Raw genomic sequence first — 68,138 nt, forward strand, 5'->3', positions numbered from 1 at the left:
TTTGCAGAATATTATGACAATAAAGTTACTAATTGAACCTAAACATTTTTCTCTACAGAACCCCAAGTTGATATTCCAACTCCTGTCTACAAAAGTGGGAAGAAAATCTTAAGTCTATGTAAGTAATGGAAGTATTGCACACTTTGCTTTGCAAGCAACCTAAAACATTTAATATTTTGTTTGTGAACTAGCAAGAAGACATGTTTACAAGTAGGAATAGAGTTAAAACTCAGACAAGTACAATTGTCTTTCACTCGCACATCTAAAACATTAACTTTAGGGAGAAACATCAATGTCCAGCCCTGTATTCATTACATAATATATGCTAATAAAGTGTTGGCTATATTAACTAATAAGGGCAAGTATGCAGGTTGTTGCAAAATCTAAAAAATTGGGCTTACTGCCAGGTAAAGTGACGTGGCAGAATCTGAAATTACTGAGTTATTGGCATGAACAAAGAGTATATTGTAAGGTTATTGAAATAAAACAGAAATTTATAAATTTCATGACAATTAAACTAGATACTACATTTGTGTGTATGAAATATGAATTGTTTGGTTTTGTATAATAATGCTGCATCATGCATTTAGAGTCTTGGCCTGCATTCTAACAAGTGTTTTGTCTTTTTTTAACAGGTTGGGACCAACATGGCTGCATTCTTCTGAGAGGCTGAGGTGACAAAACCATTCCCATTTGTCCTTGGATTGGAAGATGGCGATCTCTGCCATCAAGCCTTCGTTAATTTTGACAGACAGTCACTCCACCAATACACCCTCCTTGGTGATGTTGACATGTTTTAAACTTTTTTTATGTTTTGGACATTAATTTTACTAAGCAGTGCACATCAGTGTGGGTGTTTTTGAAGACTGTTGTTTACAAACTCCCAAGAACGGAATCCCTTTCTATAAGAAGTCTTTGTAGTTATTTGTCATGCTAAGGTGATTTTTCATGTTGATCATATGTTGACTGTTAGTGCAACTTACTGTTGATCTTATGTGTTACATTAACCATTTCTTATTACACGGTTCTCTAAAATGCTAGTTTCTGATTGGCCAGTCGTGACATTCTACTACTGCTCAAAACTAAAAACTCCAATGCTGCAAATCATTTGACAGGTACAGTTTTATATTACACAAAAATTAAATATCAATGTCTATTGATTACATATCCAACATTAAATTTACAAATGATTAACCCAATGTGTTCGTGACATTTGTCCTGAAGAAACTGTTGGGGCTTTTTCTGTGATGACATGCCGCCAATACATTATCCCTTACTTGTACAACTTTTTACTTGATATAATTGAAATGTTAACTGGTTATCTGTCATTTTATATTGTGAGATATAATACTAATATATTTTTTATCAGTAAGTTGATTGTTTGTGTAGGGCTATGTACTCTTTTATTGTTCATGTGTAATAAATATGCTTTTTCAATTAAATCTATGCTTTGTTATTTATAGACACCACAATGAAAGGTATGAAAGCAATTTAAACCACAAAATTTCAGCTTTAAACACATTAATCAAACATTGGGTTGTTTCAACCCAACAAAAAGTTATTTCTACCCAACAGATGGGTTAAAAATCAACCCAACGAGTTGGGTTAAAATAACCCAGCGTTGGGTTGGTCCATATTTAACCCAGCGTTGGGTTGCAAAACAACCGAAGTTGGGTTAATTTTAACCCAACGTTTTTTTAGAGTGTACTCTCTTAATAAATGCATATCTTATAGCCTATTAAACATGGACATTCCGTTGCTTTTTATTTTCTGTTGCGACAGCCCTTTTAATATCCATTCATTTATGAAACTGTACTACAGCAATTTTGGCACACTTTGGATTACACAAAAATTGTGACATTCTTTGTCCATCCTGTACTGTTTAAACCAGTGGTCTCTGCACGGAGTCTAATATTTTTTATATTTATTTATTACATATTTTAGTTGGCTTATTTTATGTTTACAATGTAAATAATGATAAAACATATTAACAAGTAAAGAAAAAAAAAAGTTTTAATATCAAAAAGTAGCCCTTGCTTAATGGATTGTGCAGCACTTATAGCCTATAATCAGATAAGCGGTATAAAACAACTACACTCTCTCCTGTTTCCGCACACATCCAAAGCTGTGACTGGACATCATAAAAACACGTATGACAGGTTTTTAAGGGCAAAGAAGCTGATCAAGAGGTCGTCACTGAAAGGACCTGTCATATTTGTCATGATGTCCAGTCACAGGAGTGTGTGCGCGAAACATAGCCAGCTACACAGCAAAATCTGGAACCTCAGAATAACTCTATAAGAGTTAATTTCAACACTTTAAAAGTGTCTCATGGGGTCCACTCCCAATAGAGTTATTTTAACACTTTTGAAAGTGTTAGCACATTGACTCTTTTAAAGTGTTAGCAATTGACACTATACAGAGTTAAAAATCTAACTATAAATTGACACTAATCAGTGTTAAATATTTTTTATTTGTGAAAAAATTAACTCCCTAATTTGTTAACTCCAATACAGTGTTACATTTTGTAAAACTATGGTGTTAATATGGTAAATGTAAAGACAGAAACATATTATGGTACTTTTGGGACAATTTTTTTTTTTAAATGTAACAACAATACAGCAGTAAAATCTATCGTTCTCATTATAAAACTGTTAAGGTTTTTTTTAAATGTCATCTGATCAACATTTATTTATGACAGAAAAATTGTCCTCAATGTGTCATGCATTTAAGTGTTCATTAAATTAACATATATTAACATCCGAGACAACTAAAAAGCACATTCCCAATGTATAACAACAGTACAGATATTTATAAATGCAGTTTATGGGATGCTTCAGTTCATACAAACAAGTTTGACTTCATTTCAATCCAAAATCCATGTTTGTCTTCACATAATAACAGCAGAATATGATGAACCAGTAGCTGTAAGGTCCTCAGTCAGACCTTCAGACTGGATATTGAAGTTTCTGTTAATAAAACAAAAATAAAAGGGAAAAATGCATTATTAAAATTTAGAATTTACATACAGAACACATTACAAAATACTTTGAAAATAGTTATACATTTATGTTTTGCACAAAATACTCACATTGTTATGAAATTGCTCTTTGTCTGAAGAAATTTTCATGTAGGCCTATTTCTGCGCTCCTCCAAAGTCCCCAAAGCAAATCTCCTGCACAAATAAACGGATTTAAAAAAATATTTTTTTTAACTAAAACAGCATATAAAGCAAAAAACATCAAAAAAACTCCCCAAAACATTATGAGTATGAATTGCTCTATCTGAAGCTAAGACCTAAACTCAACTGCAGCATTCATATAATTACAATAACACATGACTCTTAATGCTAACCGTGATCAGGGGCGGACTGGCCATCTGGCACACCAGGCAGATTCCCGGTAGGCCGACATACTTTTTGGGCCGCTACATCTCATACTATCTTTGTCTGCTGAGCAGCCCAGTTAGCGTCTTTTTTTCTAGACAGACCGGCCCACTGACATTTAAGCAGCAGCCCATTGTTTTTTTTTTTTTATGACATTAAGCTGGCCCAATGACTGCTCAGCCCAGTCATCGTCCTTTTTTTCCTAGATAGACCAGCCCGCTCAGCAGCAGCCCATTGGTTATTTTTGATTGACATTAAGATGGCCCAATCACCGATTTGGTCTCTGTTCAAGCGAGCATGCGTCGTCGGTCAGTTCACGTGTCAAAATAGAGAGAGGGAGAGATGGAGAAAACACGCAAGAGAGGCGCAGATAAACTGTGCGACAAAAGAAACAGGCTCTTCAGCAGACGCTGCAAAATGTGTTAAAATAACACAGTAGGACCTTCAACTCGCGTCGCTGGTGATGATGATGGTGGTGGCATTGGCAGCACCAGCACGCAAAGTGTCAGTGATGAGAGGGAGAGAGACGAGAGAGAAGTGAGTGTAGTGCCTGCGGTAAGCAGACCTGCTTTCAAAACACAAGTTTAGATAGATACCCCTTGATAAAACTGAGTCAAAAACACAAAATTATGGTGATAAAGCTGCAATAAAATAATTGCACTCTTTGCTCTTTGACTACGAGAGTGTATCTGATTCATAGATTTTTCGTTGATTGTCTGTTTCAAAACGTATCATTTCTCTTCAAGCAAAATCAAACAACCCAGGAGATCTGCTTACAAAAAATATATGTTTATTGTATATAACAACACACTTGACAGATAATGTTATAAATCTCTATTACTGTAATCACACAAGTTTAGTTCAGTGAATGTAGTGAATACTTTCCTGTGGCTAAGTACTGCAAGTAATAATCAGTTTTCAATATTAATGTAAGCAGCACTTGTATTTTGTAAAAAGTCAGCAATTCAATGGCAAATTTTGCCAATTGCATGAAGCTTGTTTTAGGATTCATAAGTGTGGATTACTAAACTAAACTAAACTAAACTAAACTAAACTAAACTAAACTAAACTAAACTAAACTAAACTAAACTAAACTAAACTAATAAATAACATGTTTTAGAAGTGTTTGTTGTGTCAACTCTCACTCTTTTCTGCTATTAATTGGGTTTAGTGCTTTTATGGAGTTGGAGTTGCTATTGCTATACATATTTAAAGGCGTGCAAAGATGGGTGATATTTGTAATTATACACTGCAAAAAATTATTTTCAAGAAAAAAATTCTTAGTATTTTTGTCTTGTTTTCAGTAAAAAATATCTAAAAATTCTTAAAATAAGATGGTTTTTCTTAATGAGCAAAATGACCCAAGAAAATAAGTCTAGTTTTTACACCAATTTTTTTTTTAAATTTAAGTGATTTTGTGCACAAAACAGGCAAAAAAATCTGCCAATGGGGTAAGAACATTTTTCTTGAATTTCTTTGCATTTAGTGTTTAAGAAAAATGTTCAAGATTTTTTGCTTACCCCATTGGCAGATTTTTTTGCTTTTTTAAGCACAAAATCACTTAAATTTGATATTTTTGGTCTAAAAACTAGACTTATTTTCTTGGGTCATTTTGTTCATCAAGAAAAAGCATCTTAATTTAAGAATTTTTAGATATTTTTACTGAAAACAAGACAAAAATACTAAGAGTAATTTTTCTTGAAAATCATGTTTTGCAGCCTATGTAGTGTGGGCCGGTTTGGGCCAAAATGCCAGGGCCGAATTTTTGTCCCAGTCCAGCCCTGACCTTGATACTAACAGCAGTATAAAACACAACTCTCAAATGTTATTGACCAAAGTTGTATTTATTGAACATTAACGTACCATTTACAGTGAAAGAGATGACCTTCTGCTTGAACTGCATCATCCAAAAACACGGTTCATTGTGTGCTGTAAAAAGTGGGAGGTCTTCTCTATTTAACACCCTAGAAGTTAACAAACTCCACTAACAAAACACTGTAGGAGTTGATTTTTTTAAAAAGTGGTAACTAAAGCAATAAACCCCGAGAAGCAGTGGGTTACCAGTGCATTTTATAACAGTTAAGGGGCGTTGTTAGGCACGACGCGAAGCTAACCCCCTTAGCTGTTATAAAATACACTGGTAACCCAACGCTTCGAGGGGTTTATTGCGTTTATAAAACGGTTACTTCATATGCATAACGTTAGCGGGATTTTATAAAATAAAACCCAAAAAAGTTGTAATTATATTAGTACAAATATTACTCTTCAGCCAAACAAAGTAGTTCCTCAGAATCAAGTGTGACTGAAACAGAGCGCAGTTCACAAACAACACAGACACAGCAAAGACACAATGAAAATATGATTTAAGACTGTGGTGTTTATTTTATAAATCACCATTCATCTAATTTATACATTAACATTTAAATCGTGCAACTGTTGAAGTGATGATCAAATATGCTTGTAAGCATGCTGAACTCTTTCCCCGTCAGCGTTTTTTTTTTTTTTAAGTTGCCACCCAGTTTTAGTTTAATGCCTTCCAGAAAATTATCTTCTTTATATAAACATAAAATATCAAATGAAAGAACAGACCATTCGCTTTGAAACAAAAACAAACAAAAAAACATTTCATCCTACCTTCATTTGATCTCTTATCACCTCTCAAATTTTTTTATTAAAAGCGGAGATAATTCCATTTTTGTGAAGAACTTTAGTAAGAGATCAGATTCAGACGGAGCCATGAACAGTACTACACGGTGTTTTCAGTGAATGCGTCAGTGTTTAAGTTGGGAAAGATCGCCACCCAGTGGATAATAGCGGAGGTATGAACTTGAGTTATAAAATCCTCAGACAACGTTTTCTCTTTATCGACGAGATGACTCAACAATATTTATTGACATTTATCTGGATATCGCCATTAATTGTGCAATTGTAGACAAATTAAAAATATGATTAAAGACTGTTGTGTTTATTTTCATAAATCAGTACGCAGCAACAGTGGCTCAGTGGTACTTATGTAATGTGGTCTGAACCGTGAGGTTACCGGTGTATTTTATCACGGCTTAGAACGCGTTTCAACCAATCAGAATGAAGAACCAGAACTGCCCGTTTTATAAACTCTGTTTTGACACCAACTCTTTATTTTTATAGAGTTAAATAAAATAGTTTTAACTCAATCCAGTGTTAAATTAAATCCGAACTCTTTATATTTCCATTAACACCGTAATTTTAACTCTGCTAAATTGGCTGTGTATAGAGTTGTCGTCCAGATTTGAAAAATTGCATGCGAGCCCCTACGACAGCAAAAATCGCACTGTGTACGCCCGCCTTTAGAGTTCGATTTTGTAGATAGAACCTTTTTTTTATAAAACGTCCCAAAATGTACACAACTTAAAAAACAACATCACATAATGTAAATAAGTTGTCACAGAGTAAGAATATTTGAATTACTAAATTTTGACAAAAAATGTCAGATAGAACCTTATGATTCCAAGGGGACGATAATATGTCAACACTTTAAAGGTCACAAGTGAGGATATTACTGGTGTGTTTTATGTCATAGAATTTTGGGCTTGTGTTAACCCAAGATTTTATTTGAGGCATTCGGGAGATTGGAACCAGAAGTTTTAAAATGCTAACTCTGAGTTTTGCCTATACAATTATAGATAATCCCTGCTGCAATCCATTACTTGAGAAATTGACACTATACAAATTTTTAACATAAACATAGTAAACATAAATAAACATAAAACAAAATTTACTATTTATTGTACACTAAATTTGTCTCTGTCTTGCCACAGGGAGAAAGATGAGTTGAAATACCGCTTGGAAAACTTTTCTATGAATCATACAGAAATATCAAATGTCAAGATTCTGGTAGCTGGACAAATTGGAGCAGGAAAGTCCAGCTTTATTAACTCAATCAATAGCGCCTTTCAAGGAGTTATTGATTGCGAAGCGCTTGCCGATGCCACTGCTTGTACAAGCCAGAGTTTCACACAAAGGGTAGGTATTATTTTACTGATGAAATTGCAGTCATACAGCACTTAAAGGGATACTCAATTTTACAGCATGATTTTCTCACCCTCAAGCAAACCGAGATACATGTGTCAATCATCTTTTATACAAACATATTTCGAATTATTTTAGTAAATGACCTTGCACTTCCAAGCCTTATAATGATAGAAAACCGGGATCAGGAAATAACTAAGAAATAAAAATGTCTAGTTGATTCAAGTTTCTTTATTAAAGTTTCAATATTGTATGCATTTAAGCAGATTTTAAAGTATTTATGCTTTCTTGGTTTTCAGTTCCAAACATTTCACATCAGTAACAAAAGTGGAAAGTTGCCCTTCGTCTTCGGTGACATAATGGGTTTAGAAGCTGACTCGGTATCTGGATTACAAGTGGATGATGTCATCAACACCATATCTGGCCACGTAAAGGAGTACTATAAAGTAATAAAACACTACATTTGACAATCAAACATTAAACAATCAAAAAGCTAGTCAATGTAAAAACAGCAAGCTACAACAATGGCTGTCAGGTTTATCACACTGCTCAGTGTCTATATGAGTGCACACTACAGAGTGTATAAAGTGACATTGAAGCAGTGTTGAAGAAACAGAATCACTAAAGAAAAGATGAACCCTAAGAAGAGAAATAAAGCAGGGTTTCCCGCAGCACTTTGTAGTTCGGGTGGCCTGCCTAAGCTGGGGAACTCTACCGCCTTAACTAGGTCATCCAAAAAAACAAAAAATCCACTGCACAAAAGGCCGTCAAGTGCATCTCGGAGAGCTCGGAACGCCGCGAGCAGGCACGTGCACCACACAACCGAAATGAGAGAAAGAAAGAGACGTGGTCCACCGTCGCTGTCTGAAGGACATGGGCAGATTGACCATCTGGCAATTCTGGCAAATGCCAGAGGGGCCGGGTCATTTTCTATGTGGGCCGGTGAGATTTTTTCTACATATAGAGAGGTTACGCGGACACAGTAGCGAACTGGTCATCTGGAGTACCGAGAGTTTTCCCAGTGGGCCGCATGGCAATGTAGGCTGGTTTGCTTTAAAGCTGACATAACACAAGACGTTTTTGCCAAATCAAATTTTAATCAAATGTTAATCTTGCTTATATAGAGAGTAGTATTTCATCATTCATATGTTCAAAGAGTCTTTCGTTTAGTCAGATTTATAAAAGAAAGAACAGCCTTTCTGATTTTTGGTGTAAAAGGTCAAACACTTGAAGGCGTGCGGTAGGCGGAGCTGAAGAGTTACGAGTATGCGCAGCTTCGGATACTTTTGGATTTACAGCCGACATAGATGGAAATCAAACTTTAAAAAAAAACTTTTTTTAAAGGAACAGTATGTAGGATTGTGGCCAAAACTGGTATTGCAATCACAAAACTTGTGGCTAAAACTGGTACTGCAATCACACAACTGGTGGCCAATACGTAACATGACAACATAAACATCAGTTGAGGGCTGCAACTCCACTTTTTAAATGACAATATCCTGGCCAGACCACTGCTGTCAGTGATATAAGTATTTGAAATGAAAATGATTTCTTAATGTCTAGTGATATATCAGGACCATTTTATGATTAATTGATATAAATTTCTTACATACTGTTCCTTTAAATAACCAGCCTTACATTATACATATGATCCAGAATCGGATACTTAGTAATGGACGAACAGGAACAATAGCAGCAACGATTACAGCAGGACGTCTCTATCAGGTAATTAATCCTTGCTTGTCTATCCGCTATTTTAATAAAAAAAGCAACATAATCCAGTTTTTAACTGCATTTGCCCGTTTTAAAAGGTGTAAATGTTGTAAATGCAGTACAAAGTGCTGTTGTTGGTGTTGTTTACATTACATGCACGTGAGATTTTGAATTACTAACGCCTGTGGTTGTGACTCCTAAACGGGGTCTTTTTAAAGTTTTGACAGCTCCAATAGTTGTAAAAAAGTGGAAAATCCGGCATCAAACTGAACCTTGTTTGTAAAGCAGTCCTCTCCGAAATGCAGCCAGGGAACAAACAAACTCATTCGCAATTACCTAGCTGTCTTGGAAAAAACGAACTGCATCCACTGTTGTCTTACGACAGGGAAAGCTAAATAAGGTTTTCTTCTCCTTACATCCAAAAACACACTTCTTTTGTCGAACTATCTTGCTAAAACAAAGTTGTTGCATGCTGTGCAATGATACCCGTGACTTCTACTCGACGGAGCAATGCTAATACGCGTTCTCGCTCTCACTTGACGTGCAGGGCAGGCGTGCTTTTCTGGGGGTAAAGGCCAATAAAAGGAATATGGGGTCAATCAGTCGTAATGGATAGCCCATTTGAAAAAAACTTTCCGAAACTTGTAGGAAAAAGGAGGCGTGAGTTTGGCTCAGAAATACTTCGCGTCATGCCGCATTGCACCTTGGGTGTGCATTCAGGGTCGGACTGGGAACAAAATTCGGCCCTGGCAATTTTCTTCTGGACCGGCCCAGCACTGAACTGACAACCCCCCCACCACACACACACACACACACACACACACACACACACACACACACATATACAGTGCCCTCCATAAGTATCAGGATACAGTAAAGACAAAATTTCTCTGTTTGCTGTGGAGACCAGAAATTGGTAAGATGAATATCAAAAGTACAGAATGTCACATTTTATTAACTGACTTGTGTGCGTTGTCCCCAAATGCAAGAAATGGATCAAAATACTACACATTCTCTACTTCTCTGTGTGAAGAATTAATGCATCAGGACACAGTTCATCACCTAACACTTCTGAGCCAATGGTCTCAATATGCTCACATTAAATACAAGTATTAAAGTACAAATGTGTTGTTTCATTGAGTTGGTATTTGTGTATGTTAATACAGGTGAAAAAATAAATGTGACATTCTGTACTTTTGTCTCATATTCATCTTTTAATGTTTATACATTTCTTGACTCCACAGCAAACAGAGAAATTTTGCCTGTATTGTCCCAATACTTATGAAGGGCACGTATACAATATTATACAGTACTAGTATATATGTGTAAAACTGCAACATACACAAACAGTACAGTATAGATTAAATAATACTTTAGACAAACACAGAATTGACAAGCATTTCTATGAAATTAACTCTAGTCTCAATGTTGATGTATATACAGCTTATTATGTGAAATATCAGACAAGTTAAACTGAGTTTTGCATTCACTATGCATATTAAACGTAACTAAATTTAGAGAATCTATGGTCGTCTAAGCCGGGACATTGACAGTGAACAGTTATGTGAAATACAAACTAATTTGACAAAACTCATGTTTTCTCATGAATCTATCTGTCACGTGTGGTGTGTGTGTTGCGACTCTTGCGAGAAGCACTTACATTATGCAGCCAATTAGATATCAATCATTGATGGATTGTCTCAATTCTGTGCTTGTTGTGTATACAGTATTATTTCTGGAGTTTGCGTGCGTTTAACCGTGTAGTGTAACGGAAAATATAACTCGAGTAAGTAAAAGTACCTGCTTTAATGTACTCTCAGGGGTAATGTTACGAAGTAAAACGTGTTCCAACCCCTTACCATCTCTGGGCGCTGGGGTGACATCTCCAGCAACGTTTTCGGAGGTGTCGTTAGTTCTACTTCCACTAGCAGTAGCAAACAAATTGTCAATTTTAAAATATTTTGCAGCATTGGCCTGTAGGCCTTTTTCCTTTTTCTCACGGATCTTCTCCGCTCCTCCTTTCCTCTTTTTGATGCCTCTGTTGTCCATAATGATTTAAGTGCAACGTGCAAGCCAAGGCTAAATGATGCGATTTCACTCATCACTCACTGTTATTTTTTTCGCCATAAACAGCGGCTGCTTGGACAAATCCACTTGAGGGGTTGGGCAGGGGGGCATGACCGTAACACACTGAACCTGTCATGAAGAGGCCAAAAAATATTGACCTTGTCACCCCTCTCCCCAAGTCAAATGGATGCAACTGCATTATACATGATGCCGGGGCGCAAATAAATAACTTGAATATTTTGGCATAAAAAAATTCTCGAAGGGCGGAGGCCACCGCACCGGCCCACATGTGCGCCGGCCCACCGGGCTTTTGCCCGGTAATACAGATTGCCAGTCCGAGCCTGTGTGCATTATTATCTTATAATTAAATGTGTAAGGTACCACCCACAAGCCCAACGACAGATACAAGTGGAGTGGGTGAAGGGGTCTCGTGTTCGTTCCTTCCTCAGCGCTTCTAGAAGAATAATTCCATATCATGATTAAATTAATTTCTTTGAACTCTGTGTTTAAATTATAATCTGACTCCAATTTAATATACTAAGAATTTTGTGCATTATTCCAATTATCTGTTGATCATAATTTAGATGTTTGATTATTTATAAATTCCCATAGTATTAATTATTCGTTCATAAGGACCCAATATCGCACAGGATATACGTAGGCCGTTGCGTACATCTCACGGCAGTGGCGGTCCTGGCTAGATTTACGCCCTGGGCGAACCATCCCTTGGCCGCCCACAGAAAAAAAAAGAATTACCCCCAAACCCCGCCACCAACATGTATTAGTTTGTTATATATAATCTTAAATACAAAAAGGTAACAAGAACAGAGAAAAACATGTAATACAGTATAAACACCCACTCATGCACACGCGCACACACACACACACACAGTTGCTGCTGTAAAAGTATCTGACTCTTCATTTTGGCCAGTGGGTGCTCTAGCTCTAAAATATTTCAGAAGTGCCCCTGAATTTACAATTAAGATACAATTATGTAAGTTAGATACACTTATTTCACACATGCATCAGTTACCTAATTAAAATGACCATAACACACATTTTATTAGTATTTGTTAACATCCTATAAACTAAGCATACACTACAAATTATTTAGAAAGCTATATCACTGTAGCTTACAAAATGCCATGTCAATGTATATTAGGGGTGTCCTCGACTAAGGACTTACATATTCGAATCAGAATTGTCGAATCTTTCCATAGTCGACCGATAGTCGAATCATCTATGTGTGTGTGTGCATGGGTTGGGAGGGGGTCAGACCAGGTACAAATTGGTAACTTTTATTTTCTTTCACAAGCAGCACACATAAACAACTTTCTGTTAAAGTGACCAAAACTGTATTTCAAGTGATGAACGAAGACAAAACTGACGATGCATTTATATATTTATTTTTTAAGGTAAAATATATAAGGCAACATTTGTTTATTTATTCCTCATAACATTTTAAAGCCACGATCTACAGAACATCACTCAAAAATACATTTTGATAACTAAACCTAAAAAAATAACAAAGATGATTCTGCCTTGGAAACCCCGGCTACAATTAAGTGTTTTTATTTAATTTGGAGATATAGCGCGTCAAAGCAGTCATGACCAAAAAAACCCGACAAATGAGAAATGACAAATAATTTGTGATTGTGACTGTAAATGATATAAACTAATCTTTATTTACAATTCATTAAACGTTAATTTATAACATGAAAAACACTGAAATTAATGATTTTATAGAGACTACGCGTTATTATTTAACACAGAAATACCTGCTTGCTTGCTTTGACTTTGATCATTTCTGTATTCACTTTAGATACAGAAAGACCGGATGATATTATTTATTTCAGGAATCTCTTTGCTATCATTTGAAAGTGAACACCAACCATAATATTAAATCACAAGAAAGACATTCGTGTCAGGCAGAAATAGGTTCGGTGCAGATAGTTTCCGTTTCATCACCGAAATTGTAAAAAACGGCTTACCTGTTTTGTAGTTTTACTTTTGACAAGATAACCAAAATGTATGATAAATACATTTTAAAAACTTATACCCGTCGAAAAACATCCGTTTTTTAATGTTTAGTTTGATGAACTCCTAAATATGTGTTATGACTGGAGGAGAATAACAGGAAGCAAATGCGAGGTGAGATGAACAAAGGTTTATTTAAACAGATGACACAGATGATAATGCTGAAATGGTTGGACAGACAAAGGCTGCGGTGACAATTCCTGGTGAGCGTGGATGAAGTTTGGTTGACGGGTGAAACCGGATACACAAACGGGCAAAACTCCACACGAAGACGAGATCACAGGAACACACGAACACGAGAACACTGGTGAGACATGTAGCGTAATCATCTGGCAGTGAGAAGAGAGAATGGGTGAGTATATATGCCGTATGGGTAACTACCACCAGCTGGAGCAAAGCAATCACGCACACCTGCACTCACTCAGATCATTAGCGATCAGACACGCACACACACACAGTTTAGTCATACAGACAAACACAACACAGAAAGTCACGATGGACTTATCCTACCGTGACAGTACCCCCTCCCCCACGAACGTCACCTGACGTTCCCGGGCTCCTTGACCTGCGATGGAAATCATCAATAAGGGAGTGATCCAATATGTCCCGAGCCGGAACCCAACTTCTCTCCTCCGGACCGTTACCTTCCCAATCCACCAAGTAGTGAAATCCGCGTCCCCTCCGTCTAGAGTCCAGAATACGATTGATCGAATAGGTTGGTTCCCCATCTACGATACGAGGCGGGGGGGGAACCGGGACAGGCGGATTAAGACGAGATTTAAACACGGGTTTAATTTTAGAAATGTGGAAAACCGGATGAATTCGTCTGTACACAGGAGGGAGATTAAGGCGGACTATTACTGGATTAATGATTTTAGCAACAGAAAATGGGCCTATAAATTTGGGAGTCAACTTATTCGAGACGGAACGCATCGGAATATTCTGAGTAGAAAGCCACACTTTTTGACCCACGACGTAAACGGGAGGCTTCGACCGGTGGCGATCGGCCTTGGCCTTGGTGCGCTGTCTCACCTGGAGTATGACCTCACGTGCCCTACTCCAAGTGCGACGACTCCACCATAGAGAGTTGTTGGCTCCAGGAGGAAGGATTTTTGGAGACCAAACATCGCAACACTCTTTCCACATCCTGATTGGCTCGCTCGGTTTGACCATTGGTTTAAGGATGAAACCCCGAAGACAGACTAACCGTAGCCCCTAGCAACTTGCAAAACTCACGCCAAAATTTAGATATAAATTGGGGACCCCTATCGGAGACCACGTCTGTCGGAAGGCCATGTAACCGGAATACGTGGTCAACGATAGCGACCGCTGTCTCCTTGGCTGAAGGCAATTTGGGCAAGGGAATAAAATGAGCCGCCCTCGAGAATCGGTCCACTACGGTTAAAATCACCGTATTACCCTGGGAGGGAAGGGACTGGCAGCGGTCTAAGTAACCCGTCAGGAGGACGATTAGATGCCTTACCCACAGCACAAACCGAACAAGCCAATACAAAATCGTGTGTGTCACGAGCCATCCCTGGCCACCAAAATCGTTGCTTAACCAAAAACTTGGTTCGACTGACCCCTGGATGGCAAGCTATACTGGAATTATGGCTCCATTTAAGTACCTCTGATCTCAGTCCCTCTGGCACAAATAACCGGTTCGGTGGGCAACGGGCCGGGGGCGTTACCCCTTCTAAGGCTTTGGTCACCTTCGATTCGATCTCCCATGAGAGCGCGGAGATGAATATGGTCTCCGGTAAAATGGGCTCGGGAGAGGAGGCACGATCGGAACGCTCAAAAATGCGGGACAAAGCATCAGGTTTGGTGTTTTTAGAACATGGACGGTAGGACAAAGTGAAATCGAAACGACCGAAAAATAAAGCCCACCGAGCCTGCCTAGAGTTCAAACGTTTAGCAGATTTGATGTACTCGAGATTCTTGTGATCAGTGTAAACTATGAAAGGCACACCCGACCCCTCAAGCCAATGCCGCCATTCTTCCAGTGCTAGTTTAACAGCCAACAATTCCCGATTACCAATGTCGTAATTACGTTCGGCAGGCAACAAACGATTGGAATAAAACGCGCAGGGATGCACCTTTCCGTCTGAGGATGTGCGTTGAGATAACACGGCTCCTACCCCCACATCTGACGCATCGACCTCCACTATGAACTGACGCTTACGGCTTACGATCAGGGGCCACAAGAATTGGGGCTGAAACAAAGCAGCCTTTCAGTTTGGTAAAGGCAGTCTGGGCTGCCTCCGACCACCTGAACGCAGTACTAGCGGAGGTCAAGGCAGTCAGAGGTGCGGCTAGTTGGCTGAAATTGCGAATAAAACGCCGGTAAAAATTGGCGAACCCCAGAAATCTCTGCAGGGCCTTGCGAGACTCTGGGGATGGCCAATCAACCACAGCCTTAACCTTCTCCGGATCCATACGGACGCCCTGAGTCGAAATGATGTGCCCTAGGAAAGAAACAGACTGTGCATGAAATTTGCATTTCTCCGCCTTGACAAAAAGCCCATTCTCTAGCAACCTAAGAAGCACTCGTCGTACGTGTTGCACATGTTCCTGGAGAGACGAAGAAAAAATCAGTATGTCATCTAGGTAAACATACAGAAACTGATCTACCATGTCTCGCAACACGTCATTAACGAGTGCTTGGAAAACTGCCGGCGAGTTAGATAGACCGAAAGGCATAACGCAGTACTCAAAATGGCCACGAGGGGTGTTAAAAGCAGTTTTCCATTCGTCCCCCTCCCTTATGCGAACCAAATTATAAGCATTGCGTAAATCCAATTTTGTGAAAACGGATGCTCCTTGCAACCTCTCGAAAGCTGAAGACATTAACGGCAAAGGATAAGTATTCTTTACCGTAATGTTATTCAACCCTCGGTAATCAATACAAGGTCGCAAGGATCCATCCTTCTTACTAACAAAAAAGAACCCTGCCCCCGCTGGAGATGAGGAAGGACGGATGAATCCGGTTGCTAGAGAATCAGAAATGTATTTCTCCATGGCCTTCATCTCAGGAACAGATAGAGAGTAAAGCTTGCCCTTAGGCGGAGACGTACCTGGCAATAACTCTATAGCACAGTCATAGGGACGATGAGGAGGTAGAGAATCGGCCCGAGACTTACTGAACACTCCCTTCAGGTCCTGATACTCCACGGGCACGTTAGTTAAGTCCACCGTCTCCTCAGGAAACACAGATGCAGAGACAGATACACAAGCAGAAACAAGACAAGACTTATGACAAGCTTCACTCCAACCGGTGATAGTCCCTAATCTCCAGTTGATAGATGGGTTATGTTTAAGCAGCCAAGGATGTCCAAGTACAATGGGAGCCAGAGGGGAAACGGTGACGTAGAATTGCAAAGTCTCAGAGTGATTTCCAGAAATACAGATGGTGACCGGGTCCGTGATGTGTGTAATGACAGATAGTTCACTACCATTGAGTGCGAAGGGTGAGATGGGTTTGGAGAGAACTGTCAATGGAACCTGGAGCTTACGTGCAAAGTGGTGATCGATTAAATTCCCCTCGGCTCCCGAGTCCAGTAGTGCGTCACAGGTGAGATGTGTATTGCGCCACCGCAGCTTCGCCGGGAGGAGGGTAGATGTTAACGGGGTCTTTGCTGAAGAGATTCCGCCCGAAAGTAACCCCAGCACTACTCTCGGGCGTTGCCTTTTACCGGACACCGATGGAGGAGGTGCCCGGCCTCTCCACAGTACATGCAAAGACGCAGTTATCGATGACGAATCCTCTCCTCCCGGGAAAGCCGAGCTCGACCCACCTGCATGGGCTCCGGATCAGAAAAGGATGAACCGGCCGCAGACTCTCTCGACGGGGGCGTCTTCTCCCTGCCAGCCTGAGACCCATCTTCATCGTCGTAAGCAGAAATAGTCCTTAATCGAATATCCGCACGGATGGCCACCTCAATCAAACCATTCAGAGAGGCTGGAATCTCTCCGTGTTGGAGCTCACGTTGAATGCGGCCGGTTAACCCATGCAGGAAAATATCCCACTGCGCCTCTTCGTTCCAATGCGTGTCCGCTGCAAGCGTACGAAAGTCAATGGCGTAATCAGAAACCGACCGTGTACCCTGACGAAGATCAGCCAATTTCCTGGCAGCGTCTCTTCCCACCGCAGATCGATCGAACACCTTCCTCATCATCGTGGAAAGCGCCTCAAAATTCTGGGTACACGGATCGCGATTCTCCCACACCGCTGTTCCCCAACGCGCCGCCTTTCCCGTCAGCAGAGACAACACAAATCCAACCTTGCTTTCTTCGGAAACGTAGGTCTGGGGCTGAAGAAAGAAATGAAGAGAGCATTGAGATAGAAATGATCTACAACCTTCTGGATCACCTGCGTATTTATCTGGCGTGGAGAGCTTTGGTTCCTGACGGGAGGCGCTCGCGGGTGGTGTGGTAGGAACAGACGGTGCGGGTGGCGCAGTGGGTAGCGTCAGCTGTTGGATCGCCTGGGTGAGCTCAGACACTTTGTCTGTCATGTCCTTCATTCCCCGGCTCAGTTCCTCGATACGACTATCCTGAGTGGTGAAGCGATGAATGGCAGCGGTGATGAATTCTTCGAACCGAGCCGGGGATCCTTTACCTGCTGCTTCCATGATGGCCAGATGATTCTGTTTTGACTGGATGAGAATAACAGGAAGCAAATGCGAGGTGAGATGAACAAAGGTTTATTTAAACAGATGACACAGATGATAATGCTGAAATGGTTGGACAGACAAAGGCTGCGGTGACAATTCCTGGTGAGCGTGGATGAAGTTTGGTTGACGGGTGAAACCGGATACACAAACGGGCAAAACTCCACACGAAGACGAGATCACAGGAACACACGAACACGAGAACACTGGTGAGACATGTAGCGTAATCATCTGGCAGTGAGAAGAGAGAATGGGTGAGTATATATGCCGTATGGGTAACTACCACCAGCTGGAGCAAAGCAATCACGCACACCTGCACTCACTCAGATCATTAGCGATCAGACACGCACACACACACAGTTCAGTCATACAGACAAACACAACACAGAAAGTCACGATGGACTTATCCTACCGTGACAATATGAGACGCAGAGCACCTTGCCGGTTCGGCTAAATTACATGCGCAAGCACGGCCAGCACGCAATAGCGCAACATCGATACAACGAAAAGCAATCCAAAATTTACAGACTTAAATTAGATCAGAATTTACGTTTATAATAGATACATTTTTTTAATAAAATAATGTCAGAAGTAACAAAGTGCAGAACAAATTTGCAAAATGCCTCAAGTGCACAGAAACAAAACACAAGCCAAATAGTTAAATCAGATAACCCAGAGTGATTTATAAATAAAATAAAATAAATTATTAAAAGAATAGAAAAGTATAGCCATAATATAATTGCCAGCTTTGTCTTTTAAATGTAGAAACAGACAGGCAATGGTTTATTAACGAAGAAACCTCCGTGTAGCCCGGTCACAGGGGATGTTGGATTTATTAACGCATTTTAAAATATTTATTGAAAGCTGTTACTTCACATACTATGTGCAGCATTATCATAATATGCTGTATATTAATATATTGTGAGAAAGCTGTTATATGTGAAATCAGATAATGTGTGCACCCATATACGGCCAAAATTTAATGATCCTCATTTCATAACACATCTGCGACGATTCGACTGGTAGTCGAATCAGGCTTCTCCTATCGATGCATCGAATCTTCGACTATTCGGGGTCACCCCTAATGTATATTAGAAGTTATTTAAGTTGATACATATAGCGTAAACCGTAAAGCAATAAACATTACACAGTCAGGAGGTCTGTGTGAATTTGCACTTTTTGTGTTGCACACACAAACTGTGTTGCCTATAGAGTGAATTTAGTTGCATGACATGATGCCTCAATTCTAATAGTTGCTAGTTCAGCAAAACTAAAACCAAATACAGTCGTGTTCTGTGGCTAATAGCAACATATTAGCAAGAGTGCGAGGCTAATATAATAAATAGCCTATTTCCTACTGTCACTCACGTCGTCACTCATAGAAATCCGCATACCTTTATCTTTTGCCTGTTTCTCCTCATCTTCTTTTTCTGAACCGGGCAACTGAGATGGCTACTTTGGTCTTTTAATTTGATCCATGATGATGAAGATGAAGAAACTCGACATCATTAACTTTGCATTACATTTTTCCAACAACAACGTCCGTTTTGCCCGTCAATCAACCGGAGTCACGTGACGAGAGTCACGTAGATGAGTTTACAGAATTTTTTTCACATAACCCAATTAATTACATGTTCGTAGGTATATATATGGGTCTATGTTAATTTTAGGAATGAAAAAAACAATTTATTTGGAAGCAGACGCAGCAGTTTGTGTTGTGTGGCCTCTGGCCTGGGAGCAGTTAATCCCTCGCTCGCCCCCCTTAAGGCGAGCGAGGGACTTGCAGTCGCAAGTTGATTCCCCGCCCCCCTCACCCGTGCCTCTTCTGACACGCACACAACCTGTGTTTCTCAGCACTAACTTGACATGGAAATGAGCGGTTTTGATATAATTTTTTTTTTTTAGGGCGCTCATGCGCCCTCACATAGATTGCGCCCTGGGCGTTCGCCCACATTGCCCATAGCAAATACCGGCCCTGTCTCACGGACACAAAATTGCCAGTCTGATCTTAGTCAGAGGTTGCCTGGTAAACTAATATTTTTACGTCTGGCCGCCCCATGCTTGCTCCGATCATAAAAATAGTTACTTTAGTCACGATCATGCAACTTGCTAAGTCAGGTGATAGACATAAATCTGAGAGTCCTGGTGAATGTGCTACATGCTCCATTCAACATCAAAAAACCAGTGTGATCATATCCTGACATACTTATTTTGCGGTAATACCTCCTTCAATCTACTGGAAATAATAATTTCTGAAATCAATACAATTTCTGAAGAATTCAGATGAAACAAATGTAACAATTTATTATAACAGGCAGGTTCCAGCTTCAAACATAAATTAAAAAATATCATACAGAATATGATTCAATTCCAATTAATTAAAATGATCAACAGTTACAAAGTCATACATGGAAATAGACACTCTGGCTACAGAGTACTTCCATCATGAATATAATATACCCAAAATGGTGTAGGAAGATTCTTGTTAAAGATTTCTCCCATAATGTTTGGATACACACACACAAAGTGTGGGGAAGTTTCTTGCTAAAGAATACTTCCCCGAGTCTCTTGCCAAGCCACCTTATATACACAGAATGAGACAAAGAATAGTAACATCTCAAATCAGGATTTGGTTGGTCGGTTCTCATGACCTGAAGGAGCACCAATGGGACTGTTAACCATCTGTTATCTAGATCTCCTCATGAGTTGACACCCATCACAGGAGTACAGATTATGTCTTAAGTTTTAAACTTGTATATACTTTCTCTTAGCATTATAGAAATTAGACCTTTTTAACCATCGCACCATGAAAACAACACCAAACATGAAGATGAAACCTTTGTAGCATCACAACATATGATATACCCAATGTGTTTAGTATATTTCCAGTAACCAGAACCTTAAGAGAGAGGAGAGAGGGGATGAAATACAGATCAGTTCCTGGGTATTCATGAAACCTGTGGAGAGAGACAACAGGGGCACGTTCAATGTCACAACGGTGCACAACGTTTTGCTACGGTTTCCGGGTTGAAAGCGAGGGGCAACCTTCCGATCTCTCTAATGAAGCCAACACGGAAGTGACTTAAACTGCAATTCATCGACTGGCCGCTTGAGGCTGGCTTCAAAAGGGAGTCAATTCCCATAGACTCCCATGTTAAAAATGGCCAACTTCACAGTAGAAAATAATATGTTTACAGCCTGGTACAAAAAGTGTTTTTGGCCTATATAGCTTATTTTGCCCTTCATGACAACTGTGAGGGGGGTGAATTTTTTTGTAACTCACCCGTTAAGATTATATTAAGCCTTAAACTTCTGCATAATTAAGGGCGTGGCCGCTTGAATGTCGGTTGAACAGCCACTGCTGTCACTAGACTCGCGCTAGGCGGGCGTGGTTTCACCTCAGCTTCACCCATGTCCCGCCTCTTTACCCATTTTCGATTTTCCGCGAGTAATTCGCGGGGACGCGCGGCCAAGATGGCGACGGCAGGCAACGCCTACTTTAAGCTTCAAAAGCGATCTTCACAAACCAATGGGTGACGTCACGGACACTACGTTCATTTTTTTTACAGTCTATGGTTGAAAGACATGTTTCCTGGAAACGGTGTGCAACGGAATGCAACAGGTTTTAGAAGCGTTTTCTCTCGTTTGGTGGGTGTGTCAGAAATGTCGGCCCAATCAGCGGCAAGATGTATAAAACCACGCGGTAGTAAAGAGACAGCTCGCTCAATGGGTTCAAGTTGGAATGTTGTCTTTCATTCTGGACGGCAAGGTCAGTGACTGTAACATTGAGTGTCTTTTACAGTATTAAACACACATTTATAACGATTTCATCAGGCTTCAGAAACATTTAAAAAAGAACACAAAGAATGGCCTCTCAGCTACCGTAGTTGCAACTCTTACGTCATCACAACAGGGCGTTCAACGCATCACCGTTTCTGTTTAATAAACGTTGTGCAACGTTTTGTCGGGGCTGAACCCGGCCCAGGTCTCTCAAAAATAGACACAGAATGTGGTTTTTATTGTTTTATGGTCCAGCTCCAAAAACAAAACTTGTCCACCTGTCCTACAAATGGCCCGTCGTCAATTATTCCTACGTAAACATACAGAATATTTGTCTAAATGGTCTAAATAAATAAAGTAAGCTTACATATTACGATCATTTCTAACAGAAATATTCAAAGGCTGAATCTAAAGCAAAATAGGCTGTGATATGTTAGAGTCTTACGTGTAAAAAAGCCCATCCATATAAGAAACTTTACTATAATAATGCAGTACGTACATAACCAAACTATCAAAAGAGTGACGCCCACTGTGGCCCACAGCCTATCATTTATCATGTGACTGTTTGGCACTATTCATATTTACTTTTAAGCACTAATGCTCTTCATTATGGAAGTTTTTTTTTTGTTTTTTTTAATTAATTAATTAAATTATAAAATAATTAATTAAATTATAAAATAATTAATTAAATTATAAAATAAAAAATAAAATCGCAAAATATGTCCCAAATTTGAAAATGAAATGCTAAAATAAAAATTAAAACATTATATTAAATTATTTCATTTTCATTTTTAACTTGATGAAGCATCATTCCGGCCAAATTGAAAAATTTAATTAAATTGATAATTTGACATTTCATTTTCAATATAATCTTGAGTCAAGACTGACAATATTAAAATAAAAAGGCAAGCTTGAAAAGGAATCTTTAAATAAATTTTTTAAAAGGCTTTTTATTCATGCCCAAGCAATAATAGGGACAAAATTAAAATGTAAAGTTCAGTTTTAATTTCATGTTCTGTTTTTCTTTTTAATTTTCATGTTCATTTTTATTTTCAACTTGTATGCAAATTCAATGTTAGTCAGTGGGTGGGGCTTACTTGCTTTAAAAAAGGGGATTGGCTGAAGCAGTGTTCAGTGTTGCTTGCCAACTTAGCGACCTTATTGCTACATCTAGCAGCTTTTAGACTCATTTAGCCAAACTTAGCGACTGTTTGGATGAATCTTAGCTTCACATCTGTACAGATAGGCTACTGTGTCGATTGTACTGGCCAACGAGTGCCGGGTGGCGATGTCACGGTGAAATGTGCCCTCTGTGCATGAAGCAACATTTAGACTGTACGAGCTGACGCGTGGATGAGATTCGAGTACATTGTTTACATTTCAAAGGAGCACCAAACATTAAAAAAGGCTGGTCCGCTGTTATGTATGTGCGTATTTTTACACATCTGATCCGGTGAGGCGTCAGTTCAATGAATTGCAGACATACACAAACAGTCACTTACTTTTAAATGAACATTATCTGTGCTGTCTGTACCACCCCACAAGTATCACCCCTATGTGAGTCTTTCGGGGTCTACTCTGTACACAACTAGTGGTGGGCAGAGCGAGGCTTCGTGAAACACTGAAACAGTTGAATCAATTGTGCCGTATGTTTCGAGGCTGCGAAACATCAATCCGAAACCGCCTCCACAGTGACATCTAGCGGTCGTTTGCATGTCTTTACATGAAGCAGCCTTGACAAGATTTTAGACGAGCGCTGACAAATTGTATCCCACATGTTGTTTGATTGACACAAAAGTGATAGAATGGGAGAGTGGATAGTGCTCTCGACTCTCAAGCGTAGATCTTAGGATCGAACCCGGGAAATTCATGCTCTACATCATCACAATAAAATGCTTTTTGTTGTTGTTTTAACATTGTTTTACCTGAGCTTTTAGGCTCACAATTGTCGATAACTATAGGCTATTCGGGTCTATTTAATAAAAAAAAAAATGGAATAGAGATATACCAAATAAATAATAAGAGATTCATAAAATATATCAAGCCATAATATGTCACATTGTTTACATATAAAGATCTTTATTCAAATATATAAATTGTTCTGTGTTGATAAACTCAACCAGATTCTTTTTTACATATAATTTCTCCAGCCTTTGAAAACACTCTCACACAAGGGACACTTGTTGCTGGCATGCATTTTTTGTAAGTAGCCTAAGTGTTACATACCTATGAGGAAAATTACTTCTTTTCAGTAATTTATAGTATTTGATCTTGCCAAAAACGCATCTATGAGTTATTGTCAGATTTGCTTCCTACCCTGTCAGTTTAAGATTCGACGCAGATTCGACAGGTACGCCACCTTTCGAAACACTTGTGAAATGCACCGTTTGGTGTTTCAAATCACTTCATCACGTGACATGGGTGTTTCGAATCACATTTTGGAGTTTTATGGCAGTTTACAATCAAAGTGTGCCGCAATGACTTCTGGGGCGTGAAGTAATTTCAGCAAGTCTGCACTCGATGCATCCTCGATATCAAGAACACATCTGGGTATTTTCATGCGTCCTCTGTCCTTGCGTTCTTGAGAATTGGAATGAACTTCGACCGTTAATGATGACGTAGAGCGAGGACACGAGATCGCTGAAGAACGCATATTGAGAAACAGCCATTATTTCATGTTGTTATTGCTAATACACTCTAAAAAATGCTGGGTTGTTTTTAACCCAGAGCTGGGTCACTATTGGACAGAACACATTGCCGGGTTAAAATGACCCAACTGCTGGTTTGTTTTAACCCAATTGCTGGGTTATTGGCAATCAACCATCTTGAAACAACCCAGCAGTTGGGTTAAAATAACCCAGCAGTTGGGTCATTTTAACCTGGCAGTGTGTTCTGTCCAATAGTGACCCAGCCCTGGGTTAAAAACAACCCAGCATTTTTTAGAGTGTATAATTTGTTGTTTTAATAATATATAAGATTACTGCTTTCCTGGGGTGGGTTGTTGTGCTGTAACACCCTACCGCGTGATTTTGTTGCTTCTTCACCGCGGTAAAACAAAATCCTGTACGGTCACAGCCAACAAATCAGTGTTAAAAATGAGGACCACTTACAAATATGCAGGGTTTCAAACTGGGCCGAAGCTGAACCCCGTCACAAAGGCTGAAGTCTGCTCTGGTGTGCCCGCTGCAAAAGTAAGTTAACGTTACTGGTCGCTGTGTATGTCCATTCTCATGAAATGCATACAAATAGCACGCAGTGTGATTATCGTGCTATACGGCAAATTTCAATTTTGAGAGCATATGATACACCAGTCCAGCTTCTTTTAATGTTTGTTCCTCCATTGAAATTTAAACAATCCACGCGTCAGCTCGTACAGTCTAAATGTTGCGTTGCCCAGCTCCATGCAGAGAGGGTAGACGCACATTTCACCGTGACAGCGCCACCCGGCACTCGTGGGCCAGTACAATCGACACAGTAGCCTATCTGTACAGATGTGAAGCTAAGATTCATCCAAACAGTCGCTAAGTTTGGCTAAATGAGTCTAAAAGTCGCTAGATGTAGCAATAAGGTCGCTATGTTGGCAAGCAACACTGAACACTGCTTCAGCCAATCCCCTTTTTTTAAGCAAGTAAGCCCCACCCACTGACTAACATTGAATTTGCATACAAGTTGAAAATAAAAATGAACACGAAAAAAAAACGAAAATTAAAAAGAAAAACAGAACTTAAAATTAAAACTGAACTTTACATTTTAATTTGCTCCCTATTATTGCTTGGGCAGAATAAAAAGCCTTTTAAAAAATGTATTTAAAGATTCCTTTTCAAGCTTGCCTTCTTATTTTAATATTGTCAGTCTTGACTCAAGATTATATTGAAAATGAAATGTCAAATCATCAATTTAATTAAATTTTTCATTTTGGCCGGAATGATGCTTCATCACGTTAAAAATGAAAATGAAATAATTTAATATAATTTTCAAATTTGGGACATATTTTGCTATTTTATTTTTTATTTTATAATTTAATTAATTATTTTATAATTTAATTAATTAATTTAAAAAAGACCAAAAAAACCTTCCATACTTCATTACCTCATAACAACACTGCTTCAATGTCACACTGTGGGGTGCACATATAGACACTGACCATTGTAATAAACCTTACAATCGTTGTTGTAGCTTGCTGTTTTTACTGTAACTAGTTGACAACAGTGTTGCCATTTAGTTAGTGTAAAAAAGCCTGGTAAGGTCTAACACTGATGTTAACATGTTCTATCTTATTAACATATTTAACATATTTCATATTATTTTACTATCCTAGTTTATGGGAGGGAAGGCACTTACTTCCGAGGATGAATATTACAAGGAAAAGCCTTCAGTCTCTGATCAGGCCTTCTGTCTGGTTTACGTCATAGCTGCAGACACAGTCCACCTTGCAGAAAACAATCTGTTCAAAAAGTTGAAGTTAATTCGCCAGAGAATCAGTGATCAAGGTAAAACTGCACTCCTGTTATACTCCAGGCAAATTTGTAAATTACCCCATGATTTACTTACCCTAAAGCAAGCCAAGATACACATGTCCATCATCTTTTAGACAAACACATTTGGAGTTATTTTAATAAATATCCTTGCTCTTCCAAGCTTATAATGGGAGAAAACTGGGATAATGGAACAACTTCTGACTTTAAAAGTGCATTCATCCTTCGCAGAGGTAATCCTGCTCCAATGGGTTAATAAAGGTCCTCTGTGGGTAATCAATGAGATTGTGTAAGAAAAATGGTAATGGCGCCATCTTGGACTCACACAAAAGTTTTAGCATAGTGAACATTGGTTGCCATAGGCACATTGCGCAGTGATGTGTAAAGTGAACAGTTTAGGGAAAAAGGTGTTTTTGGATGCCTGAATCCATAGGCTTTAAAAGTGACAGCTGTATATATTAATCAAAAAACAATCTGCAACTTAATTTTATATTTATTTGTCCGTTTGTCATTGGTTTCTTTGTTCTTATATTATCACTTAATCTTTACTTGATTATTTAATTACTTAAGAACTTTTTACTATTCATTTAATATTAGGCAAGCATTTATCCTTATTGTCACTTCTGGCCAATCCTTTATTCTGCTGATCTAACTCATTTGGAATACACTAAAATTGTAGTTTGGGGTTCCTCTGACGACTGTTGTTACATCCAAGAGCACAACATGTCCTGGGCATATTGTGGTCTTGTTATGAACCTCCTGGGAGTGTTTTATTGATCTTCCTCTGCACTGTAAAAAATAAATTGTTGGCTCAATGAATTATTTTTTAGTAACTAGTTCCACAGAAATTTTACGTTCACTCAATTTCTGTCTCCAAAGTGTTTCCTGGATTGAGGTTTTTTAGTTGGCCCAAACTTGACTCAAATATAAAAAAGTATGTTTGCTCAATTAGCTTTATACTTCATTCAACTAAAATGTTTTAATCAGTTGAATCTTTAAAAACTTACAGCAAAGACTCTGTCAATTAAAATTGAAGTATTTACTCAATGTTTTATGTGTTACTTCAATTAATATTTATTATTTGGGATTTTTTTAATAACATTTTTAAATTATTTATCAAATAATTTATGCTGGTGTTGTTTACAAAATAATTAACTTCAGTCACATAAAACAAAAGCTTTTTATTCACTTATTCACTTATCATACAGACTGAACATACAGAATTAAGTCTTCTTTAAATAGAGGGCATAAAACAGTCCAAAAGCACGCCAAAGTCAGTCAGAACATCTGCAGGGTCATTTAGGAGACTTTCTTCAGCCCTCTGGTCTGCCTCTCACATCATCTCCGCTCTGGTTTGATAAACAGAGGAATATAAACACACACACATACATAAATAACATGTTTAATATAATAAAGCTTGACGGTGAAAGACTTTATTCCTAAATAACGTTAACGTTAGGCCAAATTTCCCTCAGAAATCACACATAATTAAACACTATTGGTCGGTTTTCTCGGACAGGGCTTTTCACTGACTAAAATAACTTACTGACATCTCTTAACATATGAGTGCTATTGTTTTGTCTCAAAATGCACGCCAGTATTGTATTTTATAAGGTTTGTTTGTAAAAATGTCCCAATTATAATAAAGACAGAGTTCTAAACCATGTCCGTTAAACCAACCCCATATCCAGGCTATCTTAACTAAAATAGCTCCACTTTACTTCGGACACTTAACATAACACACTTCTAAATATATCTTTACAAAAATATCATTACAAAAACGTAGAGTATTTGCATCTTTGCAGATTAATATATTCTAAAATTAACATAATTACAAACACTTACCTGACGTGAACTTGAGGAAACGGCTGATGACTTGTGTCCTGTGAATCAGTAAGTGATTCCAGCTGTTGCGTGCGGATTGATCTCAGATGAAATGACCTGTGATCCAGATCCTTCCGAGTTAAAACATTTTAAATTCAAAATACACAGACGCACGCACATACATATACATACATGCACACACGCGAGCACGCGCGGGGCGCGCACACACACGCACGCACACGGGTACACACACGGGTATATTTAGAAGTTTTAAGATTGTTATGATATTGGGACTATTTCTTCACTCGCACCTTCAGCTCTGAAGTTCAAATTCGCAGGCAGTACGCAGCCCAGTTATAACAAATGTGAAAGATATGAAATATCATTCAACAGCGATATCAATTAAGTGCAATCCTAAAATATGATTTAAAACATACCGGTAAACCTTTTATTATTAAATATAAGAAATTAAAATGAATTAAATCACATGTTTAAACGCCACAGAGATATCAGAGCCAGCAGTCGATTTCTGATGGGCTTGCCGAGGCGAGGCTGCGCTGGGCGGGGTGTGAGCGCTTAAGTGTCTGTGATTTTCTGGAGCTCATCTGGAGCTCTTCTCCGTCTGAAAGTGTCCGAGCACATTTTTAAATAGACGCTATCTATATTAACCGACCGCATATTTAAACTTAAAGCACATACATTCACGTCTGAACAACTCTTACAATTACATTTTGTAACCAAATAACAGTAATATTATGAGCATTTTGTTGTCAGAAAACATAGCTGTCATAAGTCCACATATTGACCAGATTTGTCTTAATTAGTTCAGTCAACACTAGCCATTCTGAATGTTGACTGAATTTGAAAATAACCATTAATTTAATGTTTTAAACACAGATTTATCAAGACTTAAAATAACATGTCTACTTAACTAAGCCCAAACAAGAAAATTGGTTTAACTTATATTTTTTTGCCCTTTCAACATTTCATTAATTGGATTTTTCACAGTGTGGTAGTTGTGGCTGCTGTGACCATAGACTAAAGCAGGGTGCGTAGCTGTGACCAGACACAAAAATGGCGGCGACAAAACACAGTGACGTCACGTGGTCCAGATGAATTGTTCCCTTATACCTATGAGTATGTACTGTAGATGTACTCTGTTGTTACAAATAGGTTTCACAGTAAAATTCCCAGTGTTAAATTAACAATGCTGGGAATGTATATTGTCCCAGAGTGTTAAAGTAACACAGAAGCAGTGTTAAAGTTGATGAGATAATGAAGTGATGATTAAGACATTAAAAACCCCATAACTGTCACACCACCCTTTTGAGTGGGGGGGGTGAAAAGTTGATTTGCATTTCAAATGAATATAACTCTGGCATTTTTTGGGCTAGAAGCCTAATATTGGTCTTGTTTTAAAGAAGACAATTTAAGGTTTTTCACTGAAGTGTCTGGAGGTGAAAATGTTAAACAGAAAAACATTTATAGCAGTTTAATAATTAAAAATAATGCAGTGTATATTACATTTATAAATGAAAGTATATAAAAAAAATTCAAAAAAGAAATAGTGTAAACTTGAAGCCATATGTCTCAAGTAGTTGTGATCCAAATTTCAAGTTAAAATCACAATGTGGTTTGTGTCACTCTTTTAGTCGTTTTACCAACAAAGGCCAGTAGGTGTCAACGGTTTGCTGCATACTCTTGTCATAATTTATTCAATTACTCTCACTGCATTATTATTACTGCTAAAATGTTTTAAAATATGAAAACTACATTCGTAGAGCTTTCCAACGAAATATAGTTTGTCAACATTTTTGAAGATTTATAATAGGATATAGTTTTATGAATATATAATAATTAATATGCATTCCTATGGGTGGGGGGCATGTAACAAAAAAACTGTCACTACATTATTTCTATCATCAGATGACCTTGAAATATGAAAACTTTCTGGAGCTTTCTAGTGATATATAGTTTGTCATGATTTTTTAGGTTTAGAGGAGGGGTTTAGTCTTATAAATATGTATAAAAAGTTGGCCACACCTATGGGCCCATGACCATTTACAAACTGACTCTCATAACATAATTTTATTCCCAAAATGGTGATGATATATGAAAACTACACTCTTAGAGCTTTCAAATGATATATAGTTTGTCATGATTAGATACGAATTCATATGCAAAAAACTGAAGCAACAGTAGGCGTCTCGTAGGCGAAACAGTGATATATAGTAGGATTATCAATGTTTTAGGCGCACTCTTATCATAAATGAATCAATTACTCTCCCTACATAATTTATTTTATAAAACACTGAAAATATATGTATTCTAGAGGCTTAGAACTTTCCAAAGGTATATAGTTTGTCACGATTCGATAAACATTTACATCCAAAATATTGAAGTAAAGTCAGGTGTTCCTCAGGAGGAACGGTGACAGTAAAAGGGTTAATGGTGTACACCTGCTGGTCATTCTGTGTCAAATCAACTTAATTTTTTGAAATTTTCCTGTCTCTAATTTTTGATGACTCTTTTTCTGGAGAAAGTAATACTAAAATGATGAAGAAAGTTAAAATATTTTGACCTTTTTCATTATTTTAGTATTATTTTACTTACTCCAGAAAAAGAAAAAGAAAATAAAAATTTAGAGATAGGAACAATTCTAAAATTAAGTTGATTTGACACAGAATGACCAGCAGGTGTTCACCATTAATGTCTTAATCATCACTTTAACACTTTGTAGAGTGGGACCATATAAGCTCCCGATAGTGTTCATATAACACTGGGAGTTTTACTGTGTACGCTGTAAATTCTGTTTAATTATGCGGTACATTGAGGGTCATAATCTGAAGAGTTACCGTCCAAAGTAAAAAAAATTCCATGTGCACCACGACAACCATTAAGTTTATAATCCCCCGCAGTTTAAAATACAATAAGTTCTCAATAGCAAAATGTTTCTAAAATTGTATTCTCTTTCCAACAAAGTTTTAATTTACATTGTCTCTCATTGTAGGAATTCCTCAAGTGATTGTCATGACTAAAGTGGATGAAGCATGTCCATTGGTAAAGAATGATCTAAAGAAGATCTACTATAGCAAGAAGATCGAAGAGAAGGTAAATCACACCAAATGGTTAGGTGTATTTTCACCCGCTACTGCTGTTGTTCACAATATCATAATTAAAACTTTTCATCCATCTTTTGATCCTGTTCAGGTGCAGTACTGCAGCATCCAAGTGGGTGTGCCAATAACCAGCATCTTTCCAGTGAAGAACTACCATAATGAGATTAACACGAACGATGAGGCTGATGTTCTGATTTTAAAGGCCCTCGATCAGATTGTGCGTTCTGCTGTTAAAAGACTTGAGAAAGGCACTTACTCACTTAAATGAAATTGATAAATACTGCATAGTGAATGCATGTAAATGATATAAGATACAGCATTAGAGTGTGTCAGTACTGCTCCTCTGAAAATGTCATTACAGAGAAATAATGCTTTTTATAAATACAAGCATTTGACTGATTTTACTACATTAAATAATGATTATAATGATAAAATTTAATTTGAGATGTTTAATGATTATTTGAGTTTTAGTTATGCTTATGCAATGTAGCCTACATTCATAACTGCACAAGATATTCATCTGATAAAGTGCTTCAAAAAATGTTTGAAAAGACTTTTGTGAACTTTTCTGGAGCTAGAGGCTTATATTATTGAAGCTGGCTTTGTGAATTGTTTGGTGTTTTTTCTTAAAAGTTCAATGCATTAATTAGAATGCTTTATTATCATCAGACAAACCCAAGACACGCCATTATATAATACTGGTCAGGATCATAGTCTTCATTCAGGTGACGTCTCTGTAAAACAGTGGTTCTCAATTTTTTTTGGCGTGCGGCCTGCCTGTGTATTTTGCATCCCTTCGACCCCAAAAGAAAATTTATGACATAAACATTCCAAAACTTACAATTTGAATTAATCAAAAAATATACAATTATACAATGTGCTGTTGGTAGCCTTATTTTTCTGAGGTTTAAATACACTCATTTATCATAAATTGTGTGTATTTTTTTTAAATGCCAATAAACTGGGGGCCCCCTGGCACCATCTGGGTCCCCCAGGGGGCCACGGCCCCCAGTTTGAGAACCACTTCTGTAAAATGTGTCCAGGTGGTAAAATGAGGGTAACTGCTTTCCATAGAATATTCCTTCATCATAATCAATTATTATCTGCCATTTCATATTTTAATAATGATTATTATAGTTGTTTTTTTTGTATCTGAAACCATCTTAATCTGCATTGAATAAGTGCTTTGTGTAATAAATGCATCAAAGCAGATACAGTAAATGCAGACTTCTCATTAGGTTATGTATCTTTACCCTGGACAGACGACGTCTTGCTGCAGTTTTTTATTTTGTTCTAGAGACTGATCTCCCGTCATTCCCCCACACTGAAGTGTGTTAAACATAAGTAGCACTGCGCAGACATATCAGCGTATGACATCAAAGTATCGCGAGAGAGTTTCTATTTCCTTATCGCTCTCTCGCAGAACTTTACGAGATCAGTCTGCACGCTGCAACGCATCTGCCACCATCTGGACAAGACTGGGAATTACAGCTACAGGTTTTTAGTGCAAACTGTCAATATGATGGAGTAGGGGGAGGCTGCAGACCTGGAGCCGGTAGATCTACGCCCCTGACAGTTTTACGCCCCTGACAGTTTTACGCCCCTGTTGTTCCTCATGCGTCCAGTAGGGGGAGGCTGTATATTAGTATATGAGCCTAGTCATATGAACCGTTAAGGTTCAACCGTATGCTAGCAGCAGAACTTCTTGAAGCGATACGAACTGACCCCTGGAATTTTAGAAAAGTTACATTGTGTTTGTCTTCATAAAATGCTATGTAGGACATGTTTTGTAGCTGTATGACGACCTATTGTGAATTGTACAGCAGATATTTCATTTATGATCCATGATTACACAGTACATTTTTATGCTAATGGCCTAAATATGGTTAATATCTAAATGTAACTTAATATAAATTCACAACATCATATATCAGTCAGTCTCTTGTATATAAAAACAGTTTCTAAATAAATATAAATAGTTACGTGTGACGTCATCACGCGCCGCTTCCGGGTCCAATCGATTTCAAATGCTACAGGAAAACACGCTAATATACACTCGTATCATAATGCAAAACTGTTTAAACCCATGATCCTTATTTTTATCTTCAATAATAAAAACAAAGATGACCAGACCTGGACTGTTGTAACGTATGCTTTAAATGATGCGAGTGAGAAGTGAATCCATGTGCAAAAGGTGTTTATTAGTAAAATCCCATAAAGGGCCAGCAACCAAATCCAAACAGGGTAAATCCAGTAAACGTAATCCAAAAACAAGCGAAAGGTCGAGGCAGGCAGAGTCACAATCATAAATCCAGATAAACAGGCGATAGATCAAGGCAGGCGGCAGACAGGCAAATAATCCAATAAACAGGCGTGGGTCAGATAACAGGCAGATACAAATACAGGATTCAGGAATAACAAAGAACAGATCAGGTAACAGAACAAACAGGTAACGGGCTGGGCATACAAATGTAATATACAGCCGGGAACAGGTGTACAGGAAGTGACTTATATACAGAAACAAACAGGAAGTGTGAAGCGTGACATGGCATGATGAGTTTCAAAATAAAAGTCCAAACAGACCAGAGAATCAAAATACAAGCACAAATAACAAAAATACACAAAATACAAGACAATACCAGACAAAACCTTACAGAACCCCCCCTCTAAAGGGCGACTCCCGGAGCCCAACATACAACTAATACAGTCCAAATAGAGGGTGGGCGGGCGGGCCAGGACCTCTTGGCAATGGCAGAACAGTTCATAAGAGGTCCTGGGTCATAAGACCAGGATGGTCCAGGGTCGTGGGGCCAGCATGGTCCCGGATCATGGGGCAGGTGTGGGCCCGGGTCATGGGGCAGGTGTGGGCCCGGGTCATGGGGCAGGTGTGGGCCCGGGTCATGGGGCAGATGCGGGCCCGGGTCATGGGGCAGGCTAGGACCTCGGTCATGGGGCAGGCTAGGACCTCGGTCATGGGGCAGGCTAGGACCTGGGTCATGGGGCAGGCTAGGACCTGGGTCATGGGGCAGGCTAGGACCTGGGTCATGGGGCAGGCTAGGACCTGGGTCATGGGGCAGGCTAGGACCTGGGTCATGGGGCAGGCTAGGACCTGGGTCATGGGGCAGGCTTGGACCTGGGTCATGGGGCAGGCTTGGACCTGGGTCATGGGGCAGGCTTGGACCTGGGTCATGGGGCAGGCTTGGACCTGGGTCATGGGGCAGGCTTGGACCTGGGTCATGGGGCACACCTGAAGCTTGGTCATGGGGTAGGAATAGACCCAGATCACAAGGAAAGGGAGGATCAGCGTACACTTCGGCCTCCGCCTCGGTGTCCTCTGCCTCCTTCCTGTGTCTGGGTACTACCCCCCCCAAAAAAAACTTGGAAAAGCTTCCAGAGACCAGGGTGACGATATTCCAGATGGTGGACCATACGAGCCAGGTGAGCCGGGTGAATCAGATGAGTCATTTGAGCCAGATGAATCGGATGAGCCAGTTGAGTCAGATGAATCAAATGAATTCGACGGGACCGGTGAATCAGGCAGGACAGACGAATCCGATGAGTCAGGCAGATCAAATGAGTCGAGCAGATCAGATGAATCGGGCAGATCAGATGAGTCGGGCAGATCAGATGAGTCGGGCAGATCAGATGAGTCGGGCAGATCAGATGAATCGGGCAGATCAGATGAGTCGGGCAGATCAGATGAGTCGGGCAGATCAGATGAGTCATAGGAGTCCATTGAATCAGAGCAGTCGGATGAATCAGATGAATCGAATGAATCGAATGAGTCGGATGAGTCGGATGAATCGGGCAGATCAGATGAGTCCAGGGGTTCGAGTTCAGGGCCTTGAGATACACAGGGGACAAACGAGCAGCAGGCAGACCAAACGCACCACAGGGCTATGGCAAACTCTGAAAGTCTATAGTCCAGGAGACATACCTCAGCGGTAGTTATAAGCATGGCGGCCATCTTCACGGCAGGTGCAGGGTGAATAATAGCTCTCCTCAGTGCAGGTGTGGTGGTGACGATGGCCTTCTGAATAACAGGTGCAGGAATGGTGATAGCTCTCTCACAAACGGGTGCAGGTGCAGACACAGACAGGATGGCAGCCATTTTGGGAACAGGCAGGGTGGCGGCCATTTTATGAACAGGCATGGTATTTACTGACTTGGGCTGAACGGGCAGATCATGGCTAGGTATGTTATGTGTGCTCACCGGAGGTGTATCCCCAACACCCACAGTGAACGGTGAACCACATAACAACAGTGCAAAGTCAATATACTCCTCAAGAGACCAAGCATCCACATCCCGTGGCATAAGTAAACGTAAGTGTTCATCCAGGGTATTATAAAACAGATTTTTGAGCGTGGTGTTGTCAAAATGTACCTGATGGCTTAAATCCAAAAAGTCCTGAACATAATCCTCAATGTGGCGGTGGTTCTGACGAAGTGCAAGCAGGGTGTAGATGGGTTTCATATTGCTGGTGGGAAATTACTGACCTTTGCTGGATTCCGGTGTAGGCTGTATATTCTGTAACGTATGCTTTAAATGATGCGAGTGAGAAGTGAATCCATGTGCAAAAGGTGTTTATTAGTAAAATCCCATAAAGGGCCAGCAACCAAATCCAAACAGGGTAAATCCAGTAAACGTAATCCAAAAGCAAGTGAGAGGTCGAGGCAGGCAGAGTCACAATCATAAATCCAGATAAACAGGCGATAGATCAAGGCAGGCGGCAGACAGGCAAATAATCCAATAAACAGGCGTGGGTCAGATAACAGGCAGATACAAATACAGGATTCAGGAATAACAAAGAACAGATCAGGTAACAGAACAAACAGGTAACGGCTGGGCATACGAATGTAATATACAGCCGGGAACAGGTGTACAGGAAGTGACTTATATACAGAAACAAACAGGAAGTGTGAAGCGTGACATGGCATGATGAGTTTCAAAATAAAAGTCCAAACAGACCAGAGAATCAAAATACAAGTACAAATAACAAAAATACACAAAATACAAGAAAATACCAGACAAAACCTTACAACTATATGGATTTTTTTACTGTCTGTGGTTCCGTAGTGTGCAGACTGCAGTGTACACTGTAAGTTTATACAATTTTCGTTTAAATGTGTAATATTAATAAATAGTGCTCATAAACGGTTGTAAATGTTTAAATAGGCTAGTATCCTGTTGTATTTCCCTCTCCCACTACTGGACGCATGAGGAGCAACAGGGGCGCAAAACTGCCAGGGGCGTAGATCTACCGGCTCCAGGTCTGCAGCCTACCCATATAGATATGATGGATGGCTTTCAGATTCTTCGTCACTGCTGCAAATATTCCTTTAAAGACGGAGATCTCTGGAAGAAAAAGATCTGTAAATCTAAAGATTCAACAAGAATCACAATATAGTTTACAACACAATGATTACTAAAAGTAAACCAAATATACAAGGTTGTAACATGATAACAAAAAAAATCTATCTCTCCACCCTGGTGAAAAATAAAAATACTTTTTTGTGTTTCAAATATATTTAACTTTTCAATAGTACATTACAAATATACTAACAAAATAGTGTACCATCTGTAAATATATTGAAAGTATACCTACAACATATTTGTACTTTTTTTACATTTAAACTTTTAACATACTTCAAAATAATTTTAATTTAGTATATTTTAAGTAAACTTCAGAAAAATAAAGTTGAAAAGTTCTGTGCAATTGTTACTGATTTGAACTTTATTTTAAAATATATTTTAGGCAAAGGTGGACACTACTTAAGTATTTTTACTTTCTAAAATAAAAGTACATTTTTGTATTCGTATTTTATCAGTGTTTCTGTTTAGAAAACATATTCCAAAGCTTATTATCATATTTTTTACTCCATACATTTCATAATTTCAAGTTTTTGGTTCATATTTAATATTTAAGTACATTAAACATCTAGTATTTTTTACTTAAGTAAAAAGTACTTTTGTACTTTTAGTCAAGAAAAATAAAAGTACATTTTTATGTAATTAGGTATTAAATCAATTTTAATATGCAATATAAAAGGAATACACAGTGTGATTCTATGCTGTAGTGAACATTTTTTAAGTAAAGTAAATTTTTTCCAAGACAAACACTGTGATAAAGCACATTAAAATATCAATAGGAACCATTAGCTTTTACCATTAAAACCACTACACTGTAGTGTGTTTTGTGCCATATTCCATTAGAACCAATACATAGAACCAATACATACTATTAAAGACCAACAAAAACCAATACACTGTAGTGTGTTTTGGGCCATATTCCATTAGAACCAATAAAATTCCCAATCAAACCAATAAAACCATTAGAATTTTCTGTAATGGTATTATTGTTTCAGCAGGGTGATCAGACAGATTCAGACACAAGGTACGTTAAAATATCTTAAAATAATATATTTGGTTAACGTTTGACAATACACTTCTGAAGTTGATCAGTATCTTTTGATGTTAATACTAACGATAATAACTCGCTATTAGTTATATTGTTATATTGATAAATTAATGCACCCTATATATATAAAACGTTAAGGTAAAAGCCACACATACCATGGTGTGAATGGCTTTTACCTTAACGTTACTGTATTCAGAATTGATAATGCTGCATTCTTTCCTCAGAAGCTAACGTTTTGCAGAGACATTTGTAGATAGGACTTTGCAGCTTATGGTAAATAATTGTAAACTCTAAATATGTAATAGGAAATTAGTAGTGGTCATTCAAGCTTTAGTTTTAAATAAATACATATTGTCTGCTTGTTGGTTTTTTTAGAAGCAGGAAAAATGGGCAAGCGTAAGGATCTGAGCGACTTTGACAAGGGCCAAATTGTAATGGCTAGACAACTGGGTCAGAGCATCTCCGAAACTGCAGCTCTTGTGGGGTGTTCCCGGTCTGTAGTGGTCAGTACCTATCAAAAGTGGTTCAAGGAAGGAAAATGGGCGAACCGGCGACAGGGTCATGGGCGGCCAATGCTTATTGATGCTCATGGGGAGCAAAGGCTGACCCGTGTGGTCTAATCCAACAGACGACCTACTGTAGCTGAAATTGCTGAAAAAGTGAATGTTGGTTCTAATAGAAAGGTGTCAGAACACACAGTGCATCACAGTATGTTGTGTATGGGGCTGCGTAGCAGATCAGTCAGAGAAAAGGTGTGTCAGCGAGGTTTGCCTCTTGCAGTTGAGGGAGGAGTTGAAGACGCTGCTCTTGAAACGCTCTCGCTGTACTTTGATACCATACTTCACAGTCACATACCTTCAGCGCCAGCTCAAGTCAGACAAAATTTCTAACCGGCATGCACTGCTTCAAGTTAGTCAGTGATTGGTCTACACATTGCCGCATGAAGTAGAACACACCGCATGTCTCGCTGCAGCCTGTGTTGGACATCCAACCCTGCCAACATCCAAGTGTGACAATGTCCAATAAACATCCACATATTTAAGCATGCTTCCAAAACATTTCAACAGTTGCACAATATAAATGTTAATGTATAAAATACATAAATGTTACTTTATTTAAAAATAAAAACACCACAGTCTTTAATCATATTTTCATTGAGTCTCTGCTGCGTTTGTGTTGTTTGGGAACTGCGCTCTGTTGCAGCCACACTTGATTCTGAGGAAATACTTTGTTTGGTGGAAGAGTAATATTTGTAGTAATATATTTACAACTTATTTGCTGTGTTTTATTTTATAAAACCGTGATATGCATAAAGTAACTGTTTTATAAAAGCAATAAGCCCCGCAAAGCAGTGTTACAGTGCATTTTATAACAGCTAAGGGGGTTTTAGGCATTGGTTTTCGCCTCGTGCCTAACAACGCCCCTTAGCTGTTATTAAATGCACTGGTAACCCACTGTTTTTGTGGCTTATTGCTTTAATCCATCTGGAGAAAGGCAGGCTCTATCACTTCCCCACGAAATAACTCGCGGTGACACTCTACCAGGGACCATGCTGGACCAATGTTGCTTATGAACTTCATGTTCTTTCCTGCTCCTGTAATTAAAAAAAAAAAGTGTGTTTGTGGGGCATGCAGCTACAGAGGAAGCTGAAGATGTTTTAAGTGCTTAGAGCATTTGGCATTTCCTTGCATACTACAGCCTGCTCTATGATGTGGATGTGTGCATGGACCACAGGGCAGGACCCTATATTTACTTACCATGAAATATTTAAATCTTTAAACATCCCTAACACATTTAAAGATCAATCCCACAAAGATAAACATTTAAAAAATTAGCTCACCCTGAATTAGTTTGCACTTAGTGCCCTTAAAATCCTAAAGTCACTTTAAGATGCTTCCCATTAGTTTCGTAACTCATAGGCCTCTTCGTGGACCATCAGCTTTATGCTCAGAGGTTAAGACTAAAATGTGTACCATCTTCAGCCTGTGGGACAGGGGCTCCTTTAGAGTCAGGGCTCAAATATTTCATATGTAATGCTATTAACCTAGAGTTTCTGAGCAGATGTAACACTATAAAGTCACAATAGATAATTTCCTGAAATAATTATGAATTAGAAATAATAAATGTGGTTCACAAATAAACTAAAACAATAAAATAAATTAAACAATATAAAGACTCAAATACAAAGACGTGTATTTCAAATGACAAAAAAATAAAATCAGCAATAATTATGATAACAAAACCCACGGTGTCTGTTTAGTTTTATTTGTTACTCATTTTTTACATATTTGTTACCAGCTAAAACCAGCTTGACCATTTAACACCAGCAAATCAGCTTGGGTTGGTTTTAATTGTTTTTCATGCATTATAACATTATTCAATTTTAAAAATTACAAAATAATTCACACAGTCACCACAAGGTGGCACACTTTTTTCTTAAATTAACAAGCTGACATTTATGTTGTTACACACTATTTACAATAAACAACTTTTACATATTTTATATAATTTTAAATAATATTATATTCTACTGCTTAATATTTGAATAAAGTTGCTATAAACACAGAATAAAAATATTACATTTGCTTTATTTTTATTTGGTATAAGTGCTTTTAGATATATACATTTGGTTAAACATACATGTTTTTAGTTACCTTTGCACAATCAAATTTAGTTGATCTGAGTACAAATGGTTAAAATAATTTTTTATATTATCTAATAATGTTTGTCAATTCTTAAATGATTACACTACAGCAACAGCACACATTAGCAAGCGAAACATAACTAACACTCAACTGAAACAGGTGCTGATTATAACATAAACATTTTAAGTCTAAATGCTTTCAAATAGAGGCATTTACACTTACAACGTAATGCTTTTAGATCAATGTCAATGAGACAGTTCTCAGTTCTCATTTTAAGCAAATGCTCTACTTGTCTTGTCTGCACAATAGTAATTTTAAAACCCAACAACAAAACAAAAACTCTTTAAAATGCTATTATTCAACACACTAAACATTAATAAGTCCCCATTGTTTCGGTACATAATTAAAAGTGCATAAAATAACCATCTGTCTTAATATCTACTCTTATTATTTAGTCTCATGCAAAGCATGCTGGGAACTGGAAATCTCTGCCCAGCTTTAGCAATACAGCTTAAATTATTCATGTAGTCCCAATTTAAATTAGTCATGTTTACATAGGTTAATTTAAAACACATTTGATATGCCTAGAAATAATATTTTTTATTAAAACCAAAATTATATTGTAATAAATAAAATGCCCAAATTTGTTCAATTTAATTGTGGTCAGAATTTTGGTCAGTGAACCAGAAATATATAGGTTTGTTAAAGACCGGAGGCAGTATTATCTCAGGTTTAGGCAAATTTTGTTGACTACAAAGTGGGAATGCAGTAGACATTGTAACAGCAACACTAGAAACTCTTGTTTGTCTGATTGCCTGTTTACACGCTCCATCTTTAAGCTTTTAAATGGGCCACATCTCTGCACCCACTGAGAGCCCGAGGGAAGATCGTGATCTTACCTGCTAAAAATAACAGCTTAGACCAGCATGAATTTTCTCCATTAGATGAATGATGGAGTTTTACACTGCAGATAATTAACAGATCCTTCAAAGTATAAAAGTATTACACTAACTTTGACCTCACAGCTTAAAAAAAGTCACTAGTAAAGAGTTTAGGACTGTGTATATTTCCCGTGATCCCTTCAGCCAATCAGCATATCAGTACAATTCAGCAGGTTGTAAACTGGTCTCTCAAGGCCTTGATTGACTCGTGTGTCAAAAATGATAGTCTCTTCTGAAAAAGACAAATGCATTCTCATCATCCTATTTCCTAACATGCCTGTTTATGCTATACACATTTATATGTTGTTAAATAATTTTTCCTATTCCAATTTAATGTGCCAGATCAACAATAAGTTTGTAGGTAAGTTTCGCTAAAGTGTTAATATTACAACATTTGCAAGACCAAAGGAATGGAGTTTGGGGCGGGACTATCTGTATGTCCAACCAATGAAAGACAGGGGAGTGTTCTTACTTGTTTAGTAACCCGTGACAAGAGGAGCATTTTCAATTTTAATTCAAAATAATTTTTTAAATCATAATGATCTTTTGATGAAGAGAATAAATAAATCTCAGCACGCCGCAGGGTTTTTAATTCAGTGTTACTGCAAATAAATCTCTCTCTATGGATGTTGTTTTAGTGTTTTTGCCCTCATGTTTTTGCTGGAAGGCTGTTTTTCAACACGAGGTGGTAAACATGTTGTCCAGATGTAAGTCATTGATAAACTGTAAAGCCTGTGAGCAGCTGCTTGCTCTTATAGTACGTGCTGATCTGAATCTGTATGATGCAGAGATGACGTCATGCGAACAAGACCTAAAGGTGGTCTACCTTGAGCCAAATGAAAACATTTAAAACATAAATAACTGATTAAATGACTTTAATGATGTAAATGTAATATGTATGTTGTGTGGTATCACATTAAATTCAAGGATCTATGACGTTGAACTATTGATTTATTAAAAAGAAATACAACATTATTATTTTAAAACACAGCTTATGAATTAAACATTTAATTTATTTTTCAGAAATTAGTTTGTTAACTTAATTGAATAAATGTATCTGAACATAAACTGGATGAATTGTACAGACAAGTAAATATGAATTTTATCAACTTCTTTTGTTAAATTTCACCGGAAAATAATAACTCATTTGTGTTGCACCAATTAACATATTTTTAAATTACTATCTTTATTTTTACCATATATGTAATGAATACAGAGCAGGCAGGAAGTGCCTGAGAGTTTACTGCATGAGCATTTACGCAGTATTTCCTCTTTACTTACTGAATAAAGCTGCATACGTGCCAGAATGGCAATAACAAGCTTTTCCTGAACTTAAGTGAAAGCGTATACTCGCCACTGAGGTAATCTCCAAAAATGCATGCATAACAATCAGAATTCCAACTTTGTCTTTATTCAGTCATGAGAGCAAAGCATGCTGGGAACTCAATCCTCTGTGTAACCTGCAAAAAAGATTTAATGTTTCAACTTTAAGTAAGTGTAAGTGTGCTTTCTTAAAATTTTAAGGTAATGCAACTTAAAAACAAGTCAACTAATTGAAAAGTTGAATTAACTCAAAATTTAAGGTGGCACAAACACTTATTTAAGATGAACAAATCTTGTTTCACTTAGTCAACCAAAATTATTTACGTTGTCCTAATGCAGATGAATTAAGTAGACTACAAACTCATTTTATTTAAAGGAACACGCTGACGGGCGCGCTATGGTGTCACGGGGAAAGGGAGGTCTGTTACATGCAAGTGCTCAGCTAAAATAATTTTACTTCTCTACATTCGGTGGTGTTTCTATGCTACTGTCAAATTATAATAATTAATGAAAATTAAAAAAGTTTATATGGCTTGTTCGAAAGTCTCGCGAGACTTTGGAGAGGCTGCGTGCAGTGCGAGAGGTGGCTATACATCACCTTTAGCACGCGTAGATAAAAGGAGCTGAGGAAGGCGTGTGCGTTGTGCGAGCTTTAAGGCAGATCACACGTTGCCTCAAGTTTGCTCTGTTTTCAATTCAAGAGGTCAAAAAGAATAGCTTCTTAATGCGATGCATGATGTGCTGTGTGCACCAAAATGAAACTGACATCTCAGTGTACAAAAATTCAAGCTCCAACCTGAAACAACACGTAGCTGTTATGTCTATTTGAACATTATAATGGATGGTTTGGTAACTATGGGCACTTTATTGTAGTATTTCACACACTGTCCGAGTGTGTTGTCATATGCGCTCTTGTGCAAGCAAATCCTGTTAACCTTACAAAACAACACACGTTCAAATCTGCACATTTCCATATTCTTTCCTCAGAAATCTAAACAAAATGAAAAGCATTGCATTTATACACAAATCCGGACACCTCACTAAAGTGTAGAAATAAAAACAGGATTGTATTTTGTTTAAATCCTTCCTAAAGAATGTAAATAATTATAAAAATAAAAGAATAAAGTATGTTTTTTATAAAAACATGTATTATATATTATAATAAATGTAGCAAAAAGTTCCATATGAACTTCTAAAATTAGCATTTTTATCAAGCTCCTGTTTATGTTCAGCAATGGCATGAAAATAACCTAGTCATATAAAAACATGATAACAAACAGACACACATTGAACACACATGTTCTTTTTTGTTTACTGTTAGCTTGGTTAAAGGCAGATGCTGACAAGTTTGTGTGTGAACGTGAAAATAAAGACACCATTAACTGTAAGAAAAACATCTCTGTGTGTTTGAGATTCTCTTAAAAGACACGTTATGTGATGTTAATGTACACATTGAAGGACTGAGATAGACTGCTTTACTTTAACCTAGGTTTTACATATAAGCAGAACAATGAAACTTTCAAGAAGATGTCTGTGAAAACCCTCCAAGTAGTCTGAAATTCAGTGTTTTTACGCTTCTCTATCAGATCGGAAGTAACTAGTAATTTTGAAGGTAAATCAAAATGCCAGAAACAACTGCTTTTATTATTTGAGATAGGGATACTTAATTGTATGGGTGATTCTCACGAAACCATTGAAACACCACGGCACTAATGATTATAGCTTTAAAATGTGTAATATAGTAACATTAAAAAGCATCAGAATTAACACAATACTGTGTTCTACCTTGCACAATGTGTGATTTCAACATAAGAATTTATAATTGTAAATTTTATCTCATTTTCTGCTGAAATTCTCATTTCCGCAATGTGTCCGGCTGTGTTTGAACATGCGTTACGTTGTAATTTAATTAAATTAACACAAAAATATTAAGAAAAAAAATAAATGGATGTTTTGCTAGACTACTTTAGATGACAGAATTTTTTTTTACTGAATATTCATGTATTATAATAATAATGAAGAAAAATTAGGAAAATGATGTGTCCATGCCTGATGTTCTCATCCTCCGCAACACTTTTTGAGAACAGTTTAAGCACACATACAGAATTTTAATAAAGTTTGATTTTGAGTGATCAAGCACATGGACCAGTTACTTCAAGATGGCTACCAGGTAAGATCATTTTTTTACAGTTAATTTGAAATATTGTCTTGTCAGAATGCTTACACGACATTTTGATTATCATCACCGCAACAGATGCTTATTAAATGTTAATTTAATTAATAGAAGCATAATACTTTGATTTTAAATGCATGTGCAGAATCTCCAAATTATGTCCTTTCAGGTTTGTCATGTCATTTTGAAAATATGTCAGTGTTGATGTTTTCTGACTGTTGCGGTAATGAGATTTTTTAGGACTCATTTTTTAAATTATGTTACAAAAAGTGTTAAATGATAAGTAAAAGTTTTTTAATTAATGTTCCCATTTACTCCAGACTTTGTTTTTCAATGTCTGGTGGGAAAAAAAGTAAATTTAAGCAATTTTTACATTTTCATACTTGACATTTTTAAAACCAAATTTTCGTGAGAATCACCCGTATAGTGGTACTTACGTACAGTATCCATAAGAGCATTTTTTTGGTCATCCATTGTTTGAGTCATAATTTGTTATTTATCCTTGAACATTATTTGTAGCATTTTTGTATGTGACATTTATTGGAGTGTATCATTAAAGTCATAATTTGCTTGTTGGAGTGACTATAAGAGCATTTTTTTGGGGGGGGGGCAAACTCAATCTCGCCTAGGGCAGCCAAAGAGCTACAGCCGGCCGTGAGCCTATAGCTTAGCACAAAGACTGGAAGTAAATAGCTTCAGCTAGCATGCTGCTCCCAATAAGTGACAAAATAACGCCCATATTTGTCACGTTCGGTATACACCGGAAAGTGAAAACAAAAGGAGAACCCAAACGCAGAGGATGTATCAAAATAAACAATGTATTTAATAAAACTGAACAGAAAATACCCACGTGGGTGTAAAACAGAGGATAACAAAACACTGTGATAAAACACAAACCAAAACACGGGAACAAAAACAGGAACTGGTAACAGAGAACACGGAATACATGAAAACTCTGCACATTCAACAACGCACGCGCACAACACAGAGAACGCGAGGGCATTATAAAGACAGCACATCAATGGGGAACAGGTGAACATAATTAATCACGTAAGACACGAGTACATAAGGGAGTAGAGTAAAAGTGACAATACACTGGGAACACGTGTCACACATACATGATGTGAAAACACACGTGTTCCCACGTAAACACAATGCTGCCATAGTCTTGCCCTCTAACATCCGACCTGGATCATAACCAAGGTCAGGCAAGACCATGACAGCCACAAAACACTGGGAACACGTGGAAGCCACCAGAGGTGGAAAGTAACGAATTACATTTACTCACGTTACTGTCAAGGCCGTAGCCAGGATTTTTCAAATACCGAGGACATTTTTTTTATTATTTACATTTTTTCCATATTACAGAATAATAATAAACATGTCCAAACTACGACATAGCACAAATGTAACTGTGTCTGTGAGAATTTTGTTGGTGACTAAAAGCATCCAAAATAAATCAATGGTTACATTTCATCATCTGAAGTGCAAGTCACCCTTTGCATAGAAACTGCAAAACTGTGTCATTTTTTCAAAAAGCTTCTTAAATTTTCAATTTAGGATGATTTTTTAAGAGTATAGAAGGAGTTTATATATAATAAGGGCTCTTAGTGGCTGCTTTTTCTTCAATATTCAGTGTAAGTCATCTATTTCAAAAAATATATTTTTTGGTTTCTAATAACAAAAATTAATCTGTTTGGCACAGCTATATTTTGTCTACAAAAGTAATTTCAAGCATTTAACCATAAGCCTTCAGATTTAATGATTTTAAGACCATAGTTAACATTTTAGTTAAGTGACCTTAAACTTTTGAGCAGTAGTGTAGGTTTTAATCTCATTGGTAGCCGTATTGCATCCCATATTGTATGCTATTTGCTGCATAACCTTTAACTTTCTCATCTTCCCTTCTTCTCTGCTCATCTTTTGCTGGCTTTCCAATTGATAGTTAAGTTTGTTACAGCCTTTTCATTTTCATTTGCTTTATTAGATTAGAATTACAGACGTGGAGAGACTCTATCTTACGTTGCATGTTACACAAACATTCTTGCCTTTCTTGCATACTATTCTTGTATAGAAGCAGTGCTTATTATACTTTGTGTTTGCGACCGCTACCTTTGAGCTTGTTGTACTTCCATCGCTCTGTCGTTGCGGGCGTGAGGGACTCGGGCGGACTGCACGTGAGGACCGGGCTGTCTGTGAGTGTCTAGCACCCACTGCTCGTTGAGTGTAGAGAATGATACATGCTCTCGCGTCAGTCTCCAACCACGAAGAAAAGATCGCTAGATTTGTCCTTTTTCGCTTTTTAAGTTGCTAAATCTAGCGACAAAGTCATCAACAAGTTGACAACACGACTCTGCTCGGACTGTGCATGTATATAGTGTATGAGCTAATCCTGCTTCTGGTTGGCTTACGATGGAAATTCAGCCAATCATCATTGATTATGTGGTTGTCCCACCCCCTCTAACATACACAGGCCAATCAGTTATGTGTTTCCCACCCCTCAACACACGCAAGAGAAAAACATTCCCTGTCTAATGATGAGAGTTTACTCGCTTCAGTGAGATTAATTATACTAATGCGCAGCATTTTAATGTCAGTAACGCTGTAAGGAAACGACGTTTATATATAACGCCGTTATTTCCATCACTGCACGTGATGGTCCGTAGATGCAAGGATTGTCTCGTCGGCTCTTTTTTTTACATCAAAATGAAATGAAACTTCAAGAAAAAACTACCGAGGACATGACCTCGGTGTCCTCAATGGTAGCTACGGCCATGGTTACTGTAATTGAGTAGTTTTTTTGTGTATTTTTACTTTTTTGAGTAGTTTTTAAAATCTGTACTTTTACTTTTACTTAAGTATGTTTTGTTTAAAGTATTGTACTTCGCTACATTTTAAATCATATCCGTTACTGAGTAAAAAAATATTTTAAAAAGCAAGGTGATAGACGCGCAACGGATGTAAATGGGCGGGGCCCGGGGAACGCGCAAAAAGAACCATGGAGACGGACGAGACAGGCGCGCGCTAATGCAGACCCGCCTCAGTTCAAATCTTATGAAAGAAACCCCTGGTCATATTTAAGCGACCACTTTCCACTGACGCGAAGCGAGTGTTTCATTTCTATGAAAGGTAGGATTCATGCTCTTAAGTACGAAATTGCACGACGCGTTTTTAATGTAGCCATTTACTTCCGGTCTTTGCGCTAAGCTAAGCTAGCAGTGTGTGAGTCAGACAGAGTTACAGCACGCACGGAGATGAAAAAGGTATGAATGGACTTATCTAACTCTGGGGGATATGGTGAATAAGATAAAGTCCCAAAAAGTTGCTGTGTTCCTTTAAGTAAACCGAGCAAATTCTAACTATGAAAAAAAAATGATTAAAGGTGTAGCAGAGGATTTTCTCGAATTTTAGAAAAGAACCGCCTTCTCCACTTTAAAAAAATGCAATTGCCCAACACTCCTGATTGAAAACTAGGAGGACCAATTGCCTTGATGATCCACCCGGAAAAAGAAAATCCTCCGCAATACCTTTAAGTTGTCAAAGAGCTACCTGTTTTTGACAGTATTACGCATTGCAATTGTGTTTGAACAAGAAAATCAAAGCAAATGTGTAACATCAAATTATATTGCTTATGCAAAATGAAAAACCTTTAATATTTTTGTGTTAAAATTGCTATTCAATTTTTTATAAAATACTGTAGTAAAGCAATTATACCTTATTGAATCCTAATAAATATTTGAACCAAGTAAGTTCACAATCATCATGTAGGAATCTTAAATCTTAAACAGGAAATGTACAATATTTGAAGAATTTGGTTGCAATACTTTGTCAAAACATGTTATCATGTTTTATTGTGTTGTATTTTTTTTTAAAGTTAAGAAGGCTTAAATCAAAACAAACCAACTGCAGTTTGATTGATATTAATTAGAATGCACAATAAAAAAATTAGATTTTTGAAAAATGTATCTGATTCTGGAACCAAACTTTTAATTTGTAGTTATTAATAGTCATTAAAATTATATGAAGGTTTTGTAAAAACACACAAAGATTACATCATGATCTGCTATATGCATTTCTAACTAGATTTGAAGGATTTTTCTTTTCATCACCTCAGGCACTGTTATTTGTCATTTTCCCTTAAGTGCACAAACCACTAATAAGACGACAGCAATGGATGATGTAAGCGGTGTGTGCATGGAAGTTCCAGCTGATTTCTCTGAATAATCGAACTGGACACATAAACAGATGTTTTATTAATGATGCCTGGAAATCCAGTTATTCTTCCACTGTAGTGTAGCTCATCCGTGTGATTGTAACCTCTCAGCATCATCATTGGATTTGTACCTTGTTTGCGTGTGTGTGGTTTCTGTAAGTAAAGCATTGGCAGTGCAAAGGTCTTGGGTTTGATACCAAGGGTACACATATATAACTTAAATGCACTGTAAGTCACTTTGAATAAAAGCGTCTGCCACAAATGCAATAAAATGTAAACATAAAAGCTACATACTGCATGCAGCCTGCTCTGGCCAGATTTGTCTGTAATCCCAAGGCCTACTTCTCAATGTGTCTGTCGAGAAACGTCTGAGAACTTTATTCGTGAGCAATCATACGCGTGCAGGCCAAACGAACTCTGCACGTCCATCCATTTCATTTAGTATTTTTTATATTATCAAGTCGTCACAGTTTGTTGAGCAGGTCAGGAGCATTGACCGCTGGTCATGTGATTTGTTTTTCTCTTTCCCTGGAGAGCTCTGTGGACGTCAGAGGAATGCTAGATAAACCTTGACCTCACTTCCTCTCTGGATGCGTTCATGCATCACAAACCAAATGTTGGTCAAACATGGTTTACCCGCAGATATTGGGCACTTGGTCTTGGTTTGTTTATTGTCACAAAAGAAAACACCGAGAGACCTTCACGTGGTCATTAAAGTGTTATAAATCCTGGAGGAACTGAAGCGTTTAATGTTTATTCATTAATATTTAGATACTGTTTACTTAAGTGGACAATTTGGCATCTCCAATTTACCTAACCAGCATGTCTTTGGACTGTGGGGTGTAAACCCAAGCAGAAAAACTCAGCCATGGTTCAAACCAGTGACCTTCTTGCTGTGGGCAACATTGCTACCCAATGAGTCACTATTTTAAGGATGCCTAAAATATTTTGCCAAATTCGAGCATGTTTAGTAAATGATCTAATTCAGGAATGTTTTGGTTGGGTTTTATATAAATAAAGCAAGTTTAGAAGATTAATCAAATATATTGTGTTCACAAGTTTTGTATATATTTCAGTGCACATTAATACATATTAGTGTTGCATTGGCAGCACAAACAGTCATGGGTTCACTCCCAGGGAACACACATATTGGATAAAATGCTGAATGCATAAAATGCACATTTATGGCCTTATTTGCTCCTATTGTGGTTTTAGTTAATGACTAGTTATTGTTTTGAAGTTAACAATAGTTTCTGTTAACAATAATAACCTTGGGCTGCATATTATCCTAATTGTTTTTAGTGTAAGGCCAGACAGGAATAGCTTGGACAGTGTCCAACTGACAATGGGCTCGAAATTTAGTCTGGAAAGGCCCACCCTAACTGGAAAATCTTTTGAACTTTTATTCTTTTCCACACAACAATCACTTTGCCTGCATGAAGGAAACTCCACTATGTCTGCTGTGTGCTGCCCTACTGTCAGACATGCAGTGTGTTTTAGGGCAGATGTTGTCAGATGTGACGGTCAATGCTGGACAGCCCCACCTGGAAACTGCTGCTAAAGTCACTGCTCCGTATTCCACCCCTAAACTTTGTGCGTTTGATTTTATGACACAAATTGGCTTTCAAAACAATGGACTCGTATGGAAAATCCCAACATGACTGGAATTAACATTATTGCTAAACACCAAATGGGTCTATTAAACTATTGCATATATAAGCACCAGGTTACATGTAAGCAATACTGTAAAAAATTAGACTTTTCAATTTGACTTGTTGAAGCTCGTCACAACATGTATTTAGCCCGTCATGTGTGTGGCTCTTCATGTCAAAATATGTGTTCGGCTTCATGTAAACTTATGTGCATCATGCGTCATGTCAAAATTTGTGCCTGCTGCAGATGCTTCGAAAAGGTTTATGATAAAAATAGTTAATCTCATGTGTAATAAGAGTACAGAAGTATTTTGTGAACGTCTCTTTTATCATTAACCCTTTTGAGGCGTGTGCAGTAGGCACGTATATTGACATGATGCATGATGCACATGGTTCACACCTGACAACACACATGACATGCCAAACACATATTTTGACACGAAGAGCAACACACGACATGCCGAACACATATTTTGACATGATGAGCAACACACACGACGTGCCGAACACACATTTTGACATGAAGAGCAACACACATGACACTCCAAACACACATTTTGACATGAAGAGCAACACACATGACATGCCGAACACACATTTTGACATGATGAGCAACACACATGACATGCCGAACACACATTTTGACATGACGAGCAACACACATGACACTCGGAACACATATTTTGACACGAAGAGCAACACACTTGACATGCTGAACGCATATTTTGACATGACGAGCAACACACACGACGTGCCGAACACATATTTTGACATGACGAGCAACACACTTGACATGCCCAACACATATTTTGACATGACGAGCAACACACATGACACTCGGAACACATATTTTGACACGAAGAGCAACACACTTGACATGCTGAACGCATATTTTGACATGACGAGCAACACACACGACGTGCCGAACACATATTTTGACATGAAGAGCAACACACATGACATGCCGAACACACATTTTGACATGAAGAGCAACACACTTGACAAGCCAATCACTTATTTTGAAATGAAGAGCAACACACATGACACTCCAAACACACATTTTGACATGAAGAGCAACACACATGACATGCCGAACACATATTTTGACATTATGAGCAACACACATGACACTCCGAACACATATTTTGACATGATGAGCAACACACACGACGTGCCGAACACACATTTTGACATGAAGAGCAACACACATGACACTCCAAACACACATTTTGACATGAAGAGCAACACACATGACATGCCGAACACACATTTTGACATGATGAGCAACACACATGACATGCCGAACACACATTTTGACATGAAGAGCAACACACTTGACATGCCGAACACATATTTTGACATGACGAGCAACACACACGACGTGCCGAACACATATTTTGACATGAAGAGCAACACACATGACATGCCGAACACACATTTTGACATGAAGAGCAACACACTTGACAAGCCAATCACTTATTTTGACATGAAAAGCAACACACATGACATGCCGAACACACATTTTGACATGATGAGCAACACACATGACATGCCGAACACATATTTTGACATGATGAGCAACACACATGACATGCCGAACACACATTTTGACATGACGAGCAACACACATGACACTCGGAACACATATTTTGACACGAAGAGCAACACACTTGACATGCTGAACACATATTTTGACAAGACGAGCAACACACACGACATGCCGAACACATATTTTCACATGACGAGCAACACACTTGACAAGCCAATCACTTATTTTGAAATGAAAAGCAACACACACGACGTGCCGAACACATATTTGAAGAGTTTCATTGCAAAACGAGATAACCACCGTGTTTTTAATTGTTCAGAAATCTCGTTTTTTGGTTGTGCATTCCAATTAATTTCTATGCAACTGCAGTTTGTTTGTTTTGATTTAAACCTTCATAACTTAAAAAATACAGCTACGAGCACCATAAAACAAAATAATAACATGATAACATAATAATAAACATGTTTTGAGAAAAATTTTAAAAAATTGATTTATCTCGTTTTGCAACGAAACTCTTCACTTTGACATGACGAGCAACACACTTGACATGGCCAACACATATTTTGACATGAAGAGCAACACACTTCACAAGCCAATCACTTATTTTGACATGAAAAGCAACACACACAACATGCCGAACACATATTTTGACATGAAGAGCAACACACATGACATGCCGAACACATATTTTGACATGACTTCTAGTGAGCAGTTGCAATAAACTATGAAAATAAAGTTGGAGTAACTTCAGCTAATTTAACTTTATTTTTAAAATTTATACCAACTGCTCACTAGTCGAAAAAGTTGAAATTAATTGTAAATTCAAGTGCAACAAGAGATTTTTTATAGTGTAGTAGCTGAAAAACAAGCAAAAATGCCATCGACTTTTAATTGCATTGGTTTAGGCTATATTTAGAGGCCAAAATATCAACAAGTATCATTTTCCTCTGAGTAGTCTTGTTAAATTTAGATGTGGGTTTGTTTATTTCAACGTTTCCTTAAAATGTTTGTTTACATTTTATTGATCATTGTGTTTCAAAAGTAAGTACTTTACGAAATCAGGGAATGGTGACTCAGCTCAAATTAAATAATCCACTTTGTCACCTGTTGGCTCTACAAAAACGCCCCAAGCAAATAACAACAGCAAACATCAAAGCAGCACACACTGTCAAACTTGGACGAGATCCATGGACATCTCTCTCCTCGCACGCTTATACACGCCCAATATTGATCAAATGTTGCACACGCATCAACAGGACACTTTGTACAGTTTGGACATGAAACACGACTGTGTTGTGTTTACATCCCTACTATATTTTTCCACAGCTCCTGTTTACTAATCGCGGATCAAAGCAGCTATCTGATTGGCTGTAAGAGACGAATCCTCTGATTAGCTGTGGGAAGCAGTTTGGCTGTTGTGATTGGCTGAGATATGAGCTCTCCTTATGGTCTGTCCGGTTTGCTCAACACTGCTGGGAACCCGGGAGGTTTCCAGAACAATCATGAGTCCACCGACTGTACTGCACATTTCCTGTGGCATCGCTTTCATAATGAAACATTTTGCTATTTTGTTCCTGACACGAAATTACCAATTGTTGTGTCGACTACGTTATCAGTGTATTAGTTTGCACTCTATACTGTAATGTACATTGCAGCACGTGCCTTGCTGATCCTGCAGGGAAAGGTTGCTCTCTGATTTAAAGGAAGTTTGTGTGGGAAGACATGCACAGGGATAAAAGCCTTAAAGGCATTTTAACTGTTATGTAAATTTAAAGTAACCAATATGTATAAGGAGACTGGAAAGCGATAATTAGTAGCACATAAATAGATCGTTGCACTTAAAAAATAATCACATTTTTTTTAATACCACACATATTTGTATGAACGACCTATAAGCACTTTTTAAAAATATTTTACACTATTTACATTTTTGTTTTATAAATGTGCAAGAAATGTATTTAAAGGGGACTTTTGTTTGCTTTTACAGGAATTTTAGTATGAATAAATTACGAAAATGAACCAATAAAACATGGTTAGTACAAACTTGCCATGGTTTGCTTTTTAGTAACCATAGTTTCACTGTGTTTTTTTTTTTTTTTTTTTGTAGTAAAACCATCGTTTTACAATTAGTAATACACCTACCATACTACACTTTTACTGTAGGCTAACCACGGTTAATTTTCATGAAGGTAGTGATGTGTCTAAATTATTTTATTGTTAAGATTACGTTTTTAACCTTCAAATCTTATCATTAACCCAATCTTGTTTTATTGTCTGAAGGTATCCACTTGGAGGGCTATTTTTATTCCTAAATCAAACGCGAATTGATAGCGCATTACCATTACGCACCGGCAGGTGTCGCCATAAGACCAGTTTTAAAACTATAATCTCTCAGTGTTGTTTAGTCTAGTAGTCGTGTTTAGGGCAAGGAGCCAGCAGTGGCTGAGGTAAATTCCTCTGGCATTACATCAGGTCGCCACTAGACTTCATAAAATCATAAAAGTGGTCTGACACTTTCAGGGTCTCGTCTAGCCTCTGCAGGAAACCGACAGGCTTGGCTGGCCAGACGGCTACTGTCTAGATTCCCGGCATACTGATGTACACAGCTTTTTCCTTAAATCTGATAAAACATCCCTGTCTATTTTTATTACAGCCAACAATAACTGAGGACTGAGGGTCTGTCTGGCACAACTTTGGCTCGGACTGCCTGATGTTGAGGATGTTGGATGCATTTGACAACTGTTGTGGGGTTTTTTGGTCACCATTGTGGCATCTTTGCACGATTGAATTGACATGAAAAGTGGGAATGAATATGAGTGCCCACAACAATTTTTTTTAGCATTGGATTTGGATATCGTCCTGATAATGCCAGAATCGTCATAAGGCACACAGACCCAAAATATGAATAAATAAAATGTGATTTAATTTGTAAAGCATTGTGTTAGAAGTGCAAATATGATAGGTTTGAATCTCATGCAACCCACATGTATAGTTAAATACAATAGTAAAATGTATAGGTCAAAGCAATATAAGTTGCTTTAAATAAAAAGTCTGCCAAATGCATACATATATGTGTATACTAAATAAAAACATGATGATTAAATCAAATAAATATTAAAACAAAAAGTTTCAATTTGCAATAAAAAGTCATGTTTTGAGTGATGCAAGTATACACAAACTATATTTTTATATAGATATTCAGATTTCATCACGTTGACCTCCTTCCTGTGACATCACATGCAAATGCGTGCCTTCTTTTAAACTTCCAGCCATTTACTTCCACGTTGGAAGAGCGAGAGCGATCACTGAGTCATTGTTTCTCCTGATACTGCATTTGAATGACTCAGCATTCCTCTCCTCCATTATACATGCGTATACAGCATGCCCTTTACCACCTTGTGTTGAGAAACAACCTTCCAGCTAAAAACATGAGGGTAAAAACACTCAAACAACATCCACTGCCCCCCCACATAATTTCTTCGAAAGTTAAAGCAGAGTGCGTACATGTTTTGATGAGCTGAACATGTTTTGATGCCTTTTCACCGGAGATGGGAAGCCAGCCCTGTTTTCAACACACATGTGGACCCCCTCCCATCAGATCACATGTGGACCACTCAAAAACAATCTGTACAACAGCGGCCAGTGAGAGGATGGGAGGTGTGTGGGACAATAATATTTGGTAGAAATGCCCGAGTTGTTTTGCAGGGGGATGTTTGTCTGTAAATACGAGGGGGATTGCAGAGCGGTTGCTTCATGTGGTGATTTCCCAGCACAATCTGTCACCTGTCACCTGCTCAGTGCTGGGTATTGCTCTACTTTAGCCAAACCAGAGACCTCAGACCACAATAAACACTGTGTGATATCAGTGTACATTGTTTCCACAGAATTGAGCAGGACATGTATGTCCACAAACAGGGGTGTCATGCACCTGTTTTCTTCTTATTATTTTTTGACGAATAAGTTTTTTTTTAATTCTTTTCTTTGTAATTTACAACAATTTTAGTCTTGTTATTTAGCTTTCAAAGGGACACATGGTATATATAGCACTTTTCACAATTTTGCATTGTACCAAAGCAGCTTTTAAAGTAAATACAAAGTATTATATACCTGTAATATAAAAATAATATTTAGAATTTACAAAATGCATGTACATCAGCAGTCAGATTGTTAGATTCATAGCACGTAGAATGTATTACACTGTCTGAAATGTTTTTTATACAAAGGTCTTAAAGGTCCACTGTGTAGATTTGTAGCGGCATCCAGTGGTGAGATTGTGAATTACAACCAACGGCTCAGTCCACAGCTCACCCCTTCCTTTCGAAATGCATAGAGACGCTACGGTAGCTGCCACAGGACAAACACGTCATCGTCTGACCGTGGGTTCACACCAGCCGCGTTTAAGGCATCAAAATCGTGTCTACCGCGTCTCGTTTGCCGCATGAACATTTTGCATGCATTCGCGCGTCTAGAGCGTAGTACACACGCAGAAAAAGCAAGCATTTGACGCGTGTCAGAGGCAAAATCGGCTTCTTGTGGGAGGGGCAAGTGCTATGCGGTTGTCTGTTTGCAAGATGGCTGATGTTGATCGTGCATTCATCGAGAGAGTTACCGGTTTGTATTTGGTAATCTTACTATAGGGGGAAAATAGTTTAAAAAACGTCGGGAATACTGCGGGTCGATAAAAGTCACGTGACTCAAAAGTCCAGGTTGCCCAATGTCCTCACTGACACTCTTCCAAGCGAGGTCCTTTTTATTCCTGTCTCTATAGAAATAAGAACTTGTGTCGTATAGCTTCGGGTGACTGCTCACGGACAATATCAAGCATTCCTCCATGTTGAATGAGTGACTCCGGGCGGAACTGCCACCACAGCAGCAAGCGGGCTCCTGATTGGTTAACGTGGCACAAAAATCTGCGAAAGTTAAAATTTTTCAACTCGGGCGTCAGCCGCAAATTCACGTCAAACGCAAAATGCACAAAAAGCACCATTTGCGTGTAGCACGCCAGACTCAATTTGCGTCATTTGCGCGAACTAGACGCGTGAATGAGGTGGAATCGCATGTACCGCGCCGCGAGACCTTCACATTGACTTAACATTGAAATCACTTGCGGTTGACGCCTCTACCGCGGCTGGCGTGAACGCAGCATAAGACAATGTACAGTAGTGACAAAACGCGATCTATAGAGCAGTTTGTCCATTTAGGGCTACTGAAAAAAACATGGCAGTGTAAAATGGTGAGGGACCTGCGGTGTATGTAAATAAAAATGGCTCATTGTGAGGTAATAAAAATGATATGTTTATTATGTAAGGTTTTAAAGGCGGAGTCCACGATGTTTGAAAGCCAATGTTGATATTTGAAATCACCTAAACAAACACGCCCCTACCCCAATAGAATCCGGATCTTCGATTGATAGACCCGCCCCACACATACGCAACCCGGCAAGGATGTCGGTTAGTAGACACGCTCCTTACTGCTGATTGGCTATAAGTGTGTTTTGGTAGTCGGCCCGTCTCCTTTTCCAACGCGTTTTTCAAACATCGTGGACTCCGCCTTTAATACACCACTGATAATATAGTTAGGCATATTATACTATTAATGTCAATTTTTTTGACCATTTTTTTCTGACAGTGCAGCATTACTAAAGTAAGCCCATATAGCATAATGTTACTGTACACGTATATTGAAAAAAATCAAAAAGCTAAACAATGAGAAACAACAGCTTTCTAAATCACAGCCAGTACCAGTGTTGGGGAAAGCTACTTTTAAAAGTAATGCATTGCAATATTAAGTTACTCCCCAAAAAAGTAACTTATTGCGTTACTTAGTTACTTTTCATGAAAAGTAATATGTTACTTTTAAGTTACTTTTGCGATACTTTTTCTTGATCTCTTTCAGGCCTTGCTGGTTTTTTATAACTGAGAAGTTCTGAATTCAGAAATTGCATATTTCCATCCCAAAAATGTCGAGCTCTGGCCTGCCATCTCCGTTTCTGACTCAAACTGTTCCCTTTCAGGCGCAATAAAGTTTTCGTAATTTTACATGACTACATTCAGTTTAATTCAATACATTATTATTTTTAAATTAAATAAATTAAACTGAAAAGTAACTTGCATTACTTTTTTATAAAAGTAACTCAAATATTAATGTGTACATTTATAAAGTAATGCGTTACTTTACTCGTTCCTTCAGAAAAGTAATATTATTACGTAATGCACATTACTTGTAATGCGTTACCCCCAACACTGGTCAGTACCAATTTTATGAGCCTGTAGGTAAATGGCAACCCCCCGACCATATTAAGCCTTTAAAGTTGAGCACCCTGCATATACTGTAGGCTACACTTTTGTAGAGTGCAACAAGCTTTTTTATATAAGACGTGTAAGCATCCCAACAAATCCCAATTGTATTGGTACCTAATCAAAACATTTTGCTAACTGCTGTTGTTGCATTAATAATTTTTATCCAATGTAACTGATGGACCAATAACTGATATTTCTGCTTTAAACAAACACATTTTCCAATAATGAATTGTGCACAGTAAAACATGCATAGAGAAACTAAACGCTGTTGATGCTGCATTTGATTAGATGATGTGTTGTTTCTCCTGAAATGTGAGGGAGGAGTGATCTGTCCTCACACTTTCACATGTCTACATCACACTCTCTCGTACACATGTGCTCCCCCTCCCACACTCCCAACCCACGTGTGTGCTAGAGAGAGAGAGAAAGAAATTGATGTTTGTGGTGTAACCTTTAGCGAGGTCTCTCTCTCTCTCTACGGGGGGATTACTCGCCTGACCTTTCATTACTGACAGCGTGCGAGTCATCATTTTCATACGTTACTCTGGAGCTGCTCTCATCTCTTCTATGGGGTTGCTTCATGTCCCCTTTAATTAAATTTTTTATCATTTATACTTTTGCATGACCTTATTGATAGTTCATCAAAGTCATTCATCTGAAGAGGCCCTTTGCAGAAATCACGAAAAAACTAAGATGGAAAGAACAGGAATGATGTTCTTGATTCACATGCAATCCTTAATACAGAAAGTAGTCAACTTTAAATGTAATAATTGGTGTAGTCATCTGACCCATAATGCTTGAAAAATTCAGGTTTTGCATAAATTTGCATGTATGCATGGTATGCAGTTCCAGTAAGCAAGCCTAAATACAACTATTTCGATTTTTGTATCAACATGCTGAACATTGCCTACTTCAGATGACAGGTCAACTTGTGCATGCAGGGCGGTGTACCTGTATGAACAACAAAGCCTGAGGAAGCCACATGAACATATCTGAAATTCCTCTTCATAATAACCGAGAACAATCCGATCTTCCCGCTCAACTCCCAACGTTCAGAATGCTCTGCTCCACTCCCATTACACCCACTGGGCTTTTGTTTGTTCTGGAAATGTAGACTAATAGTTTGGGAATGCTTCATACTTCCCCTAAGAAATGTGATTCTGGAAAAGCGGAAAAATTCCCCTTTGAAATATTTATGGAAGGAATGAATGGAATCTAGCGTGTGGCAGAGACGGACGGAGCCAATGCTGGAAATTAAACAAATACTGTTTTGGAATTTGCACGGTTGGGGTCAGTAAGACACCTTAGAGATTTCAGTCGGGAATGTTTTCAGGAACATTAACCAATCTGATGAACCAGCAAAAGTGAACAATACTGAGACAGTTTGTCCGTTACACTGTCATCATGTCTGGTCTGAGTACAATCACGCACACAATGGGTGGGATCTGCCAACATCTGGCTTTCATGTTAGTATGTGTGTGTGTGTCCATGCGTACAGTGACTCTCATTAGGCTGGGCTTGGATTTGGACCACCGCCTTCCGGTCCTTCCTGTTTCTTGTGAAAATGCCGCTTCCCTTGAATGATGACGCAGAAACCAGGAAATAAAACTTGGATCTCAATTCAAGCATGCTGTTTGAAGTTTTACACTTTGAGGTGGTCCAGGATTAAAGAGAAAGTTGGAAGCATGATTTGTGTACACATGCATTTACAGTAAGTTTCATAGGGGTCATCCTGGCAGTCCTGGCATCATTGACATGATCAAAGGAGAAACAACTTTATATCTTTTTAACTATTAAACTTGAGATCAGATCTGTAGACTGCTTCTGTGTATGTATGTATGTATGTGGTTCCTCATTGACAAGGAAATGCGAATTCTGAAGTAAGCTACATAATAATACACTTACAAAACAATTTACATGGGTGGTTTCCTTTAAGTTAATAGCAGGACTTTTACTTTCCATTACTTGGAAACAACTACATCAACATGAAACTGACTACAGCCTATCTGTTTGTTTTTAATGTCATAATATGACTGAATTATCAGAATCTGGCTTTATAAATTGCATACACAGTAATGCATATACAATAGAAGTCTATGATGTAAGACGTTTCACCAGAATAAACTTGCACAATGATTTCCCACCAAGATGCAAACGTCTGTTAACTGTAACCTTAACATGATACATGCACTGAAAGGAAAGTTCACCCTCGTAGTGTAGAAAAGTCATTTTTACACCTTTTGCATTAAAAATACTCTCTGTTAATAAACAGATTTTGCTAGATGTCTCACAAATCGGTCAGTATCTTCCTCCATCACAAGCAGGCATGTAAATGATATGTAAATTCAAACAGAAACAGTTCCCACAGCTTCCAGTTTTGTTGTCTCTCTTTCTCTGAGAGCTCATATTTGGGTCAGTGGCTCTGGTTTGACCATCACAGACAGAAACACCCTCATAAATTCAAAGTCTTTCAGCTGTGTCTGTTCACTTTATTTCAGACCACAGTCAAGATAAACATTCCCACACCTCTACTGAACCTGTCACCTCTCTCTCTCTCTCTCTCTCTCTCTCTCTCTCTCTCTCTCTCTCTCTCTCTCTCTCTCTCTCTCTCTCTCTCTCTCTCTCTCTCTCTCTCTGCAATGTCTAATGTGACCTGCGCATTCTCGAGGACGTTCTGTAGTTGTGTTTGACTTGACGCGAAGCTGCTAGATCTAGGAAGATAATGCGCATGGTATTAAAAACGCGTCGTGCAAATGAGCGGTAAAAACCCGGTTCGTACTCAAAAGCCAAATAATGCAAATGAAAGATAAAAAGTGCTAGTTTTGGTTATATAAAATAATACAATCTCCAATAAAATAACATTGAAAAAAATTTAATATTAACACGAGCTGTATACAATATTCATTTACAGTATATGCATATGACTGTTGATGCATTATGTGTCATGCATAAAATTAGCTTTTTGCACAAAGATTTTAGGTTAAAATTTGTAGAAATTTACTTTTTTTAACAATTCATTTTTCAACAATTCAAGATCATATTTGTAACCCTGGACCACAAAACCAGTCATAACAAACCCATTTGCAATTGAAACTTATACATCGTCTAAAAGCTTTACATTGATGTGTGTTTTGTTAGGAAAGGACAATAATTGGCCGAGATACAACTATTTGAAAATTTTGAATCTGATGGTGCAAAATATTCGAAATATTTATAAATTTGCCTTCAAAGTTGTCCAAATAAAGACCTTAGCTACTGCATCCACTCACAAAAAATAAAGTTTTAATATAAGAGTTTCTTTGCAAAACGAGATAAATCCATTTTTTAACATTTTTGTCAAAACATGTTTATTATTATGTTTTCATGTTATTATTTTGTTTTATGGTGCTACTTAGCTGTATTTTTTAAGTTATGAAGGTTTAAATCAAAACAAACCAACTCCAGTTGCATTGAAATTAATTGGAATGCGCAACCAAAAAACAAGATTTCTGAACAATTAAAAAAACGGTGGTTATCTCGTTTTGCAACTAAACTTTTCATATTTACAGTAGGAAATGTACAAAATATCTTCATGGAAAATCATCTTTAGATAACATCCTAATGATTTTTTGGCATAAAAAATAGATCATTGTGACCAATGTATAGCTGGCTATTGCTAAAAATATACTTGTGCGACGATCATACCTAACCCAACCAAACCATGCCCCAGTGCGATTGTCCCCCTCCCTAATCCCCCAGAAGCACGCACTAACGTCCCATTCAGACAGCCAGCGACCAGCAGTAGCAGAGCAACGCAATTTCATTTATTTCAATGGAAACCGGGCGACTTCCGGCGGCACGAGTGAAAGTGACCATTGGCGACCGTATGGGCGTGTCCAGTGATGCGAGAAAGTTAAGAAAAAGTTTAACTTTATGCAAATGTTGTGCGAATTTCGGGAGCGACTACCAATGAGAACAAAGCAGTGGCGCTCACGTCATCATTCTCTCGTCAGTTACTGCCGTGGATGGTACTCATTTGTTTATGATAAGCAGATTTAGAAACTCCTCATTGAAAGAGACGAGCGACACACAGCGAAAACATCACCGGCTGTCTGAATGCGGCTTTGCACTGTACTTTCACCTATCCGGGTGGGCTTTCCTCATTAGGATGCGAATCGCGATTGTTTTGAAGAAACAGGAAGTGAAGCGCTCTACTGTGACCCATCATAATGTTAAGTCTTTGTTTTTATTTTGAATTGTTTGTTGGGATGACACACAGCCATCTCACATGCAATCATATTGCTTAAATGATCTGTCGTGTGTACAGCTCAGACATTCACATAACCCTGCCGCGTGCATCCAACATGATCTCACAAATTAAGTGAAATAGTCACAAAGTATTTTGCTAATTTGTCTGTGTCATTGTCACGTATTTGCACCATTTTACGTGTCCGTGCCACAACTTTTTTTCATGTCAGTTTCACATATTTGTTACTTATTTTTAAACCATTGTCGCTTCGGTTTGGGAGGTCACTTTAAAGGTATAACGAAAGATTTTATTTTTCCGGGTGGATCATCAAGACTATTGGTCATCCCAGTTGTCAATCACTCTGATGATATGTTGACGTAAGGCCGTCGTACATGCTCGTCCCTAGGTTTGCTTTCTGCACTTTGAGGTGAATATGTGTGGTGGGCTACGGCTTCAGCCATTCAGCTTGGGTTCTTACCGTGTTTTTTCTAAATATTTGAGGGTCACAAGAGAAAAAGTGTCTATGAATTGCATGACAAGAAGAGAAAGGCCTCTGAAGAAAGAATCAAGACCAGAGAGTTTTTGGGAGAATATTTGAGCTAAAAGCATAAGCTGGTAGCTGGTTTTAGCTGGTTTAAGATGGTTTACGCTGGTCCTTCCAGCCTGACAAAGCTGGTCATGCTGGTGGGCCAGCTGGTCTTCCAGCCTGACCAGCTAAGTCCAGCTAGACCAGCTTAAAAAGTGACCAAAACTCAGCTAGACCAGCTTAAAAAGTGACCAAAACTCAGCTAGACCAGCTTGCAAAACCAGCTTCCTACACCAGCAAAACAAGCTAAAACAAAGCTGGAGACCAGCTAAAACCAGCTCACCAGCTTATGCTGGTATTAGCTGGATTTTTCAGTAGGGCACTGATGCCTGAGTCGCAAAGTTTCTACTCGACAGTTAAAGTTTGGCATACTATTTGGAGAAATCCATTTAAAATCACAGCTAGTAAAAGTTGATGTAAGCAATGATTAGCGATGCTAGCCCTGGCACAAGTCACGAACCACGGAGACACGGTAATCATCTCAATGTATGAGCCATGCCGTTAGCAACTTGTAAACAGAGCGAAGAGAAGAGCCTCGTGCATGCTCTCCCTCGTGCACACGTTTAATAGGCGTTCCCTCTCGGGAGCAGGTAGAGTGTTGCGCATGTGCATTTTTGAAAAAAAGTGGAGGAGCGGTTATTTTCAAAAATTCGGGAAAGTCTTCCGCTATACCTTTAAGTATTGGTTTATACTATTTTTTCATATGCTTTTAAACCATTGGCGCCCGATGTTAGGGTTAGGTAAGGATGTCATTTTATGTAACAGAAAGTCTTTCTAACCCCAAACCGAAGTGACAATGGTAAGAAAATAGGAAAAACAGTTGAGTAACCAATACGTGAAACTGACACAAAAAGAAAGTCGTGGCACGACACGTAAAATGGCGGAAATACTTGAAAATAATACGGAAAAATGTGCTAAATATTTTGTGACTTTTTCACGTAAATTGTGAGATCAGGTTGGCGCATCAGAAGGTTTTTACGAAAGCAGAAGGTGAGTGGTTGGGCAATTGATGTCTCTCATTTAAAACTGCGCTCTGGCGCCATTTGCATTCACACTGCGCATTCCTTGCCCTAGCCCACCTTTGCAAGCGAGCACGGGCGCAATTAAACAAATTGGTACGGGCACGATACGGAGTGATCACACTAGTCAAACGAACCAGGGTTTGGGGGTCAAATGCGCCCAGGCGCAGTTTGGTTTGGATAGTACGAACGCGGGTCACATATACCGTAAAATTAACCTCTCACAACTACAGTAAAAACTGAAGTTATTTTTGCTATTGCAGATGAAGATCTCTTGCAGTCATTTTTTTTTGTGTGTGTCTTTGGCACTTTGTCTTGTCTCTTGGTCTGTTTTCTGTATAGAAAACTGATTTCTGTCATGCTGGTGAATGATCTCAGCTTCAGTGTGGAAAGAAATGGGCCCTGATCTCTGTTTCAGTCTAGTTTGCTGTCATTTTTAGTTGTGAATGTTGTGCGTTTAAATCCCTGTGTCAAATGTTGAACCATAACTTCTTCTTGCTATGACATGCATGTCCTCACTACGACACGGCCCTTGCAGTATTGTTTCTGCTATTTGTTCACACAGAATGCTCTCTGTAAATGTTACTAGGTCCTCTTTACAGGAGCGATCCCAGAACATTTCCGAAACGTGTTTGTGTTCACACAGAAGCCAGTTTTACGGAAATTATCTGGGGCCAAAGTGCTGTGTTAATGGGTATAGTGTCTGATGAAGTTAAATCTATACATTTGTTTCAAATGAATGAATGTACAGCTCTTACAGGTAACAAAGGCCTTCACGTGGCATCTTTCACTTTACTGCAGATTTGAATTCAATGTCCTTCACTTCTGTTCTCCCATGACCTGAAGTGGAGGTGTCAGAACCCCGGGGGTCTGGATCCATACTGAGTCAGCTTCTTCCCCCTCAGACAGACTGATAGATGTAACACCCCTACACATACACACACACGCCCACCCACCGCCACCAATACACTTCATCTAATACTGGGCCACGGTGTTAAGAGCGACAAGACATGTTTGTTGAGGTGTGAACTCCTTAATGACTAGAAGCTTCTCTCCGCCGACTCTAAACGATAAAAATCCCTGTGAAGAAAGATAAAGGAGCTACGCCTACTGCTTCTCATGTTATACAAGCATCTGTACTACATTATTATTTGCTCTCTGATGTTTCTCCTTTGTAAGGGGTTTGTAGTCTTTGTTACCTGCAGCAGCAATTTACATTTTGAAACGTATGATTTGGAAGCCATTTCTTTATTAAAACTTGCAGCTTTTCTTTGCTAGTAGTAGTTCACAATGACCCCAAATTCACCAAAAAGCATCATAGAAGTAGGCCAGTATGATTTGCGTGCCAGTATGAGGAACAGATAGCATGTAATGCACTGTTTTTCTTCCCCTTTATTGCAAATCTCAAATCAAATGTGGTGCCTATGGTGGACAATGGACATCAATGACATCAAACGTTTTTGATTTGTCTCAAAGCTATCCAAACATCATGATGTTAAATCTACAATGCAGGTAAGCAATGTTATGACTTAACATTATATTTCTTTGTTTAATAAGTTATTATTGGTTACACTCCAGTTTACACATTTTTTTATTTATTTTTATTATGTCACCTATGGTGTCATCTAACCAGTGGTAGAGCATTGCATTAGCAGCACAAAAGGTCATCGGTTTGGGAACACATAAACTGAAAAAAAACCTTGTATAGCTATAGTAATGCACTGTAAGTCGCTTTGGATAAAAACAGCTGCCAAATGCGTAAACGTAAACATGACACTATAATGCTGCCTTCACGTGCTATGGAAAAGATGATATTTTCCATTTGTGAACTGGTATTTACCAGTGTGTTGTGTTCAAGTGCTTTTGTTGTCGTACTGTATCACGTGAGTAAATTGCCTGATCGCTCATTACTAGGAGGCTCCTATTGAATGCTAGCTAGCATCTGCTAGCTGGTAGGTTACCTCAAACCAAAACTGTATTTTTAATAGTGACACTGAGTGTTAATGCATTATATTACAATTGTCAATGACACACTATGCGCTAACAGTAGCAAAAGATGTTTAGTAGTGTATAAAGCTTATCATTCACGACTCTTCAGTTGCTCTCCGCCATTTTGAAAAGGTCAAAGGTTATCTCATCTCGGCAACTTGGGCATCAAAATATTCTATGAGTTTCCCAGTAGAAAATACCACATGAGGAGGTGTACATATGCATTTTCCACGTCGGCTTTTGGTATTTACCATAATTACCATAGCACGTGAAGGCAGCATAAAAACCAGCACCGATAAAAAGTGTGGGACATTTTCTCTAATATGCGACGTGCGGTACACGCAAAGTGAGACAGGTGGTCACCCTACCTTGAGTATAGTTTTTTTAGAATAGAATAGAATTTTAAATATTATAATTTTTTTTTTACGCACAGCCTTGTAAGGCAAAGTTTATTTGACTCATATGCGTACGCAGTGAACTGACGCATGCGCATTACGAAAAAATGCAATGGTTACAAAATATGTTGATGCGCGTACAGCGGGACTCTTGCGTATGTGTACAAACTGAATTATACTTCAGGCTTAAGGTGTCCTCGTTTATAAAACGTGCGTACGCACAGATTTAATCGTAAAGTGTGCATTCGCAAAAATCCACGGCAAAGTGCATATTTATAAAAATATTCTTTGATGTGGAAAATTTCTTAACGCCACTTCAGGGTCTGAGCAGACGTACGCACTTTTGCTTGTCCGATTGCTGCAGGTTTTGGAAATATAAGCCATTCTTGCTGCTCGAAAAGGGTTTAAACATTGACAGACACTCTTTTATACATCTATGACATTAATTAGGCATCGTTTAAAAGCGGAGATCTGAAAATGCTCAGCTGCGCACAAATTCAAGATTATTTGCGATTTATAGATTTCCCATCTGAAAGAAAGTGGTATGCGTGTTTTCTGTGGGCACGTCCGTTCTATGAATCACATGTACGCATTTTTGATAAATGATCGTAAGATCAAATGTAGGATGGTTTCTACGCAGCATTTTATAAATGAGGCCCCAGGTGTCTATTTAGTGTGTTGCTATGCTGTTAGGGTGTTCTGGGTGGTTTCTTACTGACCCAAGTCAAAGGAACTCATTCCCAGTTCGGTTCCTCATTCAACTTTGTAAAGGCTGGGATACACAGCACGATAATTGGCTGTCCCAGATGAAAGATTGCCATCGTGAAACTATCGTCGCGATTTCTGTGATCGTGGCTCTCCATCGGTGGTCCTATGTCGTACAGTGAGAGAGGTTCAAAGACGGCCTTTTTCTCGGTCTTGCGTCCAAAGATAGCCTACGATAGTTTTCTGGCAGTGTCAGAAATTCGGCATGATCACCGCACAGTGTGTTTGCTGCTACGACCTGCACTCCGGTATTTGTTTACCATGAGCACATGCTGGTGACGTCGCGCAACTTGTGAGACGCAGCCGCCGAAGCTTCCGTGTCATCATCGTACAGTCTACACGCCTGTCGTACCCGAGTTTAAACGATACATGTCACACAGTGTGATAAGGTAATGATCTTATAAGAGGACAAAAATCGTGCAGTGTATTCCGGGCTTAAGAGTGTTGGTCTGTTTATCATCAACCAAGTAAAAATTGTTCCAATTGACTAAGTAAGCTATAATGTATAGTCACGAACACACTATTTGGTTTAATCATTTGTAAATATAATGTCATAAATGTTATTAAAAGACATATTTATATTTCATTTTTTGTGTAATATTAAACTGTACCTGTTAAAATGATTTGCAATATACAGGTTACAGTGTATGTGAAATAACATACCTTGAAATGTCATGGCTGGCCAATCATAATCAAGCATTTTAGTATACGTTTTGGAGTATTAAGTTTGTTTGTTTTTCAGTGGCGGCCGGTGACTTCTTTTTCAAGGGCGCATGATGCGAAGCTCATCACAACATGCATTTAACCCGTCATGTGTTATTTCGAAATATGTGTTCAGCGCGTCATGTGAACCATGTGCAT

General features: G+C 38.3%; 1 protein-coding gene and 1 long non-coding RNA gene across 2 annotated transcripts; both read left to right on the forward strand.

The window, feature by feature from the left end:
- The first annotated feature begins 3,851 nt into the window (after nucleotides 1-3,851).
- On the forward strand, nucleotides 3,852-31,349 carry LOC141369577 (interferon-induced protein 44-like). The gene is made up of 6 exons (XM_073876475.1): nucleotides 3,852-3,922; nucleotides 7,183-7,387; nucleotides 7,693-7,839; nucleotides 25,982-26,153; nucleotides 30,973-31,073; nucleotides 31,173-31,349. Exons 1-6 carry the CDS (start codon nucleotides 3,852-3,854, stop codon nucleotides 31,347-31,349), a joined length of 873 nt encoding a protein of 290 aa, XP_073732576.1.
- Nucleotides 31,350-52,668: 21,319 nt separating this feature from the next.
- Nucleotides 52,669-55,125, forward strand: LOC141369450 (uncharacterized). Its single transcript, XR_012373151.1, has 2 exons — nucleotides 52,669-54,185; nucleotides 54,650-55,125. It is a non-coding gene; the product is annotated as an uncharacterized lncRNA (long non-coding RNA).
- Nucleotides 55,126-68,138: the final 13,013 nt, after the last annotated feature.

This window comes from Misgurnus anguillicaudatus, chromosome 14, assembly GCF_027580225.2.
Source record: "Misgurnus anguillicaudatus chromosome 14, ASM2758022v2, whole genome shotgun sequence".
NCBI classification, from domain to species: Eukaryota; Metazoa; Chordata; class Actinopteri; order Cypriniformes; family Cobitidae; genus Misgurnus; species Misgurnus anguillicaudatus.

Excerpts from the sequence above, each read along its gene's own strand:
- LOC141369577 (XM_073876475.1), top strand. The coding sequence starts at position 3,852 with ATGATGGTGGTGGCATTGGCAGCACCAGCACGCAAAGTGTCAGTGATG. Across the intron at positions 7,388-7,692 it reads GCCAGAGTTTCACACAAAGG|TTCCAAACATTTCACATCAG; the intron begins GTAGGTATTATT and ends CTTGGTTTTCAG. Across the intron at positions 7,840-25,981 it reads ACGTAAAGGAGTACTATAAA|TTTATGGGAGGGAAGGCACT; the intron begins GTAATAAAACAC and ends TTACTATCCTAG.